Source organism: Zea mays, chromosome 5 (genome assembly GCF_902167145.1).
Source record: "Zea mays cultivar B73 chromosome 5, Zm-B73-REFERENCE-NAM-5.0, whole genome shotgun sequence".
Classification (NCBI taxonomy): Eukaryota; Viridiplantae; Streptophyta; class Magnoliopsida; order Poales; family Poaceae; genus Zea; species Zea mays.
The window spans coordinates 14,480,376-14,552,131 of record NC_050100.1 but is presented as its reverse complement, the minus strand read 5'-3'; the positions used below and the strand labels follow the sequence as shown (position 1 = coordinate 14,552,131).

Below are 71,756 nucleotides of genomic sequence, written 5' to 3'. Positions count from 1 at the left end.
TTTAGTTCCATGTCCTAACCAAAATGTTGTAGGAACCAAGTGGGTCTTCCGCAACAAACAAGACGAGCATGGTGTGGTGACAAGGAACAAAGCCCGACTTGTGGCCAAGGGATATTCACAAGTCGAAGGTTTGGATTTCGGTGAAACCTATGCACCCGTAGCTAGGCTTGAATCAATTCGCATTTTACTTGCCTATGCTACTTACCATGGCTTTAAGCTTTATCAAATGGACGTGAAAAGTGCCTTCCTCAATGGACCAATCAAGGAAGAGGTCTATGTTGAGCAACCTCCCGGCTTTGAAGACAGTGAGTATCCTAACCATGTTTATAGACTCTCTAAGGCACTTTATGGGCTCAAGCAAGCCCCAAGAGCATGGTATGAATGCCTAAGAGATTTTCTTATTGCTAATGACTTCAAAGTCAGAAAAGCCGATCCTACACACTTTACTAAAACACTTGCAAAAGATTTGTTTGTATGCCAAATTTATGTTGATGATATCATATTTGGGTCTACTAACGAATCTACATGTGAAGAGTTTAGTAGGATCATGACACAAAAATTCGAGATGTCGATGATGGGGGAGTTGAAGTATTTTCTAGGATTCCAAGTCAAGCAACTCCAAGATGGCACCTTCATTAGCCAAACGAAGTACATTCAAGACATTCTTACCAAGTTTGGGATGAGGGATGCCAAGCCCATTAAGACACCCATGGGAACTAATGGGCATCTCGACCTCGACACGGGAGGTAAATCCGTCGATCAAAAGGTATACCGGTCGATGATAGGTTCCTTACTCTATTTATGTGCTTCACGACCAGATATTATGCTCTCCGTATGCATGTGTGCAAGATTCCAAGCCGATCCTAAGGAAGTTCACCTTAGGGCCGTAAAACGAATCTTGAGATATTTAGTTTATACTCCTAAGTTTGGCCTTTGGTACCCTAGGGGATCCACATTTGATTTAATTGGTTATTCCGATGCTGATTGGGCAGGGTACAAAATTAATAGAAAGAGCACATCGGGGACTTGCCAGTTCTTGGGAAGATCTCTGGTGTATTGGGCTTCAAAGAAGCAAAATTCTGTGGCTCTTTCAACCGCCGAAGCCGAGTATATTGCCGCAGGACATTGTTGCGCGCAATTGCTTTGGATGAGGCAAACCCTTAGGGACTATGGTTACAAATTAACCAAAGTTCCTCTTCTATGTGATAATGAGAGTGCAATCCGCATGGCGGATAATCCCGTCGAGCATAGCCACACTAAACACATAGCCATTCGGTATCATTTTCTAAGGGATCACCAACAAAAGGGGGATATCGAGATTGCATATGTTAGCACCAAAGAACAATTAGCCGATATCTTTACCAAGCCACTGGATGAACAAACTTTTACCAAACTTAGGCGTGAGCTAAATATTCTTGATTCTAGGAATTTTGAATAATATTTTGCACACATAGCTCATATATATACCTTTGATCATCTCTTTCATGTGCTATGACTAATGTGTTCTTTCAAGTCCATTTCATGCTAAGTCATAGATTGAAAGGGAAAAGGAGTCTTCGGCGAAAACAAGGCTTCCACTCCACTCCATCGAATCATTCATCTTTCGCCGTCGCTCCGCACATCTCTCCAACTTTGGTATAATCTTCACTCATATATTATTTACCATAGGGGAAGAAGGTAGTTTTAAGGGCTAATATTTCACTCAAGCATCCATTTTTGGCGATTCATGCCAAAGGGGGAGAGAGTATTAGCCCAAAGCAAAAGGACCGCACCACCACCAATTTCAAAAATATAGTCTTTCAAATTTGAGTTATGAAAAGAATTTTTCAATTGGTATCTTATTTTTGATATAATTTCATATTGATATACCCTCTTCAAAATTAAAATCTAAAACCCTCTTGAACACTAAGAGGAGGATTTCATTAAGGGGGAGTTTTGTTTAGTCAAAGGAAAAGCATTTGAAACAGGGGGAGAAAATTTCAAATCTTGAAAATGCTTCAAACACTTATTCATTTACCTTTGACTATTTGCAAAAGAACTTTGAAAAGAATTTGCAAAACAAAATTCGTGGTGCAAATGTGGTCCAAAATGTTAAATATGAAAAGAAAGCTATCCATGCGTATCTTATGAGAATGTTTATTGGTTCAATTCCAAGTAACCTTTGCACTTACAATTATGCAAACTAGTTCAATTCTGCACTTCTATATTTGCTTTGGTTTGTGTTGGCATCAATCACCAAAAAGGGGGAGATTGAAAGGGAAATAGGCTTACACCTTTTCCTAATTGATTTTGGTGGTTGAATTGCCCAACACAAATAATTGGACTAACTAGTTTGCTCTAGATTATAAGTGTTACAGGTGCCAAAGGTTCACAATAAACCAATACAAGTCAAAAAAAGGGTTCAAACAAAGGGAGCAAAAGATAACCGAAGGCAGCCCTGGTCTGGCGCACTAGACTGTCCGGTGTGCCACCGGACAGTGTCCGGTGCACCAGGGAACTCCAACTCCGAACTCACCAGTCTCGGGAATTCTGGGAGCCACTCCACTAAAATTCACCAGACTGTCCGGTGTAGCACGGGACTGTCCGGTGTGCCAGCGGAGCAATAGCTACTTCAGCGCCAACGGTCGTCTGCAACCGCATTCAATGCACTACAGTGCGCGCTAGAGTCAGAGCAGCGCCAGAAGGCGCACCGGACAGTGTACAGTGACTGTCCGGTGCAACACCGGACTGTCTGGTGACCTAGAAGACAGAAGCTCCAACGGTCGAACCCTAACGGTCAGGTGATGTGGCTGGCGCACCGGATAGTGTCAGGTGGCGCACCGGACTATCCGGTGCGCCATTCGACAGCAGCCTCCACCAAACGGCTAGTTTGGTGGTTGGGGCTATAAATACCCCAACCACCCCACCATTCATAGTATCCAAGTTTTCCATCTTCCAACACCTTACAAGATCTATAGCATTCAATTCTAGACACAACCAAAGAGATCAAATCCTCTCCCAAGTTCGGAATCACTCCAAATCAAATAGTGATTAGAGAGAGTGACATTTGTGTTCATTAGAGCTCTTGCGCTTGGATTGCTTCTTTTCTTTCTCATTCCTTCTTGTGATCAACTCAATTTTAACCAAGGCAAGAGACACCAATTGTGTGGTGGTCCTTGCGGGCACTTAGTGTCCCGTGTTGTCACACCTGGGTTTTAGGGGTACCAAGACCCGGGCGCGAACATAATCACCAGGTGTGCTGGGACCAAGTCTCACACATATGATGAATCATGACACAGGATCGAATGTCACATCTTTACTATATAATAGGAGTTCCGTACAAAATAAATAAATAATTACATTATAAGGAGACAACGGTCCAGCAACCCAAAGTTGACTAGGAGACGACGACCTAGACCTCTCACGAACACATCATAGCATCCTTCATGCGCCTCATCCTACGGTACCTATTCTTGACCTGTGGGAGGGGGTGTGAGACAGCAAGAGTGAGCTCACATACGTTCATAGCTCAACAAGTTGTGGGGAATAATGTGCATGAACTCGCCAAAGGTGGGAGCTCACGTGAAGTGTAAGGCTTACCAAAGAGGATGGTTGAAGCTGAGCATTGCTTTTAAAGTTGGTCAAAATTTTATTAGCAATTACTAAGTATAAGTAAACACCAAACCCAAGTAAGTAGAACAAAAGTAATAACATCACATGCGATGCAATGTATATGACAAATTGAATTTGGTTTCATAAATTAATCATGTGAGGGTCCGAGCTGCTCATGACCGTGAGCACGGCTAGGATACCAGTTTTACACTCTGCAGAGGTTGCGCATCTTTACCCACAAGTCATGTTACCCATCTGCCAAGGGATCGCGACTTCCCATACACCTCTACCGAGGAGGCGAGGCAGGGTAACACTACGAGGCCTTTATAAAGTTCCACTAGCTTCAAAAAACCCGCTACAGTTTATAGGAAGCTCCAATGCAGGGACCCCTCGCATGACCGCCATCGCAGCAAAATCATCCCAAGGACCTCCCTACACTGACCACTCCCCTACTGCCCTTGCCCCTTTCGGGTAAGGTAGTCTTCCACTAGCTTTCCTAATTAATCAGCCAAGGGCGTCCCATTAAACCCTTGTGGTAGCACTGTTTTCCCGGGTGTTCGCTCCATGTTCCAATTAACATAATGATCTTATCATGGACAGTAATAATAAACAGATAATAAAAGTGTGATCATGAATAATGTATCTTCATACCCAAAACCACATAAAGCACTAGCAAGTACTACCCAAAAAGTTCAGTGGTAAACAAGGTATAAAGTTAGACAAACTAGGGTAACCTATTGGGTCCCATCAAAATTAACCTATGCAGATCATTATGATTAATTAGAACATGAGTGGGTAAAAAGAAGTGATCAAGGGCACAACTTGCCTGGCACTTGAGATTCCAGGTACCAACTTGCTTTTCAGATGACACGTGACCTCGCGCTAGTCGTAGCAATACAAACAAACATGGTACATGCAAAAATTAACATCACACCAAACATAAGAATAAAATACATATTAATAATCTACATATTAAAATAAGATCATAGGAACATGAATCCTTAATTTTGGAGTTATAGATTTCAAGTTATGAATTTCCAAAGATTATAGGTGTTTTGTACAAGATTAATTAGGATATTGATTTTATTATGGCTTTCATGTCAAAACAGTGACACAAAATGTTAAACAATAATTTTACAAAATTATAGAAACTGGAATGGATCAATTTGGACTTAAAATGAATTAAATATGAATTATACAAGTTTCTGGAATTATTTTTTTTATTAAAAATCATTTTCCATAATTAATTTCTTATTTTATTTCCCCCTGGACTGCGCATCAAATTCTGTATAGCACAGGGGCAAATTTAGAAAAATTCCCTAGACTCAGATTAACCCATTGATGCACGGCGGGTTTATTTTAAATAAGTGCAGGGGTTCTTATGCAAAAAGCGCGGGTCGAAGGGGTACGACAAATGTTGCCATCAGATCTCAATTCAAGGGTGCAGATTAGAAACCCTGGCTCCGAACCGGTATGCCCAGATGTTCGTTAGATCAGAGATCCACGGTGCCGATTTAAAGTGTTCAAGATCGAATCTGGTTCACAGGATCTACATCGGACGTCGTAGGTTTAACGATACGAAGAGGTATGCGCCGAACCCATCCTGACCATACGACCAGGATCCAATGGCTCTGGTGCTTCTGAGAGCACCTAGAGGGGGTGGTTTATCCCGTGGTTCGGCCAAGACCAACGCTTGCCTACTCCACGTTGTGGCGTCCCAACGGACGAGGGTTGCAATCAACCCCTCTCAAGCGGTCCAAAGACCCACTTGAATACCACGGTGTTTTGCTTTGCTTTACTATATCCCGATCGCGAGGAATCTCCACAACTTGGAGCCTCTCGCCCTTACACTTGAAGTTCACAAAGAAGCACGGAGTAAGGGAGGGATAAGCAACTCACACAAGACACAAGGATCACAGCAAATACGCACACACAAGACCCAGACTTGAGCTCAAGAGACTATCACGAGTTTCTCACTAGAACGGAGCTCAAATCACTAAGAATGTCGAACAAGTGCGCAAGAACGAAGTGTGAGTGATCAATTATGCTCAAAGAATGCTTGGATATCTTCTCCATGCGCCAAGGGGTCCCTTTTATAGCCCCAAGGCAGCTAGGAGCCGTTGAGAGCATTGGAGGAAGGCAATTCTTGCCTTCTGTCGACTGGCGCACCGGACAGTCCGGTGCACCACCGGACACTGTCTGGTGCGGATATCCTTCCTTATTTGGCGAAGCCGACCGTTGGAGATTCAGAGCCGTTGGCGCACCGGACACTGTCCGGTGCACACTGGACACTGTCCGATGCACACCGGACAGTCCGGTGCTCCAATGTGACCGTTGGCTCAGCCACGCGTCACGCGCGGAATCCTCGACTGACCATTGCCCTGGCTGACCGTTGGCTCACCGGACAGTCCGGTGCACCACCGGACAGTTCGGTGATTTTTAGCCGTACGCCGTTAATCAATTCCCGATGGCGACGACTTCGCCTGTGAATGGCTCACCGGACAGTCCGGTGCACCACCGGACAGTCCGGTGATTTATAGCCGTACACCGCCGTCGAATTCCCGAGAGCAGCAAGTTTGCCAGAGCCAGCCTGGCGCACCGGACACTGTCCGGTGCACCCAGACTGCGCAGACTTTGGCTGAACAAAGCCATCTGTTTTCCAATTTGATTTTTCCTGTTTCCAGCACTTAGACACAATACATTAGTCCATAAAACAATGTACTAAGTCTAGAAACATACCTTTTGACTTGATTTGCACTTTGTCCACCACTTTGCATAGATTATAACAAAAGCACTTGTGTTGGCACTCAATCACCAAAATACTTAGAAATGGCCCAAGGGCACATTTCCCTTTCAATCTCCCCCTTTTTGGTGATTTATGCCAACACAACAAAAAGCAACTAAAAGAAGTGCAACATCAATACAAATGAGAACTCAAAATTGTTTTGATTCAAATTTGGCATATATGGATCACTCTTTGCCACCACTTGGTTTGTTTTTGCAAATCAACCTCAACTTCCTATCTCTAAGTCAAACACACTTGTTAAGACATAAAGAGAGTTGTTCCAAGAGAAATTGATCAAAGATTTCAAAAACTCCCCCTTTTTCCCATAATCAACATTTCTCCCTACAAGAGGCCAACTTTTGACAAAAGAGACAACAAGAGAGTTTTGACAAACCAAAAGCTCTATTCTACTATTTTCAAAATTTCTCAAGTGGTAGCTGATCCATTTATTGCTTTGGCCTTATTTTCTCCCCCTTTGGCATCAAGCACCAAAACAGGATCAATTTTGGCCCTTTAACCCCATTGCCTCACCAAAATCTCCAAATAAGAATACAAAGGCAATAGGAGTACGTGAGATGAACTTGGAATAAGTTACCCTCTCATCGGAGTGCAGTGGAAGTCTTTCATGGTCCAAGTCCACCTTTTCCCTTTCAAACCTCCTTTGAGACTAAATCAAGCAAACTCAAGCACACAGTTAGTCTCAAAGGGTCAAGTTGTAGCACAACTCCCCCTAAATATGTGCATCACTTGCAAAAGGACTTGTGAGGTCCGGGGAGTGTTTGTACAACTTGAGCACCACAAGTAAACAACAAAATGCATAAGGAACATGATCAAAGGCATAAACACATGTATGCTATAAATCAATCCAAGTTCCGCGAATCTAAGACATTTAGCTCACTACGCAGCCTGCAAAAGGTCTTCTCATCTAAAGGCTTGGTAAAGATATCGGCTAGCTGGTTCTCGGTGCTAACATAAAACACTTCGATATCTCCCTTTTGCTGGTGGTCTCTCAAAAAGTGATGCTGGATGTCAATGTGCTTTGTGCGGCTGTGCTCAACAGGATTTTCCGCTATGCGGATAGCACTCTCATTGTCACATAGGAGTGGGACTTTGCTCAGATTGTAGCCAAAGTCCCGGAGGGTTTGCCTCATCCAAAGTAGTTGCGCGCAACACTGTCCTGCGGCAACATACTCGGCCTCAGCGGTGGATAGGGCAACGGAAGTTTGTTTCTTAGAATTCCATGACACCAGGGACCTTCCTAAGAATTGGCACGTCCCCGATGTACTCTTCCTATCGACCTTACATCCAGCATAGTTGGAGTCTGAATATCCAATCAAGTCAAAGTTAGACCCCTTTGGATACCAGATCCCGAAGCAAGGCGTAGCGACTAAATATCTAAGAATTCGCTTCACGGCCACTAAGTGACGCTCCCTTGGATCGGATTGAAATCTAGCACACATGCATACGCTAAGCATAATATCCGGTCTACTAGCACATAAATAAAGTAAAGACCCTATCATTGACCGGTATGCCTTTTGATCAACGGACTTACCTCCTTTGTTGAGGTCAGTGTGTCCGTCGGTTCCCATCGGAGTCTTTACGGGCTTGGCGTCCTTCATCCCAAACCGCTTTAGCAAGTCTTGCGTGTACTTCATTTGGGAGATGAAGGTGTCGTTCTTGAGTTGCTTCACTTGGAACCCAAGGAAGTAGTTCAACTCGCCCATCATTGACATCTCGAATTTCTGCGTCATCACCCAGCTAAACTCTTCACAAGACCTTTGATTAGTAGAACCAAATATTATGTCATCGACATAAATTTGGCATACAAAAAGATCACCATCGCAAGTCTTAGTGAAAAGAGTTGGATCGGCTTTCCCAACCTTGAAAGCATTAGCAATTAAAAAGTCTCTAAGGCATTCATACCATGCTCTTGGGACTTGCTTAAGTCCATAGAGCGCCTTAGAGAGCTTACACACGTGGTCGGAGTACCGTTCATCCTCGAAGCCAGGGGGTTGCTCCATGTACACCTCCTCCTTGATTGGCCCGTTGAGGAAAGCGCTCTTCACATCCATTTGGAACAACCTGAAAGAATGGTGAGCGGCATATGCTAGCAAAATACGAATAGATTCTAGCCTAGCTACAAGAGCAAAAGTCTCCTCAAAGTCCAAACCTGCGACTTGGGCATAACCTTTTGCCACAAGTCAAGCCTTATTCCTTGTCACCACCCCGTGCTCGTCCTGTTTGTTGCGGAACATCCACTTGGTTCCCACAACGTTTTGCTTGGGACGAGGCACCAGTGTCCAAACTTCATTCCTCTTGAAATTATTGAGCTCTTCCTGCATGGCCAACACCCAGTCCGGATCTAGCAAGGCCTCTTCTACCCTGAAAGGCTCAATAGAAGAGACAAAAGAGTAATGCTCACAGAAATTAACTAATCTTGAACGAGTAGTTACTCCCTTGCTAATATCACCCAATATTTGGTCGACGGGATGATTCCTTTGAATCGTCGCTCGAACTTGGGTTGGAGGTGCCTGAGGTGCTTCTTCCTCTTCAACTTGGACATCCTGTGCTCCCCCTTGATTACACGCCTCCACTTGAGGTACCTATTCGTCATCTTGGGTTGGAGGATGCACCATTGTTGAGGAAGAAGGTTGATCTTGCTCCTCGAGTTCCTGCGGTCGCACATCGCCGATCGCCATGGTGCGTATTGCGACCGTCGGAACGTCTCCTTCGTCTACATCATCAAGATCAACAACTTGCTCTCTTGGAGAGCCATTAGTCTCATCAAATACAACGTCACTAGAGACTTCAACCAAACCCGATGATTTGTTGAAGACTCTATACGCCTTTGTATTTGAGTCATAACCTAACAAAAACCCTTCTACGGCTTTGGGAGCAAATTTGGAATTCCTACCCTTCTTCACTAGAATGTAGCATTTACTCCCAAAAACATGAAAGTAAGACAAATTGGGTTTGTTACCGGTTAGAAGCTCATATGAAGTCTTCTTGAGGAGGCGGTGAAGGTAGACCCGGTTGATGGCGTGGCAAGCCGTGTTCACGGCTTCCGACCAAAAGCGCTCGGGGGTCTTGAACTCTCCAAGCATAATCCTCGCCATATCGATGAGCGTCCTGTTCTTCCTCTCTACCACACCATTTTGTTGTGGTGTGTAGGGAGTGGAGAACTCGTGCTTGATCCCTTCCTCCTCAAGATACTCCTCCACTTGAAGGTTCTTGAATTCGGACCCGTTGTCGCTCCTTATCTTCTTCACCTTGAGCTCAAACTCATTTTGAGCTCTCCTGAGGAAGCGCTTGATGGTCCCTTGGGTTTTAGATTTATCCTGCAGAAAGAATACCCAAGTGAAGCGGGAAAAATCATCAACTATAACAAGACCATACTTACTTCCTCCTATACTTAGATAGGCGACGGGTCCGAAGAGGTCCATATGAAGCATCTCCAAAGGTCTTGATGTGGTCATCACATTTTTGGTGTGATGAGAGCTTCCCACCTGTTTGCCTGCTTGACAAGCTGCACAAGGTCTATCTTTTTCGAAATGCACATTAGTTAGACCTATCACGTGTTCTCCCTTTAAAAGCTTGTGAAGGTTCTTCATCCCCACATGTGCTAAGCGGCGATGCCACAACCAGCCCATGCAAGTCTTAGCAATTAAGCATGCATCTAGACCGGCCTCTTCTTTTGCAAAATCAACTAAATAAAGTTTGTCGTCTAGTACACCCTTAAAAGCTACTGAACCATCACACCTTCTAAATATAGACACATCTACATTTGTGAATAGACAATTATAACCCATATTGCATAATTGACTAACAAATAACAAATTATATCCAAGTGACTCAACTAAAAATACATTAGATATAGAGTGCTCGGATGAAATAGCAATTTTACCTAACCCTTTTACCTTGCCTTGGTTCCCATCACCGAATATTATTGAATCTTGGGGATCCTTGTTCTTGACGTAGGAAGAGAGCATCCTCTTTTCCCCCGTCATGTGGTTTGTGCATCCGCTGTCGATAATCCAGCTTGTACCCCCGGATGCATAAACCTGCAAGGCAAATTTAGGCTTGGGTCTTAGGTACCCAACTCTTGTTGGGTCCTACAAGGTTAGTGACAATGGTCTTAGGGACCCAAATGCAAGTTTTGTCTCCCTTACATTTGGCCCCTAACTTCCTAGCAATTACCTTCTTATCCTTTCTACAAATAGCAAATGAAGCATTGCAAGCATGATATATTATCGAAGGTTCATTAATTTTCCTAGGAACATTAACAACATTTCTCCTAGGCATATGATGAACAACATTTCTCCTAGACATATCTCTACCATGCATATAGGAAGAACTAGAAGCAAACATGGCTTGAGAATCAAAAGCATCATAAGCATTACAACTCCTATAAGCATTTCTAGACTGTCTCCTATCATGGTACATAAAAGCATGGTTCTTTTTAGCACTACTAGCCATAGGGGCCTTCCCTTTCTCCTTGGCGAAGATGGGAGCCTTATGACTTGTCAAGTTCTTGGCTTCCCTCTTGAAGCCAAGTCCATCCTTAATTGAGGGGTGTCTACCAATCGTGTAGGCATCCCTTGCAAATTTTAGCTTATCGAATTCACTTTTGCTAGTCTTAAGTTGGGCATTAAGACTAGCCAATTCATCATTCAATTTGGAAATTGAAACTAGGTGTTCACTACAAGCATCAACGTCAAAATCTTTACACCTATTGCAAATTGTAACGTGTTCTACACAAGATGTTGATTTCCTAGCTATTTCTAACTTAGCATTCAAGTCATCATTTATTCTCTTTAAATTAGAAATAGAGTCATGGCATGTAAACAATTCACCAGAAAGCATTTCATTCCTTTTAATTTCTAAAGCAAGGGATTTTTGAGCCTCTACAAACTTATCATGTTCTTCGTACAAAAGATTCTCTTGCTTTTCTAATAACCTATTCTTATCATTTAAAGCATCAATCAATTCATTGATCTTATTAATTTTATTTCTATCTAAACCTTTAAATAAACTAGAATAGTCTATTTCATCGTCATCACTAGACTCATCCTCACTTGAAGAAGCATAAGTAGTATTGTCTCGAGTACATACCTTCTTCTCCTTCGCCATGAGGCATGTGTGACGCTCGTTGGGGAAGAGGGATGACTTGTTGAAGGCGGTGGCAGCGAGCCCTTCATTGTCGGAATCGGATGATGAACAATCCGAGTCCCACTCCTTGCCAAGGTGTGCCTCGCCCTTAGCCTTCTTGTAAGCTTTCTTCTTTTCCCTCTTGTTCCCTTGTTCCCGGTCACTATCATTATCGGGACAGTTAGCGATAAAATGACCAACCTTACCACATTTGAAGCATGAGCGCTTCCCCTTTGTCTTGGTCTTGCTTGGCTGCCCCTTGCGACCCTTTAGCGCCGTCTTGAAGCGTTTGATGATGAGGGCCATCTCTTCATCATTGAGCCCGGCCGCCTCAACTTGTGCCACCTTGCTAGGTAGCGCCTCCTTGCTCATCGTTGCCTTGAGAGCAATGGGTTGAGGCTCATGGATTGGACCGTTCAACGCGTCGTCCACGTATCTCGCCTCCTTGATCATCATTCGCCCGCTTACGAACTTCCCAAGGAATTCTTCGGCGACATCTTGGTGTACCTAGGATTTTCACGAATATTGTTCACCAGATGTGGATCAAGTACAGTAAAGGACCTTAGCATTAGGCGAATGACTTCGTGGTCCGTCCATCGCATGCTTCCGTAGCTTCGTATCTTGTTGATGAGGGTTTTGAGCCGATTGTATATCTGGGTTGGCTCCTCTCCCCTTATCATTGCAAATCTCCCAAGCTCGCCCTCCACCAACTCCATCTTGGTGAGCATGGTGACGTCGTTCCCCTCATGTGAGATCCTGAGGGTGTCCCAGATCTGCTTGGCATTATCCAAGCCGCTCACCTTGTTGTACTCTTCCCTGCATAAAGATGCTAAAAGGACAGTAGTAGCTTGTGCATTTTTATGGATTTGTTCATTTATAAACATGGGGCTATCCGAGCTATCAAATTTCATTCCACTTACTACAATCTCCCATATACTTGGATGGAGAGAGAACAAGTGACTACACATTTTGTGACTCCAAAATCCGTAGTCCTCCCCATGAAAGTGTGGAGGTTTGCCAAGAGGAATGGAAAGCAAATGTGTATTGGAGTTATGCGGAATACGAGAATAATCGAAAGAGAAGTTTGAATTAACCGTCTTTCTTTTGTCGTAGTAGTTGTCGTCGTTGTCCTTTTGGGAAGAAGTGGACTCGTCGCTGTCGTCGTAGTAGACGATCTCCTTGATGCGTCTTGTCTTCTTCTTCTTCCCCTCTTTTTGCTTGTGGCCCGAGCCCGAGTCGTTAGGCTTGTCATCCTTCGGCTCGTTGACGAAGGACTCCTTCTCCTTGTCATTGATCACAATCCCCTTTCCCTTAGGATCCATCTCTTCGGGCGATTAGTCCCTTTGTGAAGAGAACGGCTCCGATACCAATTGAGAGCACCTAGAGGGGGGGTGAATAGGTGATCCTATGAAACTTGAAAACTTAATGGCACAAAACTTGGTTAGGCGTTAGCACAATAATGCCAAGTGGCTAGAGAGGAGTCTCAACAAAACACAATAACCACAAGAGATCAACACAGAGATGGCACAGTGGTTTATCCCGTGGTTCGGCCAAGACCAACGCTTGCCTACTCCATGTTGTGGCGTCCCAACGGACGAGGGTTGCAATCAACCCCTCTCAAGCGGTCCAAAGACCCACTTGAATACCACAGTGTTTTGCTTTGTTTTACTATATCCCGATTGCGAGGAATCTCCACAACTTGGAGCCTCTCGCCCTTACACTTGAAGTTCACAAAGAAGCACAGAGTAAGGGAGGGATAAGCAACTCACACAAGACACAAAGATAACAGCAAATAGCACACACAAGACCCAGACTTGAGCTCAAGAGACTATCACGAGTTTCTCACTAGAACGGAGCTCAAATCACTAAGAATGTCGAACAAGTGCGCAAGAACGAAGTGTGAGTGATCAACTATGCTCAAAGAATGTTTGGATATCTTCTCCATGCGCCAAGGGGTCCCTTTTATAGCCCCAAGGCAGCTAGGAGCCGTTGAGAGCATTGGAGGAAGGCAATTCTTGCCTTCTGTCGACTGGCGCACCGGACAGTCCGGTGCACCACCGGACACTGTCCGGTGCGGATATCCTTCCTTATTTGGCAAAGCCGACCGTTGGAGATTCAGAGCCGTTGGCGCACCGGACACTGTCCGGTGCACACCGGACAGTCCGGTGCTCCAATGTGACCGTTGGCTCGGCCACGCGTCACGCGCGGAATCCTCGGCCGACCGTTGCCCCGGCTGACCGTTGGCTCATCGGACAGTCCGGTGCACCACCGGACAGTCCGGTGATTTTTAGCCGTACGCCGTTAATCACTTCCCGAGAGCGACGACTTCGCCTGTGAACGGCTCACCGGACAGTCCGGTGCACCACCAGACAGTCCGGTGATTTATAGTCGTACACCGCCGTCGAATTCCCGAGAGCAGCAAGTTCGCCAGAGCCAGCCTGGCGCACCGGACACTGTCCGGTGCACCCAGACTGCGCAGACTTTGGCTGAACAAAGTCATCTCTTTTCCAATTTGTTTTTTCCTGTTTCCAGCACTTAGACACAATACATTAGTCCATAAAACAATGTACTAAGTCTAGAAACATACCTTTTGACTTGATTTGCACTTTGTCCACCACTTTGCATAGATTAACACAAAAGCACTTGTGTTGGCACTCAATCACCAAAATACTTAGAAATGGCCCAAGGGCACATTTCCCTTTCAGCTTCACCCACCCGGCGCCACAGGTCACGGCGGCGTCGCCCATAGACTGTGGCGGACTGCCGCCGGCGCGCAACGTTTCTGAGTTCCAATGCCCCACAACGAAATCCTATGGTGCTATACGAATAGGAGTAGCTTGGCAAACGTGTTCACGGGCTACTTACCGACAGTCGGGTCGAGCAGTGGGCTGGCGACGGTGTTCCGCAGCAGAGTTGGTGCGACGACGTGAAATCGTCAACGATCTGGTGCCCCCGCCTACGAATTGATGACTCGTATGCCTTCGACACACACCGGTGATACGCCCAGAGCACTGAATCAGAGTTAAACGTTGACAACCTCGTGATTTGCCCGCGGCGGTTGCTTCCTGTAGAAATCCGATGATAGGGTCTCCCTTCCTCATGGTGATTCTGTGGCTTCGATGGTGTCCAGGGCCACGGGCGCTCGGATTTTATAGCCAAGTGGAAGGGAGAAGTTCGTGCGAGAGGAGGCCGAGACCGTCGGTGGGATTGGTGCGATTCTCCTGCGCGCGCGCGAGTCTGTTACGGACGGCCGCGAGAGATTGAAGAAGCGCCCGACATTGGGACCCACACGTCAGCGTGATCAGGCGCGGCACGGGGAAAGACGTTGGGCCGAGAGTGGAAGGGAGTTGGGCCTAGCTGTGGGATTCGGCCCAAGCGCGGTTAGGAGCTCTTTTATTATTTTCTGTTTTCTTTTATATTTTCTATTTTAAATTCCACATTCAAATATGAGTTTCAAATTTTAATCTACATGAAACATCCAATATAGCGGCATGAATGCTAAGTATATATTTCTATAAACTTATATATTTATTTTAATTATTTTGTTCCTTTGTTTAGTTAAAAGCTCAAAGTATGTCATGCATCCAAATTATTACTAGTGTGTGATAAAATTCCAAGCTTAACTAATAATGAATATCCATTATTTCACTTATTTAGAGGAAAGTAATACATAATCCTTTACTAGGATTCATTTTACAAAAAAAAAATTAAAGAACATTATAGCTTACGAAGGAAATAATGAATAAATGGAGAATCTTTCTTCTAGTTATCAATTTCAACTTAATCTTTTTGTTTCCAGATTTACATCTAAGTTTTGAACTACACCCCTTTTACGGTACTATTTGTTTGCTATTTGACTACTTTGATGCCCTTAATTGAGTGTGCACAAGAAAGAAGAAAAAAATAACTAATTCTCAAAATCCAACACCTAAGTGTACTTATTTGTTTATCCTATTATTATATTTTTTCTCTACAGATTTTGGGCTTTACACGTGTGATTGAGAAGCGAAGCTCACTCAGTCTAAGTGACCGTTTGAGAGAGGGAAAGGGTTGAAAGAGACCCGGTCTTTGTGACCACCTCAACAGGGAGTAGGTTTGCAAGAACCGAACCTCGGTAAAACAAATCCTTGTGTCTCACTCCTTATTTGCTTGCGATTTATTTTTCACCCTCTCTCTCGGACTCGCTTATATTTCTAATGCTAACCCAGCTTGTAGTTGTGCTTAAGTTTATAAATTTCAGATTCGCCCTATTCACCCCCCCTCTAGGCGACTTTCAAAATGCACACCCCCTGCATTACATTTATCGTTCTTCATGTACCGTCCCTTATGAATGAGTGAACGTACAGAATGGGAAGTCGTTGCAACTATTTCGAGCTGCGAGTTGTAGTTGAAACATTTCTAAAGGTATTAGTAGGTGACTTGCTGCAACAAACTTGAACACACAAGCAACAAACATATGCTTCAGGTCCTTGATGCTACCAACAGGTTTGCAATCCTATCTTTACAAATTTCACCTATGCATCTACTCGTCTGACTGTATAATTTTTGTTTTTAGAATTTATAGCAGCTAAAAATAGCATCACTTTGTGCATGGACTGGGCCCATTTTTATATATTTTCAATTCTTTGTTTGATTATTGTAGGTAAACTCTTTTAATACTTTTGTTCACCTGATGGTAGGAACAGATGATATACCACAAATGTTTTCGACCTAACAAAGAGGGCATAGAAAGTAGAAGTTGGTTGCTCCTTTAAAGCACCAGTTTCAAGTAGCCATCAGCTGAAATCTGCCATTGCTGAAACAAGGTGAAAAAATGCAGAATGGACTACTTAGAGATAGCTGCACTATTGATGCATCAACATCATTTTGGACTATTATATGCCCTCTTTGCGTATTTATGCCATATAAACATATGGGGCACCCTCCGTAATGGTTGATCTTGTCTACTGTGTTTTGGAGTTCCTTTCAACTTTGCTTGGAGCCTTTCATGCCACTGATGGAGTCATGTGCCTCCGCCCAGAAATTCAGTTTCTGACTGAAACTCTTCCCTTTTTCTTGCTTTCATACTTTTGTCAGTGGTGATGCTTGACGTGGAGCATATTTTGTCATCAACCTTGGTTGTGCCAATCCTAAACGGTGGTGGTTTGAATCATCGTGGTTCACTGGTTTTCACAATATTGGGATTCTTGGCAACCATGAGGACATAATGGGATTCTTGGCTATCATGAGGACATTATGAGATTCTTGGTTACCATGAGGACAAGTTGGTATCCATCTTTTGCATACTGTCTGACGTGCCATTTGGAAAGTGGGGGAAATCTGTGCATCTAAAAATTCAAACATATTTAGCAAATGCATTCTCAAAATATTCACCCATATGTCAATTGCATGCTTTGTACATGGCTAAATTGGCCACTAACTCAGGGTCTTGGTTGCAGATTGTTCAATTACATTTTCTACGTCTATTTCGAAGCGTCGATGGCGGATGTCCGCACACAAAATGCCTTGAAGGGTCTGGAGGTTAGTGTTGTGCCATTTACATACCCTATAGTCTAGGGATGACTCGATTTATTTACAATCCTTCTTCTGAAACATAATCAATATCAAACATCTGTTTTAAATAAGTGTTAAGCATGTGTTGAGAGTGTTTGCATCCTTCTCCTAAGTTATTAACCCATGGGTTTATGTGTTTTTACAGGAAGTTGCAAGTTTCCTGCGTGTCCTTGGCTGCTATTCGTGCAACACAATAACGATCTGAGTTGTTGCGTCATGCTGTCTATCTTGGTTGCTCCACCTTGGAAGACCAGAGTGGGAGATGGTTGCTATTTCTGCTCGAGTTAGCGAGAATAAATACTTTGTTTCGATGGCATATTGGTTGTGGTTCTATTATGACATATATGACATACTGATGTTATTATTACTCACATTATCTATGCTATGTCGAATAATCATGTTTTTAGTTATATTTCTCCTTCAATTCTATTCTTTCGTAATAATTATGTCTTGTAGCGTCAAGCAAGGGCAATATACAAATTGGTTTCAATGATTCATTGCATCATATTATTCCTGTCTTTAAGCAATATAGTTTGGATTCACATTAGCCTTGTAACAAAAGTAATGTTATTATGATACTTCTAATTGGATTGTTACGCTAGACAATGTGGCATACAACTAAGTCGTTTGAATTTTGCATGCAGTTGAATAAAAGGTTCCTCTTCCCTTGTTTGGAAGAGATTATGGTCATTGTACACTCCCGACTGAATATGAACACTCTTGAAATACATTGCGAAGCTGCAGAGGATCGTCATTAGGATATCATAGATGAAGAATTGCATGAAGGTGCTGATGAGTTCTCTGATGATGTATGTAATTTCAAATACATGAACTACAAGAAAGTGTGAATTAATAAGTGGAGATGCTATAATAATATTACATATTTATAACGTCAATATAATATTAGTATTTTGGTGATATTTTGTCACACATATGTTACATATTATAGTTCTATTTCTATGTTTTATATTAATATTTAATTCCATCGCAACGCACGGGCACTAACTACGGGCACGTATATTTGAGTGCTAGATCATTTCCTATCCAGTTCTATATCTATGTTTTATATTTCTCGCTCAAAATTGAACCAGCAGTCTTTGCAATTGAGATTTGACCATCGGATTTGGTTTCAGCATGGATGCACTGCCCCACATCATGTGGTTCTAGAGCATATACTGGTCTTGTAGCGCCTAAAAGTTTAGTAGCATCAAATGTCAGAAATATATCTTCATCTCCAGAAAATATTAGTACTTCATAGGATGAAAATTGTTCAACCTGAAATAATTTTTTTCTTCCATCCGTCAGGTTGTATGTGAAAGCACTGGATTGAACAATTCAAGAAATCTACAGAGGCAGTCATGAACAGCTATGCGCAAGATTGAGCCTAAGGTCTGTAGACCCTTTAATTCATACAAGGGCATGCCATTTCCCCCGTAACTTCGATGCAACTCCTTTAGCCATATAACAATGAAAACCAGCGATCCTGCAATCCTGAAAGGGCGAATTTATGGGAGAAGCGCACAACTCCTTTAGCCAATGATTCCAATGAAGCACCACCCTACAAGAATAAGATAGATAAATTAACAGGGTATAAAAATTATACTAATCACATGTAGTAAAAGAAACTTAATCCTTCCACGGCATCACGTATATTTGAGTGCTCCCTCTTTTTTCATTACAGTCTTTTGATTTCCATTTTATTCACGTGTATGTGCTCGATGTAGGGATAGGCATCTAATGGAGGACGTGTTGTCTCTACTCCCGCATGTGAAGAAGGACAACCAGGACAAGGTCGAGTCCAAGCAGAGCAAGGGGAACATGCCGAACAAGCTGCTTGAGCTTAGGAGCTGCTCCAACTACCTTTCTTCGAGGTATAGATATTCTACTGTGCCTCCACACAGCTGGTGGAAATTTTGTTATCATTGATACGATGGTGGCTGCTTACATGCGGGAATCTTACACTTTATAAGTCAGTGGCGCAAATTAAATCTCAAACTTAGGTTTTGGTACACCTTTCGTGAAATGAATGTTTTCTGGGCTTTCAGGTATTGAGTAAGGAGCTCCCATTTTGCTCTGGTGCCAAATTCTCTACTAGGCAATTGACGTTTTTACTGCATTTGTGCCATCTGCCATCCCACAACTATAATTGTTCAATATATGTATGCATTAGACTTCTCAATTCTATTAACTTATTGAATTGTATGTGCATGAAGTTTTTTCTTTCATGTATTACACCGCATGACATAGTTCTTTAACTAATGGCAGTGTACCTTTTTTAAACCTTTAGATGGCTGAATTGAAGGGAGAAGATGATTTATCCGCAGGCTCTATGAGCACAACTCCACAGTCAAGACAGAATTCTTGGGCCTCTGCAGGTGATTCTCACCCTGCGCTGACATTGCTTGCCCTTCAAAAATATTCAGTCAAGACAAAAAAGAACATACTAATCAAATGTCATTATCAGTCAATACTTTAAGATAAGTAGAATCGATGTCCCATACGACATTCTAGCCACGCACTTAAACAAATATATGCCTCACTACATAATCATACATGCAGCATGAGTAATCAATCATTTGCACTAATTATTAGGCGCCTGAATCTTCTTTTCCCCATTTCACATTAGTGGCGCACCACTAACTACACATCTACTCTACACCTAGGACTAGTCCCCTTGTTAGCTTGCATGTATGTAAGTCATGATGAACAAAACCACTACAGAATCTCTCAAAAGATTCTCAAGTTGAATTTATTGAATGTTAATCTATTGCAGACTTCAAGCAGCTAAGAAGTGTTACGCCCATTGACATATTTCCACGACAAGAGACTCGGGCAAGAGAACCCGGACACGCTGAGGGGGAGAGGAAGGAGAGGAGGAAGAAGAAGTGGGTGTCGTCATCTATGTCATCCGCAAGGTCGTCTTCCTCAAGGTCTAGAGCCACATTTGCGATGGCGTACGATGCCCTCAGCGAGTCCTAGAGAGGGTTTCAGGTTGCCTAAATGGTGTGCGGCTAGGCGGAAACAACCCGCCATGTGTGCGTGCGCGAGCGCAGATCGGTCACTATGCCTGTAAACTGTAAATGCTTTCGGTTTAGGGAGGCAACTAGCCTGGTCGTTTGGGATTGTTTGATTTTTGTTTCTTTTATCAGATTCTTTGCAATGAGGTGTAGATGGCGATGGAAAGGGAAATCGAATCAAGTTTAGTGTTGAGCATGTGTTTGTCTTGTTGTAGACTCATAGCAATATAGAATCTCTGGCTGAACAGATTGTGACGACCCTACAAAGCTTCACATGTTTTTTGCAAGCAAGTTTACAACCACACACAAACAACTTCTTATTTCAAGAACATCGTATTGTTTTAGGATTTATTTTTTCTTTTGTGTGAAGATATACATATTTTAGCGAAGGTGTTACATGTGACAAGGTAACGTGACTATTGTTTGTCAGGTACAAAATCATCAAGCAGGCGTGCCGGGAGGTGCCGAGCAGATACATGTATCAGCTGAAGAATACAAAGACTGCCAAGAAGGGTGAAGAGACCACGGTGGCCAAGATCAAAGACATAACATGTAGTCTCAAAACAAAAATGGTAATTTGACATCACCTTTTAATCTGCTCAAATTGACCTCTGGTTTTTATTACAATATCAAAAAGTTTAAAGCTATCAAAATAATAATTTGATATCACCTTTTAATCTGCTTAAACTCACCTCTGATTTTTTTACAATATTAAGAAGTTTAAAGTTGTCGAAATGGTATGATCTGTTATAAGAATAACGCTAAAAACATATATTCTTTCAATTTAAGCGGTATCTTGTGACATGAAGTCTTTTTGTTTTGCTTGCTTTTACAAGATTTGATTTCACATCCACTTCCTAGATGACAAACGAGCATGTTTGAGACATTTGTTGGAGTTGCTCTAGCACTCATATTTTGTGGAATATTTTGTACGCCGTTGCAACTCACGGGCACATACCTAGTATATATATATGATATATTTAAAATTAAACTTGTTTTTACCACTTAGGACAAAATCGAGAATAACACAACTAAAGTTAAAAATGAGGAAAACAGTATAACACATCACTTTAATAAATCTTTACTATATTAAAGCACCAGTTTTGACAGTTGTCATGCGTCAATATTTTTTAAGAAAAACATATATTTCTTTAGAATCAAACTGTACTTCTATAATCTCTTCTCTACTACTATAATAGGAGAGTTTCGTGCGTCCTGGTTTTCGTGCGTTGTCCCCCTCCAGTGACTGTCGTACATCGTCGTGCTTCCCCGCATCTCTGAAACGAACTCTCGCACGCCACACGTCTTTCTCTGCCCGCTGTCGCAACCTCAGAGCGCGTCGTGAGGATAAGTCCTCGCAAACTCCATGCCGAGTGATGCGAGAATTGTCGGGGACCATAATTAGGGGTACCCTCAAGACCCCTAAATCTCAGCTGGTAACCCCCATCAGCACAAAGCTGCAAAGGCCTGATGGGTGCGATTAAGTCAAGGATCGGTCCATTCAAGGGACACGATCGTGCCTCGCCCGAGCCTAGCCTCGGGCAAGGGAAGCCGACCCCGGAGAACCTACGTCTCGCCCGAGGACCCCCCCTCCAGCAACGGGCACACTGTCAGCTCGCCCGAGGCCCAGTCTTCACCAAGAAGCGACCTTGGCCACATCGCCACGCCGACCGACCAAATCGCAGGGGCATTTAATGCAAAGGTGGCCTGACACCTTTATCCTGACACACGCCCACCAGTCGACAGAGCCGAAGTGACCGCAGTCACTTCGCCGCTCTACTGACCGGTCTGACAAGAGGACAGTGCCGCCTGCAACGCTCCGACTGCTGAGCCACCCAACAGAGTGAGGCTGACAGCAGCCAAGGCCGGCCTCGTGCGTCATAGGAAACTCCGCCTCGCCCAACCCAGGGCTCGGACTCGGGCTCAGCCCCGGAAGACGGCGAACTCCGCTCCGCCCGACCCAGGGCTCGGACTCGGGCTCAGCCCCAGAAGACGGCGAACTCCGCTCTGCCCGACCCAGGGCTCGGACTCGGGCTTAGCCCCGGAAGACGGCGAACTCCGCTCCACCCGACCCAGGGCTCGGACTCAGGCTCAGCCCCGGAAGACGGCGAACTCCGCTCCGCCCGACCCAGGGCTCGGTCTCGGGCTCAGCACCGGAAGATGGCAAACTCCGCCTCGCCCGACCCCAGGGCTCGGACATGGGCTCAGCCCTGGAAGACGATGAACTCCGCCTCACCCGACCCAGGGGCTCGACCTCGACCTCGACCTCAGAGGAGCCTCCACCTCGCCCAGCCTAGGGCATGGACCGACCACGTCAACAGGAAGCGCCATCATTACCCTACCCCGAGCTGACTCAGGCTACGGGGAACCAGACCGGCGTCCCATCTGGCTCGCTCCACCATGCGAGTAATGATGGCGCCCCGCATGCCCTGTGACGACGGCGGCTCTCAGCCCCCTTACAGAAGCAAGAGGATGTCAGCAAGGACTCGACAACCCCAACAGCTGTCCTCCCGCCAGGCTCCAGCACCCCTCCGACAGCCACGACACCACGCGAACTGGGTGCCAAGACCTCTCCGGCTGCCACGATGGCATGTACTTAGGGCGCTAGCTCTCGACCGCTAGACACGTTAGCACATTGCTACACTCCCCATTGTACACCTGGATCCTCTCCTTACGCCTATAAAAGGGAGGACCAGGGCCCTCTTACAGAGGGTAGGTTGGCCCGCGCGGAGAAGGACGGGACGGCGCTCGCGCAAGGCCGCTCGTTCCCACTCCCGCATGGACGCTTGTATCCCCCTACTGCAAGCGCACTCGACTCAGGCGCGGGGCTAACACGAAGGCCGCGGGATCCACTCTCTCATGCCTGCCTCCCTCCGGCTGCTTCCTTCCCCCCCCTTCGCGTTCCGCCTCGCGTCGACCCATCTGGGCTGGGGCACGCGGCGACGATTCACTCGTCGGTCCAGGGACCCCCCGGGTTTCGAAACACCGACAGTTGACGCGCCAGGTAGGGGCCTGCTGCGTGTTGACGAACAGCTTCCCGTCAAGCTCCAGATGGGCAGTCTCCGGCAACCTTTCCGGCCCGGGACGGTGCTCCGTTTCGGGAATCTTGAGTTCATGTCCCTCGACGGCAGCTACGACATGATACTCCTTCCCCCGCCGCGCGACAGGGACAATGGCGGTCGACAACCCGCTCGCCGGCGGGGAAATCGACGACGCCTTCCCCACGTGGTGGAAGGACGACATTCGGGCTTGTCCCGTCCCCTCCCCCACCGACGGAGGAGGAGGCGGGGCAACCAAGGCCAAGCGGGAAGCAGCACCTCGTTGGCTGTCGAGCGAGTCGACGGCGCCGGTGCCCCAACGGAGGGCGCGTCGGGCATCGATCTCACGTCTGAGACGAAGACGAGCGCCGCCTCCCCGCAACACGCCAATCTCATGCAAACGCACGACGCCAGCACGCTCGCGAAGGACTTGCTGGGCGTCACCCCCGTACCTGAGACAACGGTGCAGTCAGTCCCAGACGCGACCTCGTCACCGCCCGTCGACCAAAAGGTACCGACCGATTCCCATCTCGTGTCTTTTGGATTCGGCCTCGACCCACCAAGCGACCCCGCTTCGGTGAGCACTCTCATAGAGACGAGTCCAAACCCTCTGGGGTATCGTGTGCGGTCACCCTGGGGCCGATTGACGGCCGACTCGACCTATGAGCCCTCGGGGTCCGAGGAAGATGGCGAGCCCGACCTCTATTGGGATTTCTCCAGAATTGGTAAGCCCAGTACCGTGCGGGACTTCATGACCGCATGTGACTACTGCCTTTCCGATTGTTCCGACGGCAGCCGCGGCTCCGACAACAAGGACCGCAGTCCAAGTCGTGAATGTTTCCACGTCGATCTAGGGGGTCCCGGCGAAGGCAACCATCTTGGTATGCCGGAAAACGGTGATCCCCCTAGGTATGTGCCTCGCGTTGACATCCTTCGGGAGCTAGCTGTGGTCCCCGTCCCGGCGGGGGGTCCTGACCCACAGCTCGAGCAAATCCGCGAGAGGCAGGCCAGGCTCGACGAGGGAGCAGGAACACTTGTGCCGATCCGCCGGGACATCGGGAGGGAATGGGCGGTCCAACCTCCGACCGGAGAAGCGCGTCATCAACCCCAGGACATCCAGCACCGCATCGCCGACGACATCAGGGTGAGGCCGCCGCCGGATTCCAGCGGAGTCGGCCAGAACCTGGCTGCAGCGGCAATACTCCTCCGCGCGATGCCGGAGCCATCAACCACCGAGGGGCGGCGTATCCAGGGAGAGCTCAAGAATCTCCTGGAGGACGCCGCGGTCCGACGGGCCGAAAGCTCTGCCTCCCGAAGGCAGGGGTTCCCCTCGGAACATCGCGCCGTGACTTCCCGATTCGTGCGGGAAGCCTCGGTCCACTCCGGGCGCACGCGCAACACAGCGCATGCAGTCCCGGGTTGCCTCGGCAACGAGCGCCATCATCACAGCCGTCGGGCCCACCTCGACGACAGGGCGCGCCGAGGCTACCACCCCAGGCGTGGGGGACGCTACGACAGTGGGGAGGATCGGAGTCCTTCGCCCGAACCACCCGGTCCACAGGCTTTCAGCCGCGCCATACGACGGGCACCGTTCCCGACCCGGTTTCGAACCCTGACTACTATCACAAAGTACTCGGGGGAGACGAGACCGGAATTGTGGCTCGCGAACTATCGGCTGGCCTGCCAACTGGGTGGAACGGACGATGATAACCTCATCATCCGCAACCTCCCCCTGTTCCTCTCCGACACCGCTCAAGCCTGGCTGGAGCACCTGCCCCCGGGGCAGATCTCCAACTGGGACGACCTGGTCCAAGCCTTCGCCGGCAAATTCCAGGGCACGTACGTGCGCCCTGAAAACTCCTGGGATCTCCGAAGCTGCCGCCAGCAGCCGGGAGAGTCTCTCCGGGACTACATCCGGTGATTCTCGAAGCAGCGCACAGAGTTGCCCAACGTCACCGATTCAGATGTCATCGGCGCGTTCCTCGCCGGCACCACCTGTCGCGACCTAGTGAGCAAGCTGGGTCGCAAGACCCCCACCAGGGCGAGCGAGCTGATGGACATCGCCACCAAGTTCGCCTCTGGCCAGGAGGCGGTTGAGGCCATTTTCCGGAAGGACAAGCAGCCCCAGGGCCGCCCACCGGAAGATGCTCCCGAGGCGTCAACTCAGCGCGGCGCCAAGAAGAAAGGCAAGAAGAAGTCGCAAGCGAAACGCGACGCCGCCGATGCGGACCTTGTCGCCGCCGCCGAGTACAAGAACCCTCGGAAACCTCCCGGAGGTGCCAACCTCTTCGACAAGATGCTCAAGGAGCCGTGCCCCTATCATCAGGGGCCCGTCAAGCACACCCTCGAGGAGTGTGCCATGCTTCGACGACACTTCCACAAGGCCGGGCCACCCGCGGAGGGTGGCAAGGCCCTCGACGATGCAAAGGAGGAAGATCACAAGACAGGAGGGTTCCCCGAGGTCCGCGACTGCTTCATGATCTACGGCAGGCAAGTGGCGAACGCCTCGGCTCGGCACCGCAAGCAAGAGCGTCGGGAGGCCTGCTCGGTAAAGGTGGCGGCGCCAGTCTACCTAGACTGGTCCGACAAGCCCATCACCTTCGACCGGGCCGACCATCCAGACTACGTGCCGAGCCCGGGGAGATACCCACTCGTTGTCGACCCCATCATCGGCAACGTCAGGCTCACCAAGGTCCTCATGGACGGAGGCAGCGGCCTCAACATCATCTACGTCGAGACCCTCGGGCTCCTGCGGATCGATCTGTCCTCGGTCCGGATGGGCGCTGCGCCTTTCCACGGGATCGTCCCCAGGAAGCGCGTTCAACCCCTCGGACAACTCGACCTACCCGTCTGCTTCGGGACGCCCTCCAACTTTCGAAAGGAGACCCTCACGTTCAAAGTGGTCGGGTTTCGAGGAACCTACCACGCAGTGCTGGGGAGGCCATGCTACGCCAAGTTCATGGCCGTCCCCAACTACACCTACCTCAAGCTCAAGATGTCGGGCCCCAACGGGGTCATCACCGTCGAGCCCACATACCGACACGCGTACGAATGCGATGTGGAGTGCGTGGAGTACGCCGAGGCCCTCGCCGAATCCGAGGCCCTCATCGCTGACCTGGAGAGCCTCTCTAGGGAGGCGCCCGACGTGAAGCGCCATGCCGGCAACTTCGAACCAGCGGAGACGGTCAAGTCCGTCCCTCTCGACCCCTGCAACGACGCCTCCAAGAAGATCCGGATCGGTTCCGAGCTCGACCCCAAATAGGAAGCAGTGCTCGTCGACTTTCTCCGCGCAAACGCCGACGTTTTCGCGTGGAGTCCCTCGGACATGCCCGACATACCGAGGGAAGTCGCCAAGCACTCTCTGGATATCCGAGCTGGGGCCCGACCCGTGAAGCAACCTCTGCGGCGATTCGACGAAGAAAAGCGCAGAGCCATAGGCGAGGAGATCCACAAGCTACTGGCGGCAGGGTACATCAAAGAGGTATTCCATCCCGAATGGCTTGCCAACCCTGTGCTTGTGAGAAAGAAAGGGGGGAAATGGCGGATGTGTGTAGACTACACTGGTCTAAACAAAGCATGTCCGAAGGTTCCCTACCCTCTGCCTCGCATCGATCAGATCGTGGATTCCACTGCTGGGTGCGAAACCCTGTCTTTCCTCGATGCCTACTCAGGGTATCACCAGATCAGGATGAAAGAGTTCGACCAGCTCGCGCCTTCATTCATCACACCCTTCGGCATGTACTGCTATGTTACAATGCCGTTTGGTTTGAGGAATGCGGGGGCAACGTACCAGCGATGCATGAACCATGTGTTTGGCGAACACATCGGCCGAACGGTCGAGGCCTACGTCGATGACATCGTAGTCAAGACGAGGAAGGCCTCCGACCTCCTTTCCGACCTTGAAGCGACATTCTGATGTCTCAAGGCGAAAGGCGTGAAGCTTAATCCCGAAAAGTGTGTCTTCGGGGTCCCCCGAGGCATGCTCTTGGGGTTCATCGTCTCTGAGCGGGGCATCGAAGCCAACCCAGAGAAGATTGCAGCCGTCACCAGCATGGGGCCAATCAAGGACTTGAAAGGCGTACAGAGGGTCATGGGATGTCTCGCGGCTCTGAGCCGCTTCATCTCGCGCCTCGGCGAAAGAGGTCTGCCTCTGTACCGCCTCTTAAGGAAGGCCGAGTGCTTCACTTGGACCCCCGAGGCCGAGGAAGCCCTCGGGAACCTGGAGGCGCTCCTCACGAACGCGCCCATCTTGGTGCCCCCCGCTGCCGGAGAAGCCCTCTTGATCTACGTCGCCGCAACCACCCAGGTGGTTAGCGCCGCGATCGTGGTTGAGAGACGAGAAGAAGGGCATGCATTGCCCGTCCAGAGGCCAGTCTACTTCATCAGTGAGGTACTGTCCGAGACCAAGATCCGCTACCCACAAATCCAGAAGCTGCTGTACGCGGTGATCCTGACACGGCGGAAGTTGCGACACTACTTCGAGTCGCATCCGGTGACTGTGGTGTCATCCTTTCCCCTGGGGGAGATCATCCAGTCCCGAGAGGCCACGGGTAGAATTGCGAAGTGGGCGGTGGAGATCATGGGCGAGACGATCTCGTTCGCCCCTCGGAAGGCCATCAAGTCCCAGGTCTTGGCGGACTTCGTGGTTGAATGGGCCGACACCCAGCTCCCGACGGCTCCGATCCAACCGGAGCTCTGGACCATGTTTTTCGACGGGTCGCTGATGAAGACGGGGGCCGGCGCAGGCCTCCTCTTCGTCTCGCCCCTCGGGAAGCACCTACGCTACGTGCTACGCCTACTCTTCCCGGCGTCCAACAACGTGGCTGAGTACGAGGCTCTGGTAAACGGGTTGCGAATCGCCATCGAGCTAGGGGTCCGACGCCTCGACGCTCGCGGTGACTCGCAGCTCGTCATCGACCAAGTCATGAGAACTCCAACTGCCGCGACCCGAAGATGGAAGCCTACTGCGATGAGGTTCGGCGCCTGGAAGACAAGTTCTACGGGCTCGAGCTCAACCACATCGCCCGACGCTACAATGAGACTGCGGACGAGCTGGCTAAAATAGCCTCGAGACGAACAACAGTTCCCCCGGACGTATTCTCCCGAGACCTGCATTAACCCTCCATCAAGACCGAGGACACGCCCGAGCCCGAGGCACCTTCGGCTCCGCCCGAGGCACCCTCGGCTCAGTCCGAGGTACCCTCAGCCCAGTCCGAGGTACCCTCGGCACGGTTCGAGGTGCCCTCGGCCCCCGAGGGTGAGGCACTGCGTGTCGAGGGGGAACAGAGCGAGGTCACGCCTAATCAAAGCTGGCAGACCCCGTACCTGCAATATCTCCACCGAGGAGAGCTGCCCCTCGACCAAGCCGAAGCTCGACGGTTGGCGCGGCGTGCCATGTCTTTCGCCTTGCTGGGAGATGGGAAGGAGCTCTATCACCGCAGCCCCTCAGGCATCCTCCAGCGATGCATTTCCATCGCCGAAGGCCAGGAGCTCTTGCAAGAGATACACTCGGGGGCTTGCGGCCATCACGCAGCACCTCGAACCCTCATTGGAAACGCCTTCCGACAAGGATTCTGCTGGCCGACGGCGGTGGCCGACGCTACTAGAATTGTCCGCACCTGCGAAGGGTGTCAGTCCTATGCGAGGCAGACCCACCTGCCCGCTCAGGCACTGTAGACCATACCCATCACCTGGCCGTTTGCTGTGTGGGGTCTGGACCTCGTTGGCCCCTTGCAGAAGGCACCCGAGGGCTACACGCACCTGTTGGTCGCCATCGACAAATTCTCCAAGTGGATCGAGGTCCGACCCCTAAACAACATTAGGTCCGAACAGGCGGTGGCGTTCTTCACTAACATCATCCATCGCTTTGGGGTCCCGAACTCCATCATCACTGACAACGGTACCCAGTTCACCGGCAGAAAGTTCCTGGACTTCTGCGAGGATCACCACATCCGGGTGGACTGGGCTGCCGTGGCACACCCCATGACGAATGGGCAAGTGGAGCGGGCCAACGGCATGATCCTGCAAGGACTCAAGCCTCGGATCTACAACGACCTCAACAAGTTCGGCAAGCGGTGGATGAAGGAAGTCCCCTCGGTGGTCTGGAGTCTGAGGACAACGCCGAGCCGAGCCACGGGCTTCACACCGTTCTTTCTAGTCTATGGGGCCGAGGCCATCTTGCCCACAGACCTAGAATACGGTTCCCCGAGGGCGAGGGCCTACACCGACCAAAGCAACCGAGCCAATCGAGAAGACTCACTGGACCAGCTGGAGGAGGCTCGGGACATGGCCTTACTACACTCGGCGCGGTACCAGCAGTCCCTGTGACGCTACCACGCCCGAGGGGTTCAGTCCCGAGACCTCCAGGTGGGTGACCTGGTGCTTCGGCTGCGACAAGACACCCGAGGGCGGCACAAACTCACGCCTCCCTAGGAAGGGCCGTTCGTCATCGCCAAGGTTCTGAAGCCCAGAACATACAAGCTGGCCAACAGTCAAGGCGAGGTCTACGACAACGCTTGGAACATCCAACAGCTACGTCGCTTCTACCCTTAAGATGCTTTCAAGTTGCTTGTATACCTCGTTCACACACCAAGTCTGGTCGTCAAGGAAAGGTCGGCCTTGCCTCGGCAAAGCCCGACCCTCCCTCGGGGGCTAGAAGGGGGCAACCCCCTCTGCGTCAAAATTTTACTCGAAAAAAGAAAAAAATCTTTTCTGCCAGAATGCCTTTCGTGCTCTTCGACTACTTCAAAAGTGGATCCTGAAAACGACGGAGTACACGTAAGCAGCCAAGGCTGACCGAGCCGAGGGACTCCTACGCCTCCGGGATACGGATACCTCACTCATCACCTTCTGCGATAAGTAACTCGCGCTCGGATAAGTGACTCCATGGACCGAACAAGTCTTCATGCTCGAAAGCTCCTCTGCCGAAATGATTTTCTGGGCCTTCTCGACTGCGTCGGTAACAGAACCCTATAGACGAGTAAGAGCGCGCGTAAACGGCAAGGCCGACCGAGCCGAGGGATTCCTACGCCTCCGGGATACGGATACCTCACTCATCACCTTCCGTGAAAAGCAACTCTCGCCCGCACAAACAACTCTGTTACCGACAAATGAGTTCGGATACTCGAAACAAGAGGAAAAGAAACGCAGCTTTACAACACGACGACGGTGTGTTTAGGCCTCGGCGGCCGCAGAAAACATACACACACTACAAGACGACCTGATCCTGCAGGCTCGGACGTCGACAGCCGAAGGGGGCAGCAGCACCCTCGGCATCAACTACACCTTCGGCGGGGTCTGACCTAGCCTTGGACGGCGACGCGGTCGGAGGGCCCCCACTCTGAAGGACGGCATTAGCACCACACCCGGGCCATCGCCGCCAGGGTCTTCTTCGAGAATCCGGCCCGAGCAGGCGGCTCGGCCGGCCACCCCGAGGCCTCGGCCAGCTGTCCCCCAAAGACATCAGCTCAGCTTGTGGCCTCGGAGCTCAACTCCGGCGTCGGTTCCGCTAGTGGACAACCCAGCCAGGCTCTGGCCAACCACACCTCCTTTTCGAAGCCAACTCTGCCTCCGTCCGTGCTGACACCGCTACCTCCGGCTTCGGCTCATCGAAGGGCGGCCGAGGGGTTCCTTTAACTAAGCAAGAGGGGCCTCGGACAGCAAGGCCGACCGAGCCGAGGGACTCCTACTCCTCCGGGATATGGATACCTCACTCGTCACCTTTGCACGAGGCAACTCACGCTCGGTGAAGCGGTTCAGATAATCGACAAGGCGAGTCTTAGTGCTCGAAATGAAGAAAAAACACGGCTCCATGCCGAAAATACATACACGTTCAGGCCTCGACAGCCGCAATGAACAAAACACCGGCGCTCAAGGTGCCATTACAAACGGAACTCCGGTTCCGACCCCACAGCAGCAGCCATGGTCCCAGTACGGACGCGGCCACCGGAAGGCTTTCGTTCGCGTCCCTACTCAAGGGACGCGAAACAGACATCAAAGCCAAAGAGCCAGGGGCCGGCCCGTGGGCAGCGCCGATGGCCTCAATGAGGGGGGAGCTTCCTCCGGTTGCCACCACATCAGCACGGACGGCGGCGTCCGCCTCTCCACCAACGCCGATGGTCAGCAAGGCGCACCGGCAGGTCCCCACTCCCGTCCTCGCCGCAAAAGTGAGGAGAAGAACAGAATGTTGCATCCTAGCTGGACAGCAACAGTTCGCCTTCCCCGGCATGGCTGGAGGACGCCTCCTCCGCAAGGCTGGAGGATGGTTTCCACCACCAGAAGCTGGAAGAGGAGGTGACCAGCCGGCCCGCGCGGGAGGTAGAGCTCCGGCTCAGCCTAGCCTCTGCCCCAGCGAGGATGATGAACATCCTTGAAGCTGAGGGCGGGACCAAGATCGCAGCCCGGCTCGCTTCTCCCCACCATCAAGCTGGTGGTCACCGTCTTGGGTGACCACCGGCGAGGGGATGCATCCGGGCTGCATGATGAAAATCCTTGAAGCCGAACGATGGCTGAAAGGTACCAACTTCCACGAAGTTGCGTTCCCCGGCGACAAGACTGAAGGATTCCGGGCGTCCCCCGCCCGAGGGCTCGGAAGGTGGGAAGACACGATGCATGAGGGGAGCGCGAAGACATGGTTGCCCTCCAAGGGGGTCGCCCCCCTTTTAAAGGCGACTCTCCCCACTTGTGCCCTCAATCGTTGCGGGTTGAGTCTTCTCCAACACGCTCCAAGATTCTTCCCCCCCCCCCCCACGGCGCGGGGGCTGGGTCCCACACGTCATGCAAGCCGGTCCAGGGGAGAAGAAGCCAAACCGCCACGCGCGCGCGGTGCATGCAACCACCCGGCGGTTACAAGCACTCCTCCACTTTCGCCCAGACCAGCGGGTAAAAGGGCGGACAGCCATGCAGGCGGCATGCAACCGTGCCAAGTGAGCGCGCCCCTTCGACTCCAATGAGCCCAGCATGGAGGTCCAGGCCCACGCGTCATGCAACCGGCACGCCGGTTGCTACGTGTGAGCAACTGCACCGCCACTCCCGCCGCTACCGCGCCTCCTCGACTACGGAGTCAATACCGCGACTCGAGGCAACCCTGCAGTGCCAGCCAAGCGCGACGGTCAAATGCGGTCAAAATTGGGCCGGCAGTAATGGCGGTGACAGGCGGGCAGAAGCAGCGGTCACGTCGTCAGCCAAGCTCACATCCCATCCAGGGGCAGCGAGGGAGCCCTCTCTCACGGTGTGAAGACGGCGCGCCCGTGATCCGTTCCTCGAACGGCGCGCGCACACGCAACGACCGCCTCGCGAACCACTCGCCCCGTCGCATTAACTCCGCGGCGGGATAGGCGGCGCCTCAGGCGGGAGAAGCAAGCGACGCTTCGCCTTCGCCATAATAACCGCGTCGAAAGAGGTACGCCATGTCATTCGACTTCACATCCTTTTCCTTTTCCTCTTTCTCTCTCTTACAACAGGGACCGGGAAAGGGGGGTACCCCGAAAAGGACCCTTCTCCGTGAAGGAAACAGGCTCCGAGCCTCCCTACTGATCAGAGGTTCGAAGGCCGGCCCCTCGGAGGGGTTCAACGGCCGCCTCAGATCGATTGGGTTCTGCGCCCACTACTGGTCAGAGGTTCGATGGCTGGCCCCTCGAAGGGTTCAACGGCCGCCTCAGGCCACTCGGGCTCCGCGCCCATTACTGATCAGGGGTTCGTAGGCTGGCCCTCGAAGGGTTCACAGTCGCCTCAGACACAGAGCGAGGGATGACCCTGGGTACGTTTGATACATAACCAAGGCTCGGGCTACGCTCCTGAGGTACCCTAGGACATTTCCGAGACCAGCGGGAGCGATCTTGTAACGGAATCCCATCAGAGGGAGGCATCGAGCCCTTGGACCCCGTCAAAGGGGACCGGGTCCGGCAGATCACTCGCAGGTACTTTTGGAGCGCGCCTCCGGGCCTCTAGCCGACCCCTAGCAAATGGGGCATGGGCGTCCGCTCGGATTACCCGCCAGCAGCTCACCAGAAACACCATGTTCGGCGCCCTCCGAGGGCAACATGGCGCTTCCCCCCTCCTCCTTGCGGAAAGGCGACGCAGGGGCGTATGTAAAAAAGACGAGTCTGTCCTTGACCGTCCTCTCGCCCTGTGCAGAGGCTCGGGGGCTGCTCTCGCAAACTCGGCTCCGGCCAAACCGTTGACAGCGTCAACATACCAGCCCGAGAACTTGGGACCCGACCGTGCACTCGGGCTACGGCCAGCTCGCATGAGGGAACAACTAGACCAGCCGAAGTGTTGCGAAACGCACTAAGACCTCGAAGGAGTAAAACTACTCCTCCGAGGCCTCGGGGGCTACACCCGGCGGGTGCGCTCGCGCGCACCCACCGGAACAGAATGCAACCAAAAAAGGCTGGTCCCCTTGCAAAAAAGTGCGGCAAAAGCCTCCAAGCGAGTATTAGTACTCCCTTGGAGGCTCGGGGGCTACTGTCGGGGACCATAATTAGGGGTACCCTCAAGACCCCTAAATCTCAGCTGGTAACCCCCATCAGCACAAAGCTGCAAAGGCCTGATGGGTGCGATTAAGTCAAGGATCAGTCCATTCAAGGGACACGATCGTGCCTCGCCCGAGCCTAGCCTCGGGCAAGGGAAGCCAACCCCGGAGAACCTACGTCTCGCCCGAGGACCCCCCTCCAGCAACGGGCACACTGTCAGCTCGCCCGAGGCCCAGTCTTCACCAAGAAGCGACCTTGGCCACATCGCCACACCGACCGACCAAATCGCAGGGGCATTTAATGCAAAGGTGGCCTAACACCCTTATCCTGACGCACGCCCACCAGTCGACAGAGCCGAAGTGACCGCAGTCACTTCGCCGCTCTACTGACCGGTCTGACAAGAGGACAGCGCCGCCTGCGCCGCTCCGACTGCTGAGCCACCCGACAGAGTGAGGCTGATAGCAGCCAAGGCCGGCCTCGGGCGTCATAGGAAACTCCGCCCCGCCCGACCCAGGGCTCGGACTCGGGCTCAGCCCCGGAAGACGGCGAACTCCGCTCCGCCCGACCCAGGGCTCGGACTCGGGCTCAGCCCCGGAAGACGGCGAACTCCGCTCCGCCCGACCCAGGGCTCGGACTCAGGCTCAGCCCCGGAAGACGGCGAACTCCGCTCCGCCCGACCCAGGGCTCGGACTCGGGCTCAGCACCGGAAGACGGCAAACTTCGCCTCGCCCGACCCCAGGGCTCGGCTATGGGCTCAGCCCCGGAAGACGACGAACTCCGCCTCGCCCGACCCAGGGGCTCGACCTCGACCTCGGAGGAGCCTCCACCTCGCCCAGCCTAGGGCATGGACCGACCACGTCAACAGGAAGCGCCATCATTACCCTACCCCGAGCTGACTCGGGCTACGGGGAACCAGACCGGCGTCCCATCTGGCTCGCTCCACCATGCGAGTAATGATGGCGCCCCGCATGCCCTGTGACGACGGCGGCTCTCAGCCCCCTTACGGAAGTAAGAGGACGTCAGCAAGGACTCGACAGCCCCAACAGCTGTCCTCCCGCCAGGCTCCAGCACCCCTCCGACAGCCACGACACCACGCGAACTGGGTGCCAAGACCTCTCCGGCTGCCACGATGACATGTACTTAGGGCGCTAGCTCTCCACCGCTAGACACGTTAGCACATTGCTACACTCCCCATTATACACCTGGATCCTCTCCTTACGCCTATAAAAGGGAGGACCAGGGCCCTCTTACAGAGGGTTGGTTGGCCCGCGCGGAGAAGGACGGGACGGCGCTCGCGCAAGGCCGCTCGCTTCCACTCCCGCGTGGAGGCTTGTATCCCCCTACTGCAAGCGCACCCGACTCAGACGTGGGGCTAACACGAAGGCCGCGGGATCCACTCTCTCACGCCTGCCTGCCTCCGACTGCTTCCTTCCCCCCCCCCTTCGCGTTCCGCCTCGCGTCGACCCATCTGGGCTGGGGCACGTGGCGACGATTCACTCGTCGGTCCAGGGGCCCCCCGGGTTTCGAAACACCGACAAGAATATACCCCGTGTACTCCGCATCGAGTGACCCGCCATGCCGCAATCTCCGATAGTGTGCCTACCATGACTGTCATCGCTATAAATTTCTGGCCTCTAGTTTTCTGCGTCAGCGCAACGAAAATGGTAACCAACAGCAGTCAGTGGCCGAATATAACACTAAAAATTATTCATACCGACTAAAAAAATTAAATCGAAAAATACATAGATAATGCCACATATGAACTTTATTTGGACACGATAATTATAATTAAAATAAAATTGGCTTAAACAGACGATTAACTAATTAAAAATAATAATAGATCTCCGTCTCTATAACCAATTTATCAATTGTTTGGGTGGCTTTCGTTAGCAAAACGATACTTATTTACATCACCTGCAGAAAGCTTAAAGAAGAAAAAAGTGGTGTTTGGTTTATTCGAAGTTGAACTGCAGAAAGCTTAAAGAAGAAAAAAAAGTGTTTGGTTTATTCGAAGTTGAATGTTCTCGTTCCTCAAACAGATTTTAGCTGGAGATTTCAGCAAATCTTTTGAAGTATCCATATACAATATCTGTAAATACTACACACTAAGCTGACTGCAGTCCACAGCCGCTGGGCGTCTGGTTGCCACGCTAACTGCGCCCGCTTGCACGCCGCGAGAATTGCCATGCTAGGTTGCTTGGCCGTCTATACGTCACGCCTTGTCTCTACGTCGTTCGTGGCTACTCTTCTACTCTTCTAACCCTAGCTAGCTAGTCCAAGAGTAGGGCCCAGGCCCTAGTGGCCATAGGCCTATCTCCGCCCCTGCCAGCAGTAGCAGTGCTCGTATCTCCTGAGGTGGCGGGCTATTCAGAGACTCGTGTCGTCAGTCTGGTGCTGGTGTCCGACTGCTTGCCATGATACGTCAAGGTCGGACGAGGACGCGGAGACATATTGGTCGGTGGCTGCGGCCACAACCCCCTCGTTGTGCCACCGGCGACGAGTAGGTTGTAGACGAGCGGCATGGCGCGGGTGCCGTTCCGCGTAGAGAGGCGCTATCCGCTCTACATCGCGCCCCATCGTTCCATTTCATGGTAGTTAAGGTACCCGTATCACCAACTCTCTGACTCTAACGATCAATTGATCTGCTTAGGCCGGGAGGTCTCGATTGGTAGTTGCAGGTGGAGTGCTGGGTACTGATGCGAACGGAGCTTGGGAGTCAGATTGGTGTGTATGGGGGTGAGCGATCGGCTGCTTGCTTGCTCGTTTATAAGTTGATGGAGCGGGGAATTGAAGTGTCCATGTTTATGGCGGCGACGGCGGGCATGAGGATGCATGCCATGTATTTGTGGAATACTGGAATTACGGCAACCTTCGTTTAGTCTTGGAGAGCTACTTCTGCGGTCGTGATCTGAAGAAGGTTTTCAAAGCATGGACATCTCTTAACTTTGTCGGATGATTTTAATTTACATATGTTTCCATTTCAATATTAATCTTATTATGTTAACAACATATTTTCTTAAGTAACATCATGTTTAGCTTCACAAATATGCTTAGTATTGTTTTATTTGACAGAAATGTATTGCAACCACCAAAGCCCCAACAATTATTTGAGGCGATTCTTCATAATATCTTTCAGAGAGAACAAAAATATCATTGGAACCATCCAATATTTATTATCTTTTGCCGAAAGGGCAAGTGATATAAGGGTGCATGACCTCCTTCTCGAAAATATTATATTTGCGCTTTTATGTAAAAAGAAAGGTGAAATTATGTATAAGTGAGTGTTTGAACCTTAGTATTTAGCTTTTGGCTCCACATTCACACACACTTAATCAATATAAAACATATATTTTATGCTTTATTAAAACAAAATTTATCATATATTATATATAAAAACCGTAGCAAAGTATGGACATATGACTTCGTTTTTATATTTTTGTTTGATATTTTGAGTGATCGATATACGGGAACGATAAATAAAATTACTCCGTGAGCGTTCGTATACTAGTGAGCGTGCGTATATTAGTAAACTATCAGTTTTTTTTTCAGAAATACAGATACGGAATGCTACTGCCGAGTGCCGACGATTAGGAAACCCGAGCTGTCGGATCATACCCGCTCCCGGAACCCGGATCTTCGTTCACTATCCGGTCTGGGCTATTTGTGTTCCCTGCCCTTCCACCACTGCCTTTCCTAGACGGGCTGGGCTCATGGGAGCATAACCTGAAGAGCCCTCAGTCCAGATAACTCGATGCTGGGCACAATAGGTAGCAGCCCATTCAGAGCCTCGCAGGCCGCGCCCATGCAGGCCAACACGTCCGCTACTGCATGGGCCGGATCCGTAAGACCGCAACCGAAAGCTCCATTCTCACATTCACATCCACTGTTCTGCTCGCAACACACAACTGAAAACTGTGTCAGCAAGCCAAGTCTTGCCTGTCCCGTGAATATATAAGTGTCTGCTCGCTGCTCCAGCAAGCCAATGGCCGCCCGGCGATGCAGCGTCTTTCCCAGCGACGGCGACGTCCCAACCGCGCCCGCGTATCCAGTTTTATCATACGGCCGCCGTCGCCCACATGCGAAGCCTTGCCGTGTTCTCCCCGCTCCTAATCCCCATTAGCTCAAACGCAATCCAGCTAATCGACCTTTTTCTCGGTGCTTTTGCTTACAGGATCCTGTCGAGGTACACTGGCGCCAGTGTGTTCCGTCATCAGCCTTCAGGCCGCTCCTGCCTTCACTCCAACGCGTGTGCCCCGGCCCGTCCTGCATGCAGAGCGCTCTTCCATCCATCCATCCATCCATCCATATACAACACGGAGACGGAGCACTTCCTTCCAGGGGAAACGAGAGCTAGCCGTATATTGCGGTGCAAGACTTGGGATCGATCATGCAGATGGATTTGGATTGGATTGGATTGGATTGTGTCGCGCCTGGTAATTCAACCCCTAAGCTGAAGCAACCATCCGGTCCCCCAAGGCAAATCGTTTGTGCATATGGCGTCGTTAACCACGAGCCAGAGGCAGATCAAGTGTTCGTCAAGGCGAAACGAAACCGATCCATCGGTCGATGCGAATTTCTCTCCTCTGCGTAGCTTGCAATCCGAGCCAGCCACGCATTTCGCAGGATCGACCCGTATTACTATATATACGTGACCACCGCGTGGCATTCGCTTCATCAGCAGATTAATTATTAACCAGCTCGATCGAGTAACCAACCGGCGCTTGATCGAAACTTCACCGCGACAATGGCGATCGGCGGCGACGCGGGGCTCCTTGTCGGCGACGGCGCCGGCGACGACAACATCATCCTCAACCCGGAGTTCGACGACGGGCTGGACAGCTGGGCGGGGAGCGGGTGCAAGATCGAGCTGCACGACTCGCTGGACGACGGCAAGGTGCTCCCGGCCAACGGCAAGTACTTCGTGGCCGCGACGGGGCGGACCGACACGTGGAACGGCGTGCAGCAGGACGTCACGGCGCGCATGCAGCGCAAGCTGCTCTACGAGGCCACGGCCACCGTGCGCCTCCACTCGGCAGCGGGCGGCGGCGGCGGCGCCGTGGCGCCGTGCGAGGTGCGCGCCACGCTCGGCGTGCAGACGGCCGACGGCAGGCAGCAGTACCTCAGCGTCGGCAAGTAAGCCCTGCTTCTCGCCGCCATGGTCGCGAACGGTGCGTTGCGTTTCTCGGGCTCTCCTCTGACGGAGGAACGGTTCGTATGCTCTGGCTGGGTCTGGGGTGGTGTTGCAGGTCGCAGGTGTCGGACAAGGAGTGGGTTCAGCTGCAGGGGAAGATCCTGCTCAACAGCACGGTGGCCAAGGCGTCCATCTACATCGAAGGGCCGCCGGCCGGCGTCGACGTGCTGCTCGACAGCCTGGTGGTGAAGCACGCGCAGAAGGCCCCGCCGGCGCCGGCGCCGGACTTCGAGGTGAGCACAGTGTCCTCGGGTTTGCATTCACCATGACAGTTCAGTTCAGTTCAGTACCGTGCGGCAAATCTGCTGGCTGCTGCTATAGGTGCATGTTTCTTCACGTTTTTTTTTCTGAATATGATCTACCTTAAGCTGTTTGTTGAGTTCGATAAACGCACAGAGCAGAAAATAAAACTTCCATGTCACTGTTCCGTTGGATGACGCAACGCAATCCACTTTGGTTGCTGCTGGCTTCTGCAGAACCTTGAGTACGGCGCCAACATCATGCAGAACAGCAACCTGGACGACGGGCTCAACGGCTGGTTCCCGCTGGGCCCCTGCACGCTGTCCGTCCACGACGGAGGGCCGCGGGTTCTCCCGCCCATGGCGCAGGAGTCCCTGGAGCTGGACGACGAGCCGCTCAACGGCAAGCACATCCACGTCACCAACCGCTCGCAGACGTGGATGGGCCCCGCGCAGATCATCACGGACAAGCTCACCCTCTACGCCACCTACCAGGTCTCCGCGTGGGTCCGCGTCGGCGCCCACGCCAGCGGCGCGCCGCAGACCATCAACGTCGCCTTCGCCGTCGACAGCCAGTGGATCAACGGCGGCCAGGTCCTGGCGCGCGACGAGCGCTGGTACGAGGTGGGCGGCGCGCTCCGCGTGGAGGCGAAGCCGGCGACGCGCGTCATGGTGTACGTCCAGGGCCCTGACGCCGGCGTCGACCTCATGGTCGCGGGGCTCCAGGTGTTCCCCGTGGACCGGAAGGCCCGCGTCAAGCACCTCAAGCGGCTCACCGACAAGGTGCGCAAGCGGGACGTCGTGCTCAAGGTGACGGGCGCCGACGGGGCCGCCGCTGGCGCTGTCAAGGAGGCCGATGGCGTGGAGGTGCGCGTGCGCCAGGTGTCCAACAGCTTCCCGCTGGGCGCGTGCATCATGCGCACCAACATGGACAACGAGGATTTCGTGGACTTCTTCACCAAGAACTTCAACTGGGCGGTGTTCGGCAACGAGCTCAAGTGGTACTGGACGGAGCCGCAGCGCGGGCAGTTCAACTACAGCGACGCCGACGACCTGCTCCGCCTCTGCTCCGACCACGGCATGTGCGTGCGCGGGCACTGCATCTTCTGGGAGGTGGACAACGCCGTGCAGCAGTGGGTGAAGACGCTGTCCACCGACGACCTGTCCGCCGCCGTCAGCAATCGCATCAACGGGCTGCTCACCCGGTACAAGGGCAAGTTTAAGCACTACGACGTCAACAACGAGATGCTGCACGGGTCCTTCTACCAGGACAAGCTCGGCAAGGACATCCGCGCCACCATGTTCAAGACGGCCAGCGAGCTCGACCCGGACGCGCTGCTCTTCGTCAACGACTACAACGTCGAGAGCATGTGCGACATCCATGCCACGCCCGAGGCGTACATCCAGCAGATCATGGGGCTGCAGGAGCAGGGCGCGCCCGTAGGCGGCGTCGGCCTGCAGGGCCACGTCAGCAACCCGGTGGGCCCGGTGATCCGCTCCATGCTCGACCGGCTCGCCGTGCTCGGCCTGCCGCTCTGGTTCACCGAGCTGGACGTGTCGTCGGCGAACGAGCACGTCCGCGCCGACGACCTCGAGGTGATGCTGCGGGAGGCGTACGCGCACCCGGCCGTGGAGGGCGTCATGCTCTGGGGTTTCTGGGAGCTCTTCATGAGCCGCGACGACGCGCACCTCGTCGACGCCGAGGGGCAGGTCAACGAGGCAGGCCGCCGGCTGCTGCAGCTCAAGCGCGAGTGGCTCACGCACTCGCACGGCCACGCCGACGAGAACGGCGAGTACAAGTTCCGCGGACACCACGGCGAGTACCACGTCGACGTGACCACCCCCACCGGCAAGGTCTCCCAGACATTCACGGTCGACAAGGACGACGCGCCCCTGGTGCTCAACATTAAAGTGTGAGCAGTACGTGCACGTTCAGATCATATACGGCGTATGATGGCATCCTATCATAGCCATGCATATAGTACACGTACATTTGAATTATTTATGCCTACCAGCTAAGCCAGCCGCCGGTAACTACTGTCTTTCGAGGAATAAGAGCCTGATCAAATTCATCTGTATGCATCTTTATCGTCTCGATCGTGGTGTTTATGTATGCACATGCGTGCTTTATGTATCACAACACAAGGTCACAACATATATAAAAACAGTAATGAACGGCTACATTGTTTAATTTCTTATGTGTTCTTATTAGCTTGAATTGAGTACTTCCATGACTCTCTACCACCGGACTGAACATGCTTTCCTTCTTCATGAACCTTTTTGTTTTGCAAAAAAGGGAACGGATATACTTATCTCATAAAAGTTTTAGGACTCCCACAAAACAAAGGATGCACATCTAAGAAAATTCGAAATAATAATGCTTGAATTTTGATACTCACCATTTGACTAGGCGGAGTGTCGTTCTTTATTTATTTCGTACTCCCTCTGTTCTTTTTAGTTGTCGCTGGATAGTGCAAAATTGAACTATCCAGCGACAACTAAAAAGAAACGGAGGGAGTACCATTTTTTGTGTGTGTTCAGTAGTGACTTCAAGCCTTGGCATTGTCTGAACACCAGCAACTTCTGCAAAGATCTGATTCTGATCATAGCAACTAGCAACTGACCCTCTTGACAGTCAGCTTGCGCTACACCACACTTTGAAGGCTGCACACCAGGCTGACTGCTGCAATATTGGTCGCGTGAAAATGCAACTCATTCCTAAAGACAAACAAATTAACAATTATCAAGCAGCGCTGCTTCAAGAAGAACATATTAATCATTAGCAACCTGATCCAATCTTGGCCATATTGTTCCAGTTAAGTTCCAACAACAGCTAGCCAGACATGGACCATACATCAGAAGGAACATCCATGTGTGCATGCTTATATATGTGTACAACTGCTCTCGTGTTAGTGAAACAAATAATAGTAATGTTACAATTCCATAATTGTGGCATTAGCTGCATATATAGACATGTATGTATATGAGCAATGCAAGTAAGGAGACAATCAAATTTCTGTATATAGGAAACACCACACGTCCACACCATGAACCATCTATATACCCAAATTTAATGATCATGTATGTATGTATATGTATGCACGACAACAATCCATGTCGACACCTCGTGACATCGTCGTCACGGGCCACGGGGATACGAGCTTCCGCCGGTGAAGTATTGCTCCTCCACGCGGAGACCGGCGGCGGAGGCCGAGCTGCTAGAACCGCCGCCGTCGTGCGGACCCAGCATGTAATTTGCTGTGGCCAGCGCCATAGTCGGCGGTGCCTGCTTCCAGTGGCGCTTCCGCTGGTTGATGAACCAATTGTTGATCTGCTTCGCTTCGAGCCCCGTCGACTCCGCCAGCGCCGCCTTCTCCAGCTCCTGCATACGCATGCGGCCGGCGTCGTGCGTCACCAAGTGGTGCATTGCATGATCTTACAAAACTACAATACGAACATGCATGATGGACGTGCGTGGAAACTCTCGCGTACCGAGGGATAGGGCCATCTGTAGTGCAGCTGCCACCAGTGGAGGAGCTTCTGGCGCGCGTCTCTCGGCAGCTTGCCTTTCTTCTTCTTCCTCGAGAGCTCCCTCCAGAGGTTGCTCAGGTAGCCGCTGTACTTGTTCAGGAGGCGGTTCTTCAATTCGTTGTCCTCCCCGGACGGGCTGCCGGTCTCAAGAACTGACAGGCCGCCCAAGTCGACGGCTTCTTGCTCATCTTCGTCGGAGGAGCCACATCCTTCGTAGCCGTTGTCATCTGCTCCAAGGTTAGCAGTATTGTGAGTGGGGTGGTAATGGATTGCGATCCAAATGCGCTCTTTATATTTTATAGCGTAAAATTTAGAGCTTATTGTCAACTCTAATTGTGAGTCCACGCATGTTACAAAAGACATCGCGCACGTAGAGAGCTGGCTTGTGGTGAAGATGGATGACTTCTTCGCCCCTGCATGCAAAGCTTTGAAGTCTGACCTAACTGTTTATTAGGCCACCCGGCCTTGGAAACGAGAGCTAGACTATTTCTTTGGTACTGTTTATTTATATATTAGAGTCTTAATTTGTTGGATTTTACTTAGAATGTTATTTATAAGAAATTAAGAACCAATCTAGAATAGTAGAATACATTATATAGATGCCTTAGGAATCTATAACCATATAAAATATAATGTGCAAACCTTCTAACAATAAGCACCTTTAATTTTGTACAATAATTAGAGTAAAATACATTGGCGATCGCTAAACTTGTAGCGTTGTATCATTATTTCGGTCCCTAAACTCCCAAAGTACACATCTAATTCCCTAAACTTGTGAAGTTTTATCGTCCCGATACCTAAACTCTCAACATGCACATTCTAGCAGATCTTTAATGACACAAAAATAAGTTTAGAGACCCAGATGACACAAATATACAAGTATAATGATCGAAATATGCACATTGAAAGTTTAAAGACCGAAATGATACATTTTTACAAGTTTAGGGGCTTAGATTTCCATTTTAGGAGTTCAGGGTCCGAGATGATACAATGCTACAAGTTAAATGGCCACCAATGTATTTTAGTCCAAATTATATCAAATATTCACCTAGGTGTACTAGACTAGCTACTACTAGTTGCTCCATGTTAGGAGGCACCCAAGGCTGAAGCTGAAGCACCCACCTATGCTGCCAATTTTCGGAGTGAGTAGGGGAAGCTTGGATGAGACATGATTGTCTATCATTAGCTTTAAATACAAGATGTTATACTTCATTTTACTGATCGTTTGAAAATATTGTAACTTACACTCAATCGCTAATAAGAATGGTAATTGGGTTCTAATGATCATTAGTCATCTTCCTTCCATGCCCCTTATCTCTGCATTGTCTTCCTCTCTTATCTTCTAGAGCACTCCGATAACTCACCTCCTCACTAGTCTAGCATTTTAAGGCCATTGCTTTGCCTCCCTCACCTACCTAGCACACTTTGTGCTTCCCTCTTGATACATGGAACACTACTATTGTGATTCTCGTCTAGTAGCTATTAGAAATAAACTTGTATGGTTGTGTAACAAACAGATAAATATGTAACACCTTTGGATGGTGATAGTTCTATATAAATTGATAAGTTGTTGGGATCCTTGAATACTGTCCAAGCTTGTAACAACCTTGATGTAATCTATGACTATCATTGCTCCAACCATATATAAACACATATGCAGACATGAGCCAAAGTGTATTGCTTCCGCACCTCTATAGTTTTATATGGTCACCAAAGTCAATTAGATATCTACCACATACATGCCCGAAGCTTCATATTCCTCCTCCGACTTCACCATGAATTCCTTGATTACCTCTCTGCTCACCGAAAAGCTAGCCAAAACCAACCATGCAACCTAGAGAGCCAAGGTCATCGTTGTAATTCACGGTCCCAAAATGACAATATCGTCAAAGTTGCCAACCTGACCTACGAAGAATGGTTGGTGTCGAACTAGCAGATCCTAAGCTTCATCTTATGAGCTCTGTCAAAGGATGTTCTTGCAAATATAGCATCAAAGAGACTACTACTTAGGCATGGGCATAGTCGAGAAGATGTTCTTGTCCCCAACTAGGGCACAAGCCATGAACACACGACTCACCTTGGCCGCCAATTAGATGGGAATCATGATAATGGTTGAGTACTTCGACTAGATGAGATCACTCGATGATAAAATGACTATAGTTGAGCGCCCTCAGGATGATGATGAACTTGTTAAATACATTATTACTGGACTAGATCATGGTCTCAACACAATTGTGTCTTCAGTTCTAATTAGAACGAATTCAATCTTAGTGAGTGAATTGTATTCACAGATGCTTGTCTTTGAGTCAAGGATGGATCTTCTAGACCAAGGCAAGTCCTTTAGGTCCTCAACCAACATGGCCAATTGATGATGACGTGGGAGTGCCAATCATGGAGGTTGTAGTGGCATTGGCCACGATAATGGTGGTAATGGACGTGGAGGCAGCAATGGCACCAATGGATCTCCTTCACGTTAGCACACTAACAACCAACAACTCTAGAGGACCAACAGCTTCATCGGTCACCTAGCCTATTACATCTGCTTCAAGATCGAGCACATAGCAGAGCGTTACTGACACAAATATGATGATTCATATGTACCTGAACAAAGACATGTTGCAAACCATGGATAATAATTGGTACATGGTCTCCGAGGCAATGGATCACAACACTTGGGACCTAGAGAACTTATCCATTTACGACAAGTACAATGGAGGCGATGACATCCATGCTACAAATGGATTAGGTATGGCTATTAGTCATGTGGAAAAATCTACTACCCATATCCCAAGTCACAATCTTTGATTAAATAACATACTTCATGTTCCTCGAACCACAAAAATCTTATTTTAGTTCATCGTCTCGCGTCTCATAGCAATGTTTTATTGGGGTTTTATCCTAATTTTTCCCGATAAAGGATTGGAACATGAAGACACTCTTCTTAGAGGCCAATGGTGCAATGGATTGTACCATGTACCATCTTCCCTATCTGCTACAACACATATCCATGGAGTCAATAAGACATCTTTTGACATATGGAACCATCGCTTTGGTCATATGATGTTCCCCATAGCTTATAAAGACATTAGAAGTCATAGTATCATGTGTCAAGTTTTGTCTAATAATAGGTCTATGTGTGATGCTTGTTAGAAAGTAAAGAGCTATCAACTTCCCTATCGTATGTCATCCAATGTGTCAAGCTATCTATTGCAACTTATATTCTAAGATATGTGGTGTCCTGCTCTAGACTCTTCTAGACAATATAAATATTATGGTAGTTTCGTTGATGGTTATAGCAACTCTACTTGAATTTACTTATTGAAATTTAAATCTTATGTGTATAAACGATTCCATGGATTCCAAACTATGGTAGAAACTAGAAAGGATGTTTGATATTAAAATTATATCCACATAAATAGATTGGAGAGGTGAATATGAAAAATTCATCCCTTCTTTACCGCAGTTGGAATATCTCATCATGTTTCCTGTTCTCATGCATACTAACAAAGTAGCTTTGTTGAGAGAAAACACATACATATATAAGAAGTAGATTTTATCTCTTAGCACAAGCATCTATGCCACTGAAGTTTTGGAATGAGGCTTTCCTTACTGCCACTTCAATCGTACACCCAACAAAGTAGTTCAATTTGACACACCTTTAGAGCAACTTTTTTACACTAAACCAGACTATTTGTTCCTTTGTATCTTCAGTTGTGCTTGTTGGCCCAATCTTCATCCCTACAACGATCGAAAGCTCTAATTTTGCTCTAAATAGTGTCTTTTTTGCTATGGCAATATGTACAAAGGCTTTTAAGTGCCTTGATGTTTTATCTGGATATGTTTATATCTTTAGACACATGATATGAAATTCTAACTGGCATGCCACAAGTTCTAGAAGAAGCTCCAGCAGATAAAAATTGAAAACATGTCATAGATATTGAGTATGTTGCACTAGTAAAAATGAAACTAGGACCTTGCTCGACTTCAAAAAGGCAGTAATGTGATATATTGTAATGGATCTTTAAAATTTAAAGGAGAGTAGACGGTGGTATAGATAGATATAAAGCTAGAACTATTGCAAAAGATTTCAGGCAATGGTATGGTATAAATTATGAAGATATGTTTAGTTAGTTGTTAGGGCAACTACTATGAGACTTACCTTGTCTATAACAATTTCTAGAGGGTGGTTTCTTTGCTAGATAGATGTATAGAATGCTTTTGTTCATGGCTATTTAAAATATGATGTGTACATGTTCCAACCTCTAGGATATAAAAATAAAACTATGCTAAATTATGTTTGCAAGTTAGATAAAGCAATATATGGTTTGAAACAAGCTCCAAGGGCTTGGTATTATCAGTTGAGTGCAAAATTATTGGAACTTGGTTTTAGATCATCCAAAGTAGACACATCTTTGTCCTATCTCAATAGTAATGAAATCACTATGTTTGTTATAATATACGTTTATGGCATCATAGTTGCAAGTTCAATCTAAGTTAGTGTGTCTAACCTCTTAAAAAATTTAGTGAGGAGTTTGCCTTAAAATATCTAGGTGAGTTACACTATCTTCTATGTATGGAAGTGAACAAAGTTTCTAATGCCATAGTGTTGTCACAAGACAAATATGCTACAGATCTATTGAAAAAGGTTGGAATGTTGCACTGCAAGTTTGCAATTGTCGGTTAATGAGATGTTGTTAGCTTTTGAGGGAACTCCTTTAGGAGTTAATGATGCAAAGTTATATCGCAACATAGTTGGTGCACTTTTAATACTTGACTCTCATGAGGTTTGACATTGGTTTTCCTATTAATAAAGTTTGTCAGTTCTTGCATACTCCCACACTAGAACATTAGGTAGTTGTAAGAGGATCTTGAGGTATCTAAAAATGTGTACCAAAGTTGGGCTTAAAATTGGAAGAAGCAAATCACTTTTGGTAAGTGTATTTTTTTATGTAGACTAAGAAGGATGCCTTGATGATAAATGTTCCACTAGTGGTTTTTTTGTATTCTTAGGATCAAATCTAATTTCTTGGAGTAGTCGCAAATAAGCTACTATCTCACCACCAAACATTAAGACAGATTAGAAAGTCATAGCTAATGCCATTGTTGAGGTGGTGTAGATTCAAGCTTTGATACAAGAAATTAGTATACATGGACCATAGGAAGCCAAATTATGTTGTGACAATCTAGGGCCTATATTTGGTAGCTACCTCAATGTTTCATGCTCATACTAAACATATTTAAGTGTATGCTCATTTTTCCTTCTAAAGACATGTCAGTAAAGGGATTCAACAAATCTCTAACAGTTCAACAACTTGAAAACTTTAAGAACAACCTTAAGTTAGCTTGGTCATGATTGATGGGGTGTATCATAGATAAACTTGTATAACAAATAAATAAGCATGTAGTAACTTTAGATGGCGGCACTTTTAGACAATTTGATAGGTTGTTATGATCCATGAGTACCGCCCAAGCTTGTAACGACCTTGATGTAATCCACGACAAGGGTGGTTTCAACTCTATATAAACACGCATGCAACACATGAGCCAAAGTGTATTTCTTCCGCACCTATAATAGTTTAGCAACATCAAAACATTGCACAATACTTTTTTATATCACAACATAGGCATCTATCTGAGCCAAAGGGGGAATAAACCACACCAAAATCCAAAATTAAGCACTCGAAACTATCAATTATACACAATTATGACCTTCAAAGTCATAATTTTATATTTTGATGATTAAGTAACAACATAGTCATTAATAATAACATATTTGCCAAGAATGTGATTAGTAGGTCATGAGGATGCAAAGCAATGCAAGATAAGTCCACGAAGCTAGGACAAAGATATAAGAAAACTAAGTAAAGACTTATATAGAATGTGTACATTAGGTGTTTGATGTCAAGAAAATTGCAACCACTAAAGTTTGATGTACTACTCAAAGTAAAAGTATAAAAAATTCTTGATAATCTACTAAGCAAAAAAATACAAAGTCTAGAGTTTTGCATAGTGCTTAAGGAGGGAAGTGTGCAAAATGCACAAATTCATGATTTCGTGGTAGCATGGCACGAAGCAACAACTTATTATCACAAAGAAGGTAGGAGTTCAATACCTTGATGTTTATACACACCAAATGATCTGATGCAAAGCAAAAGAAGGAGCACTTGATTTTTGCAATGTAACTTCAAGTGATGCATATCTGGTGTGGCAAGGTTTAAAGGACTCGCCATATGTTCATTTGATTGGAATATCTAAACATCATACAACTACCTACATGAGTTTCATATAGTAACTTAAGACAATGCCCAATGGTTAGTTGATGAGAAGTTCTACACCTCAGATGATGTAGTGCCTACATAAGATGTCTACTAGATATGTCATTTTGTGAGTACATGTGGTCATTCGACAATGATAATTTCTAGTTGACTAGTCAGTTTATACCCCTTTCCATGCAACCTTTTGAAGTGCTAGGGTTATTTAAGATCAGATGCAAGCATAGGAACTTGAGAAGAGATCCAAACTTTCAAAGTGTTATTTAGTACAAGCATGTATGATAGAGTGATCTCAAGAAGTTGTTGGTTCTATGGTGAATCATACTTGTACCATACGTAGCCTTGGGGGCTTTATGGCTCAATACATCCTTGATGATCTTTTGTCTTATCATGGAGCAGTAAAAAGACCTTGTGCGAGGATGATGAGGCCCCTTCATTCCTTGTTGGATCAAGCTCCATAGTGAAGAGGTGTCAAGTGACCGAATGTGAGGCTACTAGTGACTTTTGAGGCTATCAATGATACATATTAATAGTGTATTTGTGGCATATTGAAAGGGAATTAGGGTTACACCTAGTTCCTATATAATTTTGGTGGTTGAATTGCCCAACACAAATCTTTGGACTAACTTGTTTGCCCAAGTGTATAGATTATACAGGTGTAAAAAGGTTCACACTCAGCCAATAAAAAGACCAAGTTTTGGATTCAACAAAGGAGCAAAAGGGGCAACCGAAGGCACCCCTGGTCTGGCGCACCGGACTGTCCGGTGTGCCACCGGACAGTGAACAGTACCTGTCCGGTGCACCAGGGGACTCAGACTCAAACTCGCCACCTTCGGGAATTCCCTGAGGCGACTCGGCTATAATTCACCGGACTGTCCGGTGTACACCGGACAGTGTCCGGTGCGCCAACGGAGGTCGGCCTCAGGAACTCGCCAGCTTCGGGAAACTCCAACGGCTAGTCCACTATAATTCACCGGACTGTCCGGTGTGCACCGGACTGTCCGGTGCGACTCCGGAGCAACGGCTACTTCGCGCCAACGGCTACCTGCTGTGGCATTTAATGCGCGCACAGCGCGCGCAGGAGTCAGAATCGCCCATGCTGGCACACCGGACAGCAAACAGTACCTGTCCGGTGTGCACCAGACACCCAGGCGGGCCCACAAGTCAGAAGCTCCAACGGTCAGAATCCAACGGCAGTGATGACGTGGCAGGGGGCACCGGACTGTCCGGTGTGCACCGAACTGTCCGGTGCGCCATCGAACAGACAGCCTTCCAACGGCCACTTTTGGTGGTTGGGGCTATAAATACCCCAACCACCCCACCATTCATTGCATCCAAGTTTTCCACTTCTCAACTACTACAAGAGCTCTAGCATTCAATTCTAGACACACTAAAGAGATCAAATCCTCTCCAATTCCACACAAAGCCCTAGTGACTAGTGAGAGTGATTTGCCGTGTTCATTTGAGCTCTTGCGCTTGGATTGCTTCCTTTCTTTCTCACTTGTTCTTGAGATCACAACTCCATTGTAATCAAGGCAAGAGGCACCAATTGTGTGGTGGCCCTTGCGGGGAAGTTTTGTTCCCGGCTTTGATTTGAGAAGAAAAGCTCACTCGGTCCAAGGGACCGTTTGAGAGAGGGAAGGGTTGAAAGAGACCCGGCCTTTGTGGCCTCCTCAACGGGGAGTAGGTTTGCAAGAACCGAACCTCGGTAAAACAAATCTCCGTGTCTCACTTGCTTATTCGCTTGGGATTTGTTTTGCGCCCTCTCTCTCGGACTCGTTTATATTTCTAACGCTAACCCAACTTGTAGTTGTGTTTATATTTGTAAATTTCGTTTCGCCCTATTCACCCCCCCTCTAGGCGACTATCAATTGGTATCGGAGCCCGGTGCTTCATTAGAGCCTAACCGCTCGAAGTGATGTCGGGAGATCACGCCAAGAAGGAGATGGAGACCGGCGAAAAGCCCACTACAAGCCAAGGGAGCACTTCATCGGAAGAGTCCCGCACCAAGAGGATGGAGAAGAAGAAGATCTCCTCCAACAAAGGGAAGGAGAAGAAATCTTCTTCTCATCACAAAGAGAAGAAGGAAAAATCTTCTTCCCACAAGCCGCATCGGAGCGGTGACAAGCACAAGAGGATGAGGAAGGTGGTCTACTACGAGACCGACACTTCATCACCTTCCACCTTCGGCTCCGACGCGGCATCCGTCACTTCTAAGCGCCAAGAGCGCAAGAAGTATAGTAAGATTCCCCTACGCTACCCTCGCATTTCAAAGCATACACCTTTACTTTCCGTCCCATTAGGCAAACCACCAACTTTTGATGGTGAAGATTATGCTAGGTGGAGCGATTTAATGCAATTTCATCTAACCTCGCTCCACAAAGGTATATGGGATGTTGTTGAGTTTGGTGCGCAGGTACCGTCAGTAGGGGATCAAGACTATGATGAGGATGAGGTGGCCCAAATCGAGCACTTCAACTCACAAGCCACAACAATACTCCTCGCCTCACTAAGTAGAGAGGAATATAACAAAGTACAAGGGTTGAAGAACGCCAAGGAGGTTTGGGATGTACTCAAAACCGCGCACGAGGGAGACGAGCTTACCAAGATCACCAAGCGGGAAACGATCGAGGGGGAGCTCGGTCGGTTCCGGCTTCACAAAGGGGAGGAGCCACAAAACATGTACAACCGGCTCAAGACTTTGGTGAACCAAGTGCGCAACCTCGGGAGCAAGAAGTGGGACGACCACGAAGTGGTAAATGTTATTTTAAGATCTCTCATTTTTCTTAATCCCACTCAAGTTCAATTGATTCGTGGTAATCCTAGATATACTAAAATGACCCCCGAGGAAGTTATCAGGCATTTTGTAAGTTTTGAGTGCATGATAGAAGGCTCGAGGAAAATCAACGAGCTTGGCGACCCATCCGAAGCCCAACCCGTTGCATTCAAGGCGACGGAAGAAAAGAAGGAGGAGGCTACACCAAGTCGACAACCAATAGACGCCTCCAAGCTCGATAATGAGGAAATGGCGCTCGTCATCAAGAGCTTCCGCCAAATCCTCAAGCAAAGGAGGGGGAAAGACTACAAGTCCCGCTCTAAGAAGGTTTGCTACAAATGTGGTAAGCCCGGTCATTTTATTGCTAAATGTCCTATATCAAGTGACAGTGACCGAGGCGACGACAAGAAGGGGAGGAGAAAGGAGAAGAAGAGATACTACAAGAAGAAGGGCGGCGATGCCCATGTTTGTCGGGAGTGGGATTCCGACGAAAGCTCAAGCGACTCCTCCGACGACGAGGACGCCGCCAACATCGCCGTCACCAAAGGGCTTCTCTTCCCCAACGTTGGCCACAAGTGCCTCATGGCAAAGGACGGCAAAAGGAAGAAGGTAAAATCAAGATCCTCCACTAAATATGAAACCTCTAGTGATGAAAATGCTAGTGATGAGGAGGATAACTTGCGTACCCTTTTGCCAATCTTAACATGGAACAAAAAGAAAAATTAAATGAATTATTTAGTGCTATTCATGAAAAGGATGACCTTTTGGATTCCCAAGAGGACTGTCTAATTAAAGAAAATAAGAAACATGTTAAGGTTAAAAATGCTTATGCTCTAGAAGTAGAAAAATGTGAACAATTATCTAGTGAGCTAAGCACTTGCCGTGAGATGATTGACAACCTTAGGAATGAAAATGCTAGTTTAAATGCTAAGGTTGATTCACATGTTTGCAATATTTCAACTTCAAATCCTAGAGATGATAATGTTGATTTACTTGCTAGGATTGATGAGTTGAATGCTTCCCTTGCTAGCCTTAGAATTGAGAATGAAAAATTGCTTGCTAAGGCTAAAGATTTTGATGTTTGCAATGCTACTATTTCCGACCTTAGAACCAAGAATGACATGTTACATGCTAAGGTTGTAGAATTAAAATCTTGCAAACCCTCTACATCTATCGTTGAGCATGTATCTATTTGCACTAGATGTAGAGATGTTAACATTGATGCTATTCATGATCATGTGGCTTTAATTAAACAACAAAATGATCATATAGCAAAATTAGATGCTAAAATTGCCGAGCATAACTTAGAAAATGAAAAATTTAAATTTGCTAGAAGTATGCTCTATAGTGGGAGACGCCCGGGCATCAAGGATGGCATTGGCTTCCAAAGGGGAGACAATGTCAAACTTAGTGCCCCTCCTAAAAGATTGTCTAATTTTGTTAAGGGCAAGGCTCCCATGCCTCAGGATAACGAGGGTTACATTTTATACCCTGCCGGTTATCCCGAGAGCAAAATTAGGAGAATTCATTCTAGGAAGTCTCACTCTGGCCCTAATCATGCTTTCATGTATAAGGGTGAGACATCTAGCTCTAGGCAACCAACCCATGCTAAGTTGCCTAGAAAGAAAACTCCTAGTGCATCAAATGATCAAAACATTTCCTTTAAAACTTTTGATGCATCTTATGTTTTAACTAACAAATCCGGCAAGGTAGTTGCCAAATATGTTGGGGGCAAGCACAAGGGGTCAAAGACTTGTGTTTGGGTACCCAAAGTTCTTGTGTCTAATGCCAAAGGACCCAAAACCATTTGGGTACCTAAAGTCAAGAACTAAACTTGTTTTGTAGGTTTATGCATCCGGGGCTCAAGTTGGATACTCGACAGCGGGTGCACAAACCACATGACAGGGGAGAAGAAGATGTTCTCCTCCTACGAGAAAAACCAAGATCCCCAACGAGCTATCACATTCGGGGATGGAAATCAAGGGTTGGTCAAAGGTCTTGGTAAAATAGCTATATCTCCTGACCATTCCATTTCTAATGTTTTTCTTGTAGATTCTTTAGATTACAACTTGCTTTCTGTATCTCAATTATGTCAAATGGGCTACAACTGTCTATTCACTGATATTGGTGTCACTGTCTTTAGAAGAAGTGATGATTCAATAGCATTTAAGGGAGTGTTAGAGGGTCAGCTATACTTGGTAGATTTTGATAGAGCTGAACTCGACACTTGCTTAATTGCTAAGACTAACATGGGTTGGCTCTGGCACCGCCGACTAGCCCATGTTGGGATGAAGAATCTTCACAAGCTTCTAAAGGGAGAACACATTTTAGGATTAACAAATGTTCATTTTGAGAAAGACAGGATTTGTAGCGCATGCCAAGCAGGGAAGCAAATTGGCACTCATCATCCGCATAAAAACATAATGACGACCGACAGGCCACTGGAGCTCCTACACATGGATCTATTCGGCCCGATCGCTTACATAAGCATCGGCGGGAGTAAGTACTGTCTAGTTATTGTGGATGATTATTCTCGCTTCACTTGGGTATTCTTTTTACAGGAAAAATCTCAAACCCAAGAGACCTTAAAGGGATTCTTGAGACGGGCTCAAAATGAGTTCGGCTTAAGGATCAAGAAAATAAGAAGCGACAACGGAACGGAGTTCAAGAACTCTCAAATCGAAGGCTTCCTTGAGGAGGAGGGCATCAAGCATGAGTTCTCTTCTCCCTACACGCCACAGCAAAATGGTGTAGTGGAGAGGAAGAATAGAACTCTATTGGACATGGCAAGGACCATGCTTGATGAGTACAAGACTTCGGATCGGTTTTGGGCCGAGGCGGTCAACACCGCTTGCTACGCCATCAACCGGTTATATCTACACCGAATCCTCAAGAAGACATCATACGAACTCCTAACCGGTAAAAAGCCCAATATTTCATATTTTAGAGTCTTTGGTAGCAAATGCTTTATACTTGTTAAAAGAGGTAGAAAATCTAAATTTGCTCCTAAAACTGTAGAAGGCTTTTTACTTGGTTATGACTCAAACACAAGGGCATATAGGGTCTTTAACAAGTCCACTGGACTAGTTGAAGTATCATGTGACGTTGTGTTTAATGAAACTAACGGCTCTCAAGTAGAGCAAGTTGATCTTGATGAGATAGGTGATGAAGAGGCTCCATGCATCGCATTAAGGAACATGTCCATTGGGGATGTGTGTCCTAAGGAATCCGAAGAGCCTCCAAATGCACAAGATCAACCATCCTCCTCCATGCAAGCATCTCCACCAACTCAAGATGAGGAAGAGGCTCAAGTCGATGAAGAAGAAGATCAATCAAATGAGCCACCTCAAGATGATGGCAATGATCAAGGGGGAGATGCAAATAATCAAGAAAAGGAGGATGAGCAAGAACCAAGGCCGCCACACCCAAGAGTCCACCAAGCAATCCAACGAGATCACCCCGTCGACACCATCCTCGGCGACATTCATAAGGGGGTAACCACTCGATCTCGTGTTGCACATTTTTGTGAACATTACTCTTTTGTTTCCTCTATTGAGCCACATAGGATAGAGGAAGCACTTCAAGATTCGGATTGGGTGGTGGCAATGCAAGAGGAGCTCAACAATTTCACGAGGAACGAGGTATGGCATTTAGTTCCACGTCCTAACCAAAATGTTGTAGGAACCAAATGGGTCTTCCGCAACAAGCAAGATGAGCATGGTGTGGTGACAAGGAATAAAGCTCGACTCGTGGCCAAAGGGTATTCACAAGTCGAAGGTTTGGATTTCGGTGAAACCTATGCACCCGTAGCTAGGCTTGAGTCAATTCGCATATTATTGGCCTATGCTACTTACCATGGCTTGAAGCTTTATCAAATGGACGTGAAAAGTGTCTTTCTCAATGGACCAATCAAGGAAGAGGTCTATGTTGAGCAACCTCCCGGCTTTGAAGACAGTGAGTACCCTAACCATGTCTATAGGCTCTCTAAGGCGCTTTATGGGCTCAAGCAAGCCCCAAGAGCATGGTATGAATGCCTTAGAGATTTCCTTATTGCTAATGGCTTCAAAGTCGGAAAAGCCGATCCTACACTCTTTACTAAAACTCTTGAAAATGACTTGTTTGTATGCCAAATTTATGTTGATGATATTATATTTGGGTCTACTAACGAGTCTACTTGTGAAGAGTTTAGTAGGATTATGACACAGAAATTCGAGATGTCTATGATGGGGGAGTTGAAGTATTTCTTAGGATTCCAAGTGAAGCAACTCCAAGAGGGCACCTTCATTAGCCAAACGAAGTATACTCAAGACATTCTAAACAAGTTTGGGATGAAGGATGCCAAGCCCATCAAGACACCCATGGGAACCAATGGGCATCTCGACCTCGACACGGGAGGTAAGTCCGTGGATCAAAAGGTATACCGATCGATGATAGGTTCTTTACTCTACTTATGTGCATCTCGACCGGATATTATGCTTTCCGTATGCATGTGTGCAAGATTCCAAGCCGACCCTAAGGAAGCTCACCTTACGGCCGTAAAACGAATCTTGAGATATTTGGCTTACACTCCTAAGTTTGGGCTTTGGTATCCTAGGGGATCCACATTTGATTTGATTGGTTATTCGGATGCCGATTGGGCGGGGTGCAAAATCAATAGGAAGAGCACATCGGGGACTTGCCAGTTCTTGGGAAGATCCTTGGTGTCTTGGGCTTCAAAGAAGCAAAATTCGGTCGCTCTTTCCACCGCTGAAGCCGAGTATATTGCCGCAGGCCACTGTTGCGCGCAATTGCTTTGGATGAGGCAAACCCTGCGGGACTACGGTTACAAATTAACCAAAGTCCCTTTGCTATGTGATAATGAGAGTGCAATCAAAATGGCCGACAATCCCGTCGAGCATAGCCGCACTAAACACATAGCCATCCGGTATCATTTTCTTAGGGATCACCAACAAAAGGGAGATATCGAGATTTCTTACATTAACACTAAAGATCAATTAGCCGATATCTTTACCAAGCCTCTTGATGAACAATCTTTTAACAAACTTAGGCATAAGCTCAATATTCTTGATTCTAGGAACTTCTTTTGTTAAAATTGCACACATTGCTCTTTTATATACCCTTGATCATGTCTCTTTTATATGCTATGACTAATGTGTTTTCAAGTCTATTTCAAACCAAGTCATAGGTATATTGAAAGGGAATTGGAGTCTTCGGCAAAGACAAAGGCTTCCACTCCGTAACTCATACTTCGCCATCACTCCAAGCAACTCTCTATTCCTTGGGGAGAAATGAGCATCAAGGAAAAGGACTTCGTCTTTGGTATACTCTTAACTCATTCATTTATGACCAAAGGTGAAGAAAGCACTTTGAGGGCTCTAATGATTCCGTTTTTGGCGATTCATGCCAAAAAGGGGGAGAAATGAGCCCAAAGCAATAGGACCGCACCACCACCAATTTCAAAAACTTAGTATTCTTCCAAGAGTATTTATCAATTGGTATCCTATTTGTGTTCAAAAGGGGGACAAAGTAATATTTCAAAAATGATATATCAAAACCCTCTTGAACACTAAGAGGAGGATCTCTTTTAGGGGGAGTTTTGTTTAGTCAAAGGAGAAGCATTTGAAACAGGGGGAGAAAATTTCAAATCTTGAAAATGCTTTGCAAAATCTTATTTATTCACCTTTGACTACTTGCAAAAGAACTTTGAAAAAGATTTACAAAAGAGTTTGCAAAAACAAAACTCGTGGTGCAAGCGTGGTCCAAAATGTTATATAAGAAAGAAACATTCCATGCATATCTCGTAAGTAGTTTTATTGGCTCAATTCCAAGCAACCTTCTCACTTACATTATGCAAACTAGTTCAATTATGCATCTCTATATTTGCTTTGGTTTGTGTTGGCATCAATCACCAAAAAGGGGGAGATTGAAAGGGAATTAGGGTTACACCTAGTTCCTATATAATTTTGGTGGTTGAATTGCCCAACACAAATCTTTGGACTAACTTGTTTGCCCAAGTGTATAGATTATACAGGTGTAAAAAGGTTCACACTCAGCCAATAAAAAGACCAAGTTTTGGATTCAACAAAGGAGCAAAAGGGGCAACCAAAGGCACCCCTGGTCTGGCGCACCGGACTGTCCGGTGTGCCACCGGACAGTGAACAGTACCTGTCCGGTGCACCAGGGGACTCAGACTCAAACTCGCCACCTTCGGGAATTCCCTGAGGCGACTCGGCTATAATTCACCGGACTGTCCGGTGTACACCGGACAGTGTCCGGTGCGCCAACGGAGGTCGGCCTCAGGAACTCGCCAGCTTCGGGAAACTCCAACGGCTAGTCCACTATAATTCACCGGACTGTCCGGTGTGCACCGGACTGTCCGGTGCGACTCCGGAGCAACGGCTACTTCGCGCCAACGGCTACCTGCTGCGGCATTTAATGCGCGCACAGCGCGCGCAGGAGTCAGAATCGCCCATGCTGGCACACCGGACAGCAAACAGTACCTGTCCGGTGTGCACCGGACACCCAGGCGGGCCCACAAGTCAGAAGCTCCAACGGTCAGAATCCAACGGCAGTGATGACGTGGCAGGGGGCACCGGACTGTCCGGTGTGCACCGGACTGTCCGGTGCGCCATCGAACAGACAACCTTCCAACGGCCACTTTTGGTGGTTGGGGCTATAAATACCCCAACCACCCCACCATTCATTGCATCCAAGTTTTCCACTTCTCAACTACTACAAGAGCTCTAGCATTCAATTCTAGACACACTAAAGAGATCAAATCCTCTCCAATTCCACACAAAGCCCTAGTGACTAGTGAGAGTGATTTGCCGTGTTCATTTGAGCTCTTGCGCTTGGATTGCTTCCTTTCTTTCTCACTTGTTCTTGAGATCACAACTCCATTGTAATCAAGGCAAGAGGCACCAATTGTGTGGTGGCCCTTGCGGGGAAGTTTTGTTCCCGGCTTTGATTTGAGAAGAAAAGCTCACTCGGTCCAAGGGACCGTTTGAGAGAGGGAAGGGTTGAAAGAGACCCGGCCTTTGTGGCCTCCTCAACGGGGAGTAGGTTTGCAAGAACCGAACCTCGGTAAAACAAATCTCCGTGTCTCACTTGCTTATTCGCTTGGGATTTGTTTTGCGCCCTCTCTCTCGGACTCATTTATATTTCTAACGCTAACCCAGCTTGTAGTTGTGTTTATATTTGTAAATTTCGTTTCGCCCTATTCACCCCCCCTCTAGGCGACTATCACATATAGTATAAGGTCTTGACTGAGAGAGCCTCAATAACTAGGAAAATATCCTTGGTGGAGATCAAACGTCGACTTGGAGTAGTGTTTTGTCCACCAAAATCATTGGTAAACCTTTTTTATGATTGTTTGCACCCTTTTGCTAGATCATCAAATTTACTTACAACATTTTTGTTTTCACACTTGCTTGAGTTCTATTATATTCACTTACATTCCTAGTGTACTTTGGTAGTCTAGTTAGGATTGTGTTATAGGTTGCAAAGCATTTTGTGATGGGTAGAACTAAAAGGGAAATGTGCCCTTGGGCCATTTCTAAAGAGTTTTGGTGATTAAGTGCCCAACACATCACTTTGTTGAAACATGCCTACTATGAGTCTGAGCACATTGCCAATCCCAATGGAATGACGAATCAAAGGTATGAATCTAGCACTTAGTCAATTGTCTTTGTTACTAACTATGCTAATCTAAGTGCTAGGAAACTTCTCAAGTCGAGACAAATTGGAACGGAGAAGTTTGGCTAAGTTTGGCCAAACTTGAATAAGACTGGGGTGCACCGGACTGTCCGGTGTGCACTGGAAAGTGTCTGATGCCCAGGCTGGCCAAAACGATGAACATGCCACTCTCGGGAATTTGTTGAGGCGCCGCAGCTATAATTCACTAGACTGTTCGGTGTGCCATCCACGTGCCTGACCAACAGCCGGCCGCGCGATCAGCGGCTGTCACATCAGCCGAGTCAACGGTCACTCGGATGCACTGGACTGTCCGATGCGCCATCGGACTGTCCGGTGTGCCATGGGGCCAATGGCTGTCAACGGTCGGCTTCGCAAAGAAGGCAAGAAATTGTGAACTGTTCACTATCCGGTGTGCACCGGACAATCCGGTGCGCCCACAGACAAAAGGCAATCAGTGCCTTCCAAATGAAGATTAAATGACTCTTGGCCCTTGGGGCTACCCTAAGCGCATGGAGCCAAGGATCAAGCATTCTTTGAACATCCTACAATGGCGAGACCTCGCGACCACGTTGCTTCTTCACTACGTAGAGATTTGAGCACGTGTTTGAGTTGTAACTCCGTTGTGTTGTTTCTCGTGCTCTTTTCTTGACTCATGTGCGTGTGTTGCTGGAATTTAAGTTCTTGTGTGTGTTGCTACTCCCCCTTACTCTTATGCTTTGATCGAGGTTATTTGTATAAGGAATGAGAGACTCCAACTTATGGAGATTCCTCACAAAGGGAAAACTTGATATAAGGAATAAAACAGTGGTACTCAAGTTTGATCTTTGGATCACTTGAGAGGGGTTGAGTGCAACCCTTGACCGAAGGAGGTCACCACAACGTGGAGTAGGCACCGAACCATGGGATAAAATCGTTGTGTGTCTTAAGCATTTCTTTATTGTGATTGTTATCTTCCAAAGAGTTCTCATATTTCACTTGTGTTATTGTTCCTAAGTTTAAATACATATCTTAAAGGAACAATCAAGTGAAGAGTTCTCTTCTCCTCTCTACCTCTATTCATCACAACTTGGTTTTGGCTTTTACTGACACTTGTTTTAAACCACATTTGTCTTGTTTAGAGTTATTTATTGCAGGATCACCTATTCACCCCCTCTAGGTGCTCTCAAGAACACTATAGATAAACCTTATATGGCACAATTTAGATAACACATGGTTTAGGTTCGTCTTAGAGCAAAGTTTTAGTGGTAACCATACACATAGGATTATTTTCAAGTATGGATTCCTGGACACCCATCAAACCGTTCGCTTCATCACAAAGAAAAATACTTCAGATATTTGGACTTGCACTACCAGAATCTGGCTCTTTAATTACCGAGTGCTTAACGCTTTGTTGAGGGCAATCTATCGGTCACTCGACAAAATACACTTTATCGAGTGCCACACTCCGCAAAAGGAAACACTCGACGACGAGTGTCTTTGCCGAGAGTCGAACATTCGTCATAAAAGGCTCTCGGTAAAGAAATCTTTTCTGAGCACCCAACTCTTGGCACAACTAGGCACTCGACAAAGCGTCGTCAGCAACTGACGATAGCTGATGTCTGTTACCTATGCCGAGTGCCCGAGTCGGACACTCAACAAAGGTTTGTCTTTACCGAGTGTCCAAGTAAGACACTCGACAAACACATCTTTTGTCGAGTGTCTTTTGTAGACACTCAACAAAGTTCATTTGTTTTTTCTTTTCCCCCAAACTTTTTGTGGTGTTTCTATAGTCTCTGAACCTACATGTTTAATTTTGTCACATTTCTCAAAGTGTTTGCTATATCTATTGGATTTAGTTCATTTAATTGAATTTCTTCAGATAATTTAAATTTGAACTGCAAGTCACTCAAAAAATAAAAAAACAACGAATGCAAAAATGATGTTATTGAGCACAAGTTACGGCCTAAAACAGGAACAAACCAGAAATTTCGAATACCATGTTCACAAAACATGATCGCGAACTTGCGATCCAGTTGTTTTAAAATTGTATAAAACACAATCAAACTCAGAAAATCATGAAACTTGTCGAAATATCATGATATCATATGTAGAGGTTGTGATACAAATTTGACATTGTTTCGTGAAAGTTGTTATGTACTATGTTTACAAACTTAGCCGACAAAGTGTGCCTTTGTTTTGAAATGTTATGACAACATGTTCTTTTCAATGACATATATCTTTTATTTGTTTCATGAAATAACAAAAACAAATAAAAAAGTAGGTATATGGTTACTTTGCCGAGTACATTGACCATAGCACTCGATAAAGAATGCACACCTAAAAACCGGTAAAGTATCATTGCGGAGTGTTATGGTCCTCGCACATGACAAAGGCTCATTCTTTGCTGAGTGCCAGCCAGCACACTCGGCACAAAGTCTGCCGTGGGGACCCACTAGAGCTCCCTTTGTCGAGTGTCAGTTTAAACACTCGGCAAAGAAACTGGCATGGGGCCCATTGGAGCTCGCTTTGTCGAGTGCTTGCTAGCCTGGCACTAGGCAAAGGCTCCGTCACAGTCGCTTGCTGCCATCAACGATGACTTTTATTTGTCGAGTGTCCGATAAAAAATACTCGGCAAAGATACCATTATCGATAAACTGTTTATCGAGACATCTTTGTCAAATGCTATACTCGTCAAAGCGTTTGCAGAATGTTACGAGAGGATTCATACAAGGCCGCATGTAAACCTACCCAATGTAAAAGCAAGCCAAGCTATTGAACGGCCCATGTAAACCTCAAATTAACTAACCTTAGTAGCAGCACATGTATGCTGCGAGAGGATTCATACAAGGCTATACAAGGCCGCATGTAAACCTACCCAATGTAAAAGCAAGCCAAGCTATTGAACGGCCCATGTAAACCTCAAACTAACCTTAGTAGCATCACATGTATGCTGCGAGAGGATTCATACAAGGCCGCAGTGATGTAGTCACCCTACTCATCATGGAATATGCACACACCCCACCACCAGCACCAGCATCGTCAACAACAAACTCGTCATCTCTCCGGAGCTAGCCCTACGTACTCCTGTCGCTCATGGAAAAGCTAGCCAATAATTAACCACTCAATCAGAGGCCTCCACATGCCCATGCAGTGCGAGCACAGAGATTAGCTGCAGGCTGGCCGCTGGTGGCATGCATGGCATGGCGCGACGCCATGTCCAGGACCTGACGATTGTCACGTCCACAGTGATCTAGCGTATATATGTGCTGTACGTACCGGCATGCAAACACGCAGCGGAAGCTGAAAGCACGGCCACAGCGCACGGCGAGTTATCAGCGGCGGCGGCGGCGGCAGCAGAAAATCGAGAGTGCCTCTCGAGATCGGCGTCGCCATCTGACGACCACGCCGATCGGACGGCTCGCGGCCAGACGTACGTAGAGCCGACAGATCGACAAGAGGTAGTGAAGCCCTCGGTCAGTTACTTTGGCGCCGTGGGTTCCAACCCCGACTGTGTGTGACGAACAGGAGCAGCGGTGGCACAGTAAGGTGCACTGTTAGAGAGTTGCAGAGAGAGAGAGGGGTAGCCTGGCGTGGTGCTGATGCTGAATGCTACTGCCTGCGGGGTGCAGGCAGCAGCCGCCAGAGATCCAGCATGCATGCGTCCTGCAGCCGCGAGGGCCAGGTTCTCCTGGGCGCCCCCTCTAGCCAGAGTCTCCACATGCCACCTACAGCCGTCTCGGAGACGACGAGGCCACAGGGGTTCTGACAGGGTGAACAGTGGGATACATAGAACCCTACCACCGGCGGTAGATGGTGGTTGCTAACTAATCGATCTGAGTGCAAATTAAAGCAATCAATCAATAAGGCATTTTATTAGTTCCATGCATGCAACAGCTAGCTAGGGGATAAGTAGTTAATTCATTAGAAGCTTACACATGGTGGTGCTCCTCTGATTACTATTAAGTTCTGCCTAACAACAAATTCAGCAAGAATTTAAGCAGGTGCATGGTTATAGATCAAGAAAATGAAAGTGTGTAAACTATGTTGTGCAGACGACATAAATGGATCCAGAGCTGCCGCAGGAGCTCGAGCGCATGCATGCATAGCTGCAAGAAATGTTCTTAAGCCTTATTAAGAACATAGTTAGTTCACATAAGAACTTTCAGTTAGTCCCCGTTTTTTTTTGTGGGAAAATTATAGCTAGGCACTCTTTTTTCTTGCATGCACACACTTATTAGCTTCTAAAAAACCCAATATATACTACTCTTTATCTTCGTCGCAGCAAGAAATGTTCATGTTGTTACTGCTAAGTGCTAAGTTATATGAGTGTGCATAGCCTAGCTAGCTAGATAACACACCACAATATAATGCACGCAAGGACTTAATACTACACAGCGCCAAATAAATGTTTTCTGTGATTGGCAAACAATCATGTGTACTAGGATACCTGCACGTACTGCAACAGTCGGTATAGTACTACGGCTACGGCTACTCCCAGCAGAGACGGAAAAAAAACAACTCAAGACGATTATCAACTCAGTTTAGTTAAACATAATCACCTAATAACGAGAACGCGTCGATCTGGGCCTCCATGCTCCTGAAGAATTCGTCGGCTTCCTGGATTGGCCTTGTGAGCTCCTGTCTGTACCTCACCAACATGTGACAGTAGATCTCCTGCGCACGCACACAGTAACACACGACATGTAGATCCATTGTCTCAGCCAGATATATACACGATCAGAAAACCCAGAAATGAATGAGTTACTCACGTAGTGATATATATTTATAGATATATACGTTGTTATACCATGAACTGGTCGAGCTCTGGGTCTGCCGCTCGTCGCTGTTCTTGTTTGTCGTCTGAATTCATTTCGACGTCATCAGCGAGGGCAGAAAGCCGGCCGACAATCTCTGGCGGCGCTCCGACCTCAAGTAACAAAAAAAATACAAAAGAGAACTTCCTCATGAAAAATTGGAGAATAATATATAAGGACGGAGCTAGCACATAAAAAAATCAAGAAGCCATGCTAGCTTTCGCTCTCTGGCAAAATTAGCTGTAGAATTGTATGTCTCTAGGAAATCTGCTGCACGCATACCTTCCGGCAGTCTATGAAGGCTCTCAAGACAGCCGGATAGAGTGGGTGGGACATGATCTTCGCCTTGATTATTTCGGATCCCCTCTCGCTGTTGGCAGCACACGGCAGCGGCGCCGCCGGCGGTGGAGACGACGTGGCAGATGCTGTGTGATCTAAGGCGAGGTAGAAGGGCGTCGTGGTGGTCGCCTGCTTTGAGCCACCGGTAAGATCAGCGCTAGCAGGCAGCTCCTCCTCCACCTCCATGCGTACGTCCCGACCGAGCCTAGCTATCTGAGGATATTTTATTGTTTGAGGAATGGATCGGACGAGGAGGCATTAGGGCAAGGTAAGGCCGTCCTTCTATTCGATTCTGGTTCTGGGGAGCGAGAGAGAGAGGATATACAGTAGCTGGGTAGTCATCTCTCATGGGACGGAAATTAAAGGGGTCAATAATGGAACGGGAGGGGATGCTCGAATTGTTGCTGAAGAAAAGAAATAGCTGTACGATAGTACCGTCCGTCCCCGGAATGATCTGTTCGAAACTTTCTGTTTTCTCTGGTGAACACAGCGCAGCCGGTATTATTATTTGATTTTATGTACTTTTTTATCTAATTATCTTGTACTATTCTCACTCGTTTTTTTACTTACATGTTCTACAGGGTCTGTTCCCTCCGATTTTTTTTATATATGAGGCTACTTAGTTTAAAATTGAATTGACCAGCGTCATATATAAACAAACGGAGACAGTATAAGTTAGATTATGATAGAAGAATAAAATATCATTTTGTGACTATAAATAAGCTAGTGTTGAGTAGCTTATTTAGCTTATTTATTTGTAATTCCAAAGTGATATTTTATCCTTCTACTTTTGTATAATAATATAGCTTATATAATCTACTAGCCAGTTGCCCGTTCTTTGATACGATTGTAATGTATCATATAAATAGGTATTAAAATATTTATTCAAATATAGCTATTATTTATTTATAAACACTAAGATATGTGTGGTCTCGTGGTTACCCCCAATTGTTTGGAGCAAGGGTTGGTTCGAGTGCTTGTTTTGTACTATTTTTGGCGCGGTGTGGTAGCGCGGAGGGTGAAGCCGTGGTAGCGCCAGGTGCCCACATTAGGTTCTTGATAGATTATATATAAATACTAAAGTATGTGTGGTTTGGTGGTTACCTCCAAATGTTTGGAGCAAGGGGGTGTGGATTCGAGTGCTTGTTTTTGTTCTATTTTTTGTATGGTGCGATAGCGCGGAGTGTGAAGCCGTGGTATGTTGTTATATACTCAAATATCTGGTGGTTAACCCCAAATTTCTGAAGCAAGGGGCATGGGTTCGAGTGCTCGCTCTGCACTAATTTTTTTGCCGAAATATAGCTGCTACGTCAAAACTCGGCGCAAAGAACCAACCAGATTGTCCCAGTGGATAAATAAGGAATACGGAAACAAAAACAACGATTGGATCAGAGAATGAAATTGCATTATAAGGCCACAATTGAACAGACCGAGCAAGTTTAAATTGACGTAGCATGAAACCTATTAGTGCAAAAGCTACGTGGGTTCGAGTGCTTGTTCTATACTAATTTTTGTGCGGTGTGGTAGGTGGGTCTAAAGTGTCACAGTTAATTCTTAATAGTTGAGTATAGATATAGTTATAGATGCCTGCCTAATGGCGGAGCACATTTTTAGGAGCCTACACGAGTCTTATTCTGCAAAAAAAAAAATCTGTCTAAAAATGTGCTTTGCAGACGAGTCAGGGGCTCAGGGCGGCCGGCCATCAGGGGTCATCGCTGGTGGTTCAGCCAGTGGATCTACATGTGTATATCGTTTTAAATTATCCCCTCTTCTAAAATATAATTTATTTTAGACTAAGTATGCATTTATTAATTAACTAACATATAAATGTAGTTTGTATAATTTATTATTCGCTACTATACTTAAAGTAACAGTTTCAACGATCGTCCTGCGCTATTTTTTACAAAAAAAAGACACTGCATTTCTTCCAAATCAACTCAGCGTAAAATATTAAAAACGGTGCAAGAGGTGGGGTTTGAAACCATACCTGATGGAAGAAAGGGTGGGAGCGAAGCTATGTAACCAGTAGAACATCATGCTCAGGTTTTATAATATTGAATACTAGGTGAGTGCCCGTGCGTTGCAACGGAAACATATAGTAGTATAGATAATGTATGTACAAATGTGTGTTATATTGCTAAAAGGACGTGAGTTTGAAGTAAATTCTAAGCAACAAATATGTGAGAAGAACAAGTACAAAATGACGAGCAAAGCCAGACAAACTAAAACTTAGGGATGAAGTTTCTCCGTGCCTCAACATGGTCCAAACCACCTTGTCAACTGATCAACTCAGTGACATGTATCGCCTCGCTATTTGTACAGCTCGATCAAATCAATGATCTGATCCACGCCACAGCCACACCACTGACTCTATGCATGTACTCTGCTAGTAGAGTACTAACAAAAGTAATAAGTAAGCTAAGGCTAGACACTAAACGAACAAAAACCCTCCAGCAAGCAACCCCCGAATAGTCACACCAAGCTAAGAACACTTCGTTTCGTTCATCTTTCTTTGCTCGTCGTCGTCTTGATCTTCTTGCTGAACCGGCTCTCCTGGTTCCAGCTCATGAGCATGCGGAAGACCCCCTGCCTTTCCTCGCAGGTGGATGTGGATCTCCTCCCGAAGCTGCTGCTGCTGCTCTTCCGCTTCTTGCTGCCGCAGTTGCTGCTCATGCTGCTCCAGCTCCCGAGCTTGGCCGCCTTCCGGTCACCGCCGCCCGCGGGGGCCACGACGTCCCTGTCCGGCATTCCGCGTGGACTGCGGCCGCGAGGACGGCGGCGGGGACTGCGAGCGTTGCTGGCGCGGGGACTGCGGGCGTGGCGGCTGTGCTCGGCTGCGGCCGCGAGGATGGCGGCGGGGACTGCGGGCGCGGGGAGGGGAATCGCGGGCGGAGCGCGCGATGGTAGAACAAAGAGATGTGGACGCCTACACTAAAGACATAAGGAGTAGTAGAGATTTATGACATTACATTTTGGTTGACGGTTTTCAGCTACGGATGCATAGAACCGAGTGAATGAAGCGGTTCTGCTGACCTTCTCCTCCTGCATTCAACAGTAATATGTTTTTCAGCAAACTCAGCAGGCCAGATGTTGAATAGTAAATGTGAAGCAATTGACTACGAAAGGAGGAACATTCCACCAACTGGGCAAATCCTACCTGAAGGAAGCTATCAACTGACGCCTTATCATTTGGTGAAAAGGATACAACCTCTCTTTTCCTTTCTATAAAATCCTTGTTCTCCGTCACCTGTGATTTCAACAGTTGAAGCAGCCATCAGAAGTACAGCAGATGAAACAGATGTGCACTTTTTCACTCGAATAGAGTGAATACTTCTTCCATCAAGTCATAAAAACAGCAAGACAGAAAGAATAAATGTTGTATATAATCACATTCAATGTTCTTGACGAATAATGTGAATGGTTCCATGCAATGTGTAGAGGTCTTTGCTATGCATAGTAACAACGTGAAGAATTTTAGATTGCCTATTCACCTGGTCTATCAAACACTTAATAGGATGGCGAAGTGATTCAACTGTTGTCTGCTCATGTAGCCTCTTCAAGAGGACAAGAGGAATGGTGGCTACTTCTGGGAAGGAAACATGGTAACTCCACTGGGCAGAATCGCTGAAAGAATACACTCCTCTTGAAAATCCCTTGATTTCAGCAGGTTCTTTGGCACCTAAATACGAAGATACAACAATTAATCTAAACCATTCTCAGCATAAACGAACTTCATCATATTAGTGCAGTTGTAAGTCACAGGGCACAGAAAATTTAGTAATAATCTGACCTTTTCGTGATTTCAGACCAAACATAATGAAACATTAAATGCCCTAACTGCTATCATCACCCAAATTATTTCCAGTAAAAGTGGCATGCCTTCTACAACGACGAAAAGTTGATCTTTGTTCTTTGTGTTTGTTCTTTCTGAGAAACTTCTCTTAATTCTAGGCAGTCAAAGAGCAACGATGGAATTGGATAGAACATCTGACTGCAAGTGGAAAGCTCGTTCAGCATCTGCACAAGCTTCAGTCTCAACGGTAAGTACCTTGTGCCTGGGAATAAGTGAGCCACTCCTCTTATTACTTGAAGAACTTGAGAAAATAAGGGATGGAGATTGTAATCCTTATAGTGACAACACAGAAACCGAAACCATAGGGTGACACAACTAATATATTGCCAGTTATCTATCTTCCTGAGATCTTCCTGCAGACAGAAGCAAGAAGGAAACAATCAAACAATTGTTCATGTAAAATACCAAAACAAAATATAGAAGACAACATCATCAAGCTAAACCTCAGCATGCACAAATAGTGTTTTCTTTCTTTTCATTTGGGCATGTATATCAATATAAGGATCTTCTTGTATTATCACAACAGATATTTAGAAAGGCTTACGGAGAAAATTATATTAACATGATATATAATTTCTACAGCGAAAAGGTTGTGCCAAAGAAAACATAATAAATTTGATGCAGAATGGGACTCAAGTACTCAACCCATCGTTTTAAGCATGTAACAACTGTAAAAATCTTCTTCAACCTCTCAAGACAGGAAACAATAAAATAATGTCCAGTCTTACTCTCGGGGACCATAATTAGGGGTACCCTCAAGACTCCTAAATCTCAGCTGGTAACCCCCATCAGCACAAAGCTGCAAAGGCCTGATGGGTGCGATTAAGTCAAGGATCGGTCCATTCAAGGGACGCGATCCCGCCTCGCCCGAGCCCAGCCTCGGGCAAGGGCAGCCGACCCCGGAGGATCTACGTCTCGCCCGAGGACCCCCTCCACCAACGGACACACCTTCGGCTCGCCCGAGGCCCAGTCTTCACCAAGAAGCAACCTTGGCCAAATCGCCACGCCAACCGACCAAATCGCAGGGGCATTTAATGCAAAGGTGGCCTGACACCTTTAACCTGACGCGCGTCCTCCAGTTGACAGAGCCGAAGTGACCGTAGTCACTTCGCCGCTCCACTAACCAGCCTGACAAGAGGACAGCGCCGCCTGTGCCGCTCCGACTGCTGTGCCACACGACAGAGTGAGGCTGACAGCAGCCAAGCCCGGCCCCAGGCGCCATAGGAAACTCCGCTTCGCCCGACCCCAGGGCTCGGACTCGGGCTCAGCCCCGGAAGACGACGAACTCCGCTTCGCCCGACCCCAGGGCTCGGACTCGGGCTCAGCCCCGGAAGACGACGAACTCCGCTTCGCCCGACCCCAGGGCTCGGACTCGGGCTCAGCCCCGGAAGACGACGAACTCCGTTTCGCCCGACCCCAGGGCTCGGACTCGGGCTCAGCCTCAGAAGACGACGAACTCCGCTTCGCCCGACCCTAGGACTTGGACTCGGGCTCAGCCCCGGAAGACGACGAACTCCGCTTCGCCCGACCCAGGGCTCGGACTCAGCTCTGGCCTCAGTCGACGGTCTCCGCCTCGCCCGACCCAGGGGCTCGGACTCGACCTCGGCCTCGGAAGACAGACTCGACCTCGACCTCGGAGGAGCCTCCACCTCGCCCAACCTAGGGCTCGGACTGACCACGTCAACAGGAGGCGCCATCATTACCCTGCCCCAAGCTGACTTAGGCTACGGGGAACAAGACCGGCGTCCTATCTGGCTCGCCCCGCCAAACAAGTAATGATGGCGCCCCGCACGCTCTATGACGACGGCGACTCTCAGCCCCCTTACGGAAGCAAGAGGACGTCAGCAAGGACTCGACAGCCCCGACAGCTGTCCTTCCGCCAGGCTCCAGCGCTCCTCTGACGGCCACGACACCACACGAACCGGGTGCCAAAACCTCTCCGGCTGCCACGATGGCATGTACTTAGGGCACTAGCTCCCCTCCGCTAGACACGTTAGCGCACTGCTACACCCCCCATTGTACACCTGGATCCTTTCCTTACGCCTATAAAAGGAAGGTCCAGGGCCCTCTTAGAGAGGGTTGGCCGCGCGGGGAAGGACGGGACGGCGCTCGCGTGAGGCCGCTCGCTCCCTCCCGCGTGGACGCTTGTAACCCCCTACTGCAAGCGCACCCGACCTGGGCGCGGGACAAACACGAAGGCCGCGGGATTTCACCTCTCACGCCTGTCTCCCTCCGGCTTCTTCCCCCCTTCGCGCTCCGTCTCGCGCCGACCCATCTGGGCTGGGGCACGCGGCGATAATTTACTTGTCGGTCCAGGGACCCCCTGGGTTCGAAACGCCAACAGTTGGCGCGCCAGGTAGGGGCCTGCTGCGTGTTGACGAACAGCTTCCCGTCAAGCTCCAGATGGATAGTCTTCAACAACCTTTCCAGCCAGGGACGGTACTCCATTTCGAGAGCCTTGAGTTCATGTCCCTCGACGGCAGCTACGACATGATACTCCTCCCCCCGCCGCGCGACAGCGACAATGGCGGCCGACAGCCCGCCCGCCGGCGGCGGAATCGACGACGTCTTCCCCGCGTGGTGGAAGAACAACATTCGAGCTCGCCCCATCCCCTCCCCCACCGACGGAGGAGGAGGCGGGGCAACCAAGGCCAAGCAGGAGGCGGCACCTCGTCGGCTGTCGAGCGAGTCGACGGCGCCGGCGCCCCAACGGGGGGAACGTCGGGCATTGACCTCACGTCTGAGACGAAGACGAGCGCCGTCTCCCCGCAACACGCCAATCCCAAGCAAACGGACGACGCCAGCATGCTCGCGAAGGACTTGCTGGGCGTCACCCTCGTACCTGAGACGACGGTGCAGTCGGCCCCTGACGTGACTTCGTCACCGCCCGTTGACCAAGAGGTACCAACCGATTCCCATCTCACGCCTTTTGGATTCAGCCTCGACCCACCAAGCGACTTCGCTTTGGTGGACGCTCTCGTAGAGGCGAGTCCAAACCCTCTGGGGTATCATATGCGGTCACCCTGGGACCGGCTGACGGCCGTCTCGACCTACGGGCCCTCGGGGTCCAAGGAAGATGACAAGCCCGACTTCTGTTGGGATTTCTCCGGACTTGGTAACCCCAGTGCCATGCGGGACTTTATGACCGCGTGCGACTACTGCCTTTCCGACTGTTCCGATGGTAGCCGCAGCCTCGGCGACGAGGACTGCGGCCCAAGTCGTGAATGTTTCCACGTCGATCTAGGGGGTCCCGACGAAGGCAACCATCTTGGTATGCCGGAGAACGGTGATCTCCCTAGGCCTGTGCCTCGCGTTGACATCCTTCGGGAGCTAGCTGTGGTCCCCGTCCTGGCGGGGGGTCATGACCCACAGCTCGAGCAAATTCGCGAGATGCGGGCCAGGCTCGACGAGGGGGCAGGAACACTTGAGCCGATCCGCCGGGACATCGGGCAGGAATGGGCAG

General features: G+C 48.3%; 2 protein-coding genes, 2 long non-coding RNA genes and 1 other non-coding gene across 6 annotated transcripts; 3 read left to right on the top strand and 2 right to left on the bottom strand.

The window, feature by feature from the left end:
- Positions 1 to 16,760: 16,760 nt before the first annotated feature.
- LOC103625997 (uncharacterized) lies at positions 16,761 to 17,278 on the top strand. Of its 2 annotated transcripts, none has more exons than XR_002261882.1 (3): positions 16,761 to 16,787; positions 16,963 to 17,044; positions 17,223 to 17,278. It is a non-coding gene; the product is annotated as an uncharacterized lncRNA (long non-coding RNA). The 2 variants fall into 2 exon arrangements; XR_552659.2 differs by having other exon boundaries at positions 16,762 to 16,791.
- Positions 17,279 to 38,270: 20,992 nt separating this feature from the next.
- On the top strand, positions 38,271 to 41,229 carry LOC103625996 (putative glycosyl hydrolase family protein). The gene is made up of 3 exons (XM_008646386.3): positions 38,271 to 38,737; positions 38,851 to 39,028; positions 39,272 to 41,229. The coding sequence occupies exons 1-3, from the start codon at positions 38,349 to 38,351 to the stop codon at positions 40,949 to 40,951; spliced, it is 2,247 nt and encodes a 748-aa protein (XP_008644608.1). The 5' UTR covers positions 38,271 to 38,348; the 3' UTR covers positions 40,952 to 41,229.
- A 660-nt stretch (positions 41,230 to 41,889) lies between these two features.
- On the bottom strand, positions 41,890 to 64,818 carry LOC101027251 (uncharacterized). The gene is made up of 5 exons (XM_008646031.2): positions 64,384 to 64,818; positions 64,095 to 64,214; positions 63,847 to 63,961; positions 42,527 to 42,792; positions 41,890 to 42,416 (listed from the first exon to the last, which is right to left on the bottom strand). The coding sequence occupies exons 1-5, from the start codon at positions 64,624 to 64,626 to the stop codon at positions 42,174 to 42,176; spliced, it is 987 nt and encodes a 328-aa protein (XP_008644253.1). The 5' UTR covers positions 64,627 to 64,818; the 3' UTR covers positions 41,890 to 42,173.
- Positions 44,732 to 44,872, top strand: LOC111589418 (small nucleolar RNA Z247). The gene has a single exon (XR_004849843.1). It is a non-coding gene; the product is annotated as a small nucleolar RNA Z247 (small nucleolar RNA).
- Positions 64,819 to 66,621: 1,803 nt separating the features above from the next.
- Positions 66,622 to 68,119, bottom strand: LOC103625995 (uncharacterized). Its single transcript, XR_552656.3, has 3 exons — positions 67,932 to 68,119; positions 67,598 to 67,687; positions 66,622 to 67,482 (listed from the first exon to the last, which is right to left on the bottom strand). It is a non-coding gene; the product is annotated as an uncharacterized lncRNA (long non-coding RNA).
- Between the last annotated feature and the right edge of the window lie 3,637 nt (positions 68,120 to 71,756).

Bases quoted from the DNA above. Each gene is read 5' to 3' on its own strand.
- LOC101027251 (XM_008646031.2), bottom strand. From the start codon at position 64,626: ATGGAGGTGGAGGAGGAGCTGCCTGCTAGCGCTGATCTTACCGGTGGC. The intron at 42,793-63,846 runs GTGATTATGTTT...ACCTTGGAGCAG, and splicing joins CGACGCGTTCTCGTTATTAG to ATGACAACGGCTACGAAGGA. The intron at 42,417-42,526 runs GTACGCGAGAGT...ATGCGTATGCAG, and splicing joins ACAGATGGCCCTATCCCTCG to GAGCTGGAGAAGGCGGCGCT.
- LOC103625996 (XM_008646386.3), top strand. From the start codon at position 38,349: ATGGCGATCGGCGGCGACGCGGGGCTCCTTGTCGGCGACGGCGCCGGC. The intron at 38,738-38,850 runs GTAAGCCCTGCT...GTGGTGTTGCAG, and splicing joins CAGTACCTCAGCGTCGGCAA to GTCGCAGGTGTCGGACAAGG. The intron at 39,029-39,271 runs GTGAGCACAGTG...TGGCTTCTGCAG, and splicing joins CGCCGGCGCCGGACTTCGAG to AACCTTGAGTACGGCGCCAA.